The sequence below is a fragment of the Sorghum bicolor genome, chromosome 3 (assembly GCF_000003195.3).
Source record: "Sorghum bicolor cultivar BTx623 chromosome 3, Sorghum_bicolor_NCBIv3, whole genome shotgun sequence".
NCBI lineage: Eukaryota > Viridiplantae > Streptophyta > Magnoliopsida > Poales > Poaceae > Sorghum > Sorghum bicolor.
In genome coordinates this window covers 67,751,936-67,822,743 of record NC_012872.2, presented here as the reverse complement: position 1 = coordinate 67,822,743, position 70,808 = coordinate 67,751,936, and the positions used below count along the sequence as shown (strand labels likewise).

Sequence of the window (70,808 nt, the reverse complement as noted above, 5' to 3'; positions counted from 1 at the left end):
TAAATTTTCAAATGAGTTACCAGGTATGTTACTCGACTAGAGACATGAAATTGCTAGTGCAATGGGATTGGTTTTCACGAGGAGAAACAACTTGGGAAAGAGAAGAGGATTGGAGAGAATCAAATCCACAAGTGGTTTGTTTATACACTGCTCAATCTCGAGGACGAGATTCTTTTAAGGGGGGTAGAGTTTGTAACACCCTAAAATTTTGAATTTTAATTAATAGGATTTAATTTGAGTTATTTAAGAATTTTAGTGAGCATTTAATGTAGCAAATAAACAATTTTTGTGAAAATTAAAAATTATCATAAGCTTAGTAACATGATTATGTGCATTCATGCTGAGACATAGTTTATTTTGTGTTGATTGTATTTGGTTTGTATTTAATTGTCCCCAAAATCCTTTTTGAAAAAAAGATTTGAAAAAAAAAAACGCTCGTCCCCTACCTCTGTTCGTAGTCGACCCGGACTCACGAACCGGACGACTCAATCCCGGGAACAGCGGGATTCTCTTGCCTTTTGTGCAAATCAAGCCCCTATAAAGCCCTAGGTAAACCCCGCGGCTCCCTCTTTGCATCCAAGTTGTGAAACCGAGCCCTAGTCGCCGTATTCTCTGGAGTTCGGATCTCGGCGTGGCCGATCTTGTTCCTCTCCGTGGCAAGCCCTCTCCGTTCTCTCTCGGACCCAACCAAGCGCTTAGACGAGATCGTGGTGAGCTCCTCTTCATCCCGGTATTTTCCTTTCAAAAAACGGTGCTCGGAAAGGAGAAGTCGAGGAGCTCCGGCGAGCTTCGGCTCTCCGGCCATGGTGGCCACCGCACCGGAGCTGGTGACGGTCGGTTAAAAAAAAAAATGCTTTTTCTGCTATTTACAAGTTTGCCACTGATTTTGTTTTGCTCATAAAATATTCGTTTTAACTCCGTTTTTATCCATTCAAATTCCGTTGGATTCGTATTTACGATCTCTACATGTTAGAAATATTAGTTTACTGTTTTGAAACTTTTTAATTCTGCAGTAGTATTTAATTAATTATTTCTTTATAGGAAATCTTAGAAAATTCATATCTCTCACGTTTTAATTCCGATTTTCGTGAACTTTACGTTTGTGTGATCGTAGCGCTGCGTAGAATATTTTGATAAACTTTTATATTTGTTTTACCACTGTTTGGTGTAATGTTCTAATTATACCTTGTTTGCTTTGTGTATGATTGTCTCCATTGGAATGCGTGTTGTTGATTGATGATTGGGATTAGACGGTGAGCCGTACGTTGGTGACCAAGCCCAAGCTTTTGAGGACCAGCAAGCTCAGGAGAGCTTTGAGCAAGGCAAGTATAACTTGGGATTATCCTTGTTACCTATTCACTTATAACTACACCTATATGTCATATGCATGCTATCACCTTGTCGACCTTAGCAAAATCATAGATGATTGTTACCTGTATTCCTTGCTACCTACTTGATATGCATTTGGTGTAGATGTGCTAGTGCTTGATATAATCCATGATCTTGTAAGATGATTAATAGCTATGCAAAGAACATAAAAGAATGACAAATAACTGTATGAGATCTTGTCTGTACGTGATCACCCGGGATAACAGTGCAACCATGAGGGCTATAATGGCTCTGGCTTTAGCTCAGTATGGAGACCTTTTCTAGCTTGTTAGAGGTTACCCGAAAGGGCGGAGGGGCTGAACCGACACGGGTATAGTGCGAGCCCCTGTCCCTATGTGTATAGGCTGCGCGTCATTGTGCCATTCGGAAGGGGGGTATCTATATCTGCTCGCAAAGGAAACCTTGCGGCCCTAACTTGTTAGACGAACTTTTGAAAGGCTTCATAGTGATCCCTGCCGACCTCCCTAGGAAGGGGGTTAAGAGATTAGCTACCTCGGGCGAAAGGGTAAATCATGACTCATGGGTAAAGATGTACAACCTCTGCAGAGTGTAAAACTGGTATACTAGCCGAGCTCACGGTCAGGAGCGGCCTTGGGGACATCTACATTAAGATGATGAGCTTGTTATGTTATTATGTTCATTTGATTATTGTTTATGCTATGAGTTAATTATGCTTACATTTGATCATGGGATTAATGGATTATTTAAGCTTCCTTGACAATTGCTATATAATTATGAACATGCTATCCACTATTAAAAGCTAAATGCAGTCAAACCAGTGTCAGCTATTTGAGCCTCATGAACCCCTGGTTATACTTGTTGAGTACGATATGTGCTCACTCTTGCAATTTCCCAACACCTCAGGATATGATAATGAAGATGACTGGAATGAGGATTATCGTTATGAGTACTAGGTTTGGAGTCAACCAGTCAACAGTGTCCCTGTGTGGAGCTTCCGTCGAGAGCGTTGTTTACATCTTGCTATCATTTATGTATAAGACTATGTGATTTCTTATGTTTCGCTATGTAATAAACACTGCAATGGTACATTTGAGATTTGTCTACTTATTTGTGCGACTATTCCTGGGGCACATATGAGTCTTTTATGCATCCTATTTTGTTCTTAAAATATGGGTGTGACATAGTATATATGCAATTGCTTTTTTTGCTGTCACACGGAAGTACATTTCACATAAAGTTTTCACAAGCTTTCACAAACTAATATCATGTTTACCTAGAAGCACCACAAATTCACCAATGTAGGAATTTTTCTCTTTTATAAAGAAAAATAAGAACTAACAAAGCAGAGTTAATTATCTTGCTTCAGCTTGGCCACTTTTCCAAGAAGTGTCAGGATCGAACGGACCGCAAAGGGCAAAAAGAATATTGATGATGGGTACAGTAATCTTTCTACCGTACTCTTAGTGTTTCAATCTCAAGTTGGTGGATTGATAATTTTTTTAATATTCATGTGTCTGTTGGCGTGTCTATGTTTTTTCTTAGCAGGGAGTCGGTTCCTTTGTCCTGATGGGGAATAGGACACATCCTTCTGTTTATGGTGTTGGCACGGTATATCTGAAGTTTACTTTAGAGAAGATCATGTAGCTAAAGAAGGTGCAACATATCTTTACAAAACATAATAACCTTGTTAGCGCCTCCCTTCTTTTGAGAGACGGGTTTATGGTAGTGTTAGAGTTCAATAAAGTAGCAGTGTCCAAGCATGAACAATTTATTGGTAAAGGCTATAACCTATGAGTGTGGAGGCTTGTTTTGCTTTTCTTTAATAAATTTTTGTAATAAGTCAGTGAATAATATTTATAACACGACTAGTGATAATGCAGTGTTTGACACTCTTGCATACCATGTTAACTTCGGTTTGATGCTATGGTTATCTAGCATGAGTTTAATTCCATATTTCACTATTGCCACATGTTTTAGGTTTTATAGTCGTATGCAATCAAAGCAAATTCGAAAGCCTCACAAGGCAATGGAGGAGAGAAATTTGGCACATCTAGGACACCTACATTATGATCTATGTGAGATGATGGTGTGTTAACAAAAAGTGAAAGAGATATTTCATGACTTTAATTGATGATGTAACTAGATTTTGTTATGTTAATTAACTTGCTTAGATCTAAGGATGAAATGCTAGACTACTTCAAAATTTATAACGTTGAAGTTGAGAAGAACCAACTAGAGAGAAAGATTAAGAGTCCATATGGTGGTGAATATTTTCTCATATTGTTTGATGAATTATGTGAGGAATATGGTATTATTTATGAGAGTACGCCTCCTTATTCGTCCGAATCCATTGGGATTGCTAACACGAAAAAAATACACGCCGACTAATTTGGTGAACGCCATATTAGACACTGCTGGTTTATCAAAGGCTTTCTAGAGCAACAAAATAACTCTATCTCCCCCAAATGACAATTTCATGGAGATGAAGGATGAAATTGCACTGGAGATGCTCTAAGGATCAAACACCCCCCTTTGTCCTACTGCTTGTGTGTATATATATAGCAAGAGACACGCCCTCCATCCTCCGGCACTGATTTAAAACAGGTTTCATACTTGTCTATGCAAAGTAAAAAGCTCCATTGCTCTGTCGATTCATCAGACCTGAACAAAAGTAGACAATCCGATCCATCCACACAAAAGTACACAGGTACAACCATATGACGCCAGGTAGCCACAAACCTAACAGTCTAATGAAGAGGGGGAAAGGGGAACGAAGAAAACGATGCGACATTGACAGGCAGAGGCACGTAGAAGAACTTCAGCACGAAGAAGCCAGTACCAATGTGCGCGGGCACCTGCAAGGCTTATGCAGCTGCTGCAGTTGTGGTCGGGATCACAAAGTCTCCCAGCTGCGGCGCTTCCTCCGCTGCCGCGACGTAGGCGGCGAGGTCCCGCGGCTTGACGTGCACGCGGAGGCCGTTCTTCATGAACAGAGTGAGCGACATCTTCTGCTCCACCTTGTGCCCAGGGACGAGCTCCACCGAGTGGCGCAGCAGCACAGCGGACGCGATGGACTTCATCTGCAGGTACGCCAGGTCCTTGCCCAGGCACGTCCGCGGCCCGCCGTTGAACGCCACGAAGCGGTACGCGTCCTTGGCCGGCTCGAACCGGGTCCCGTCAGCCGAGAGCCACCGCTCAGGCCGGAACTCAGCGCAGTCCTTCCCCCAGATGCTCTCCATTCGTCCAACCGAGTAGATGGAGTAGGTGATCGCTGAGCCGGCCGGCACCACGGTGCCATCGGGCAGCACGTCGTCCTCCACCACGTACTTGGAGTCCTGCGGCACGGACGGGTACAGCCGCAGCGTCTCCGCCAATGCCGCCTTCAGGTACACGAGGCGATCCAGCTCGTCGAAGTCCAGCGGCTCCTCGGTCCACCTCCCGGTGTCGTCGCCCCGCGTCTCCCTGAGCACGGAGGCGATCTCCAGGACCACCTTCCGCTCGACGTCGCGCCGCAGCATGAGCATCCAGAAGAACCAGCTGAGCGCGACGGACGACGTGTCGCGCCCGGCGAGCACGAAGTTGAGCGCGATCCACTGGAGCACGTCCTCTGGGAACGCCCTGCCGTTGCCGTCGCGCTTCTTCATGAACCTGGACAGCAGGTCGTCCGACGGCGTCGCCTTGCGCGCCGCGATGGCCTCTGTCATGTACTGGTCCACGATCGCGAGGCTCTCGCGGAGGTTCCGCTCGCTGCCGACGCCGAGCGCCTTCTTGATGCGCCACAAGAAGCTGGGGAACAGGAACCTCTGCATCGTCGCCTCGGTAGCGGAGTCGAAGGCATTGGCGAAGGGGTTCTCCTGCAACCCCGGCGACAATGTCTCGGGGTCCTTGCCGAATGTGAGGCCGCAGATGTTGTCGAAGGTGAGCCGCAAGAGCAGGTCCTGGAGGTCGACGCTCGCCGCGGCTTCGCAGTGGTCGGCGAGGATACTCCAGAGGCGGTACTTGATAATGCGGTTGGCCCAGCGTGCCATCGCCTGGCGCAAGGTCCGCGTGGTGAACTCGAGCGCCGCCGTCTTGCGCTGGAGCAGCCACGTCTCGCCGTCGGAGTTGAAGATGCCCTGGCCAAGGAGATCGTGGAACGCCGCCTGCCACATGGGGCCCTTGGGGTAGTTGTCGAAACGCGCGCGCAGGATGTGCTCCAGGTTCCGCGGGTTGCACGTGACGGTCACCAGCCCCTGGCGCTGCGCGAGGAACGGCAGCGGCAGGATGCACGTCTGGTACGTGGCCGATTCCCCCGTGGAGCGCAGGTTGTCGACGATCCAGTCGTGGACGCGCGCCCGGTTCAGGACGACGCCGGGCAGGCTGCCGACGAGGGGCCACATCCGCGGCCCGGACAGCCGCCGCGTCAGCGCCCAGAACCACACCATGTACGCCGAGACCAATGCCGCTGCCGCCGCGGCGACGGCGTAGGGGTGCGAGTGCAGCACACCGGCATCCAGTACCGTGGCCATGCCGGTGCGTTTTAAGCTTGTAATCGCAACTGGTTGTAACAGCACTGTGGCGATATAATTAGGAGGGCTGGGTTTAGGCGCTGCGATTAAGAAATGGCGCTGTTCTTGGTGAGTTGGGAAATGTGTTTGGCGCCCTCGTGTATATATATGTCCTCTGCACACGAGCCGTGTGGAGTGGCTTTCCTCTGCGCCCATGTTTAAGTGTGGGTTTAGTCTCGCAGGATTTTGAATTCATCAAGGACAAATAGAATTCGTTGCTCTTGTCCATACTTCTTGCCTTCTTGCCCATTCTGCCTAACAAAAATAGGTAATGTTCCTCACTTCAGTGAACGTGCTGGTAGTGACTAATCTAACTGGGTTGGTGCCATTTGTTTCAAGAGTGTAACAGAAAGCAAGGAGCGCTGCAGGTATTGGGCAGTGGTTTTTGCTATAGAAAATTCAGTGCGTGTGTGTTTCCTTCAAGAACTCTCGCTTTCTTTCTTGTTAGTGCGAACTACCGAGCAGGTTGCCCATACTTTAGCAAATCTATTTCGTCAAATATTTCACCTTTCATGTACTAGAACCATGCATTGCTCTAACATCGACCTGGTAGAAATAGTTGGTGAGAAATCTGCTGTTGCCTATTACTTCCCATCCAACTTATCAAACAAGAAAGACAAAGGCTAAAATTAAATGCAAAGATAGCCAAAAAAACGTTAAGAGAGTCGATTCACATTTCATTCTTTTCATGTCCAGTTTATTTTAGTGGTTTGACTGATATAACAGCCTCTACATTGTGAGATAATTTTTTGCTCTGTGGACGCAAATCTGAGCCCACACTCAAAGAGCTAGAACGCACGGATCATATGGAGATCACCTCACGACGAACCATAGTGAACTTGGCCTAGCCGACTTCATAAATTGGCCTAACTGATTTTACTAGATAAATCACGAAAGCCTAGAAAACACATCCTTTTTTCGAGAACGTGCTTAGCACGTGTATAGTATAGAGAACATATCTTGAGAAAGAGCTCACTCGTAAGACACACATAGGGTTCTCCTAGGATCTCTGCAGGTCATTTAGGACACCCACAAACATTATTGAGGAGCTTGCAAAATAATAATCGGGGTTGGAAAAAGAAAAATACTCCCTCCGTCCTAGTATATAAAGCGTAATCACTTTTTGTCCATGTCTCATAATATAAGATGTGCTCTCTCTCACAAACATTAATTCAATAATACTAGTGCTGAGAGAGAGAATTAAATATGTTCTTGCTCTTTGAACCAAAGGTGCTTACGCCTTCTATACTAGGATGGAGGGAGTAGTATATTATTGATTGAATATCCTCAATCGCTCATTGCCCCCCTCATATTTATTTGATGGGATAGACTTATCACATCTAAAGATTGTTTACAACTCAAACTCATCATGGATCCCCACTCGTAATGTAAAAGTAAAACTGACCTAGCCACCTAGCCAGTTTGTAAAACATACCATAGTCGGCCTGACAACCCTACCTAGTCAGTTTGCCAACAAAGTCGCAACGGGCCAATTTTGATCGTCAATAGACTTATGCTTACTACAATAGATGCATTTGTAGTAAAGTGTAAAGTCATCAAGATGTGTTAGACATATCTGCATAGGTTTATAGACGCTAAGGATCAATTTAGAAGAAGAACGACCAAAACTCGAGTTAAAACAAAGAAGATACGATGAAGATTCCTTGCTAGATCATAAGCACTTGATCAGGACCAATGTATCATCTGGTGATGTAGAAGCACGATGCACATCAAAAACAAGGATCACCATATCATTCACCAAATTGAAAGATAGAGGTGCCGTGGATCATCTGGCAAGGTGACGATCACCAAATACGTGTGTACTAAGATGGAATGACCCACCGAACAATACATAGGAGTGATGGACTTAGTGCTAGATCATCAAGTGATTTGGGACCTAGTGTTAGTGGCTCAGAGGAACAACAATCATCAACAATTGACACCCCACTGGATGATCCAGTGATGGGTTTTATGGACATCGTATCACTAAGTGATGCCTGCAAATGCATATTTTGTGCCATTGGCTAGGAGTTGCTTTGGGGCTACTTATATGCCATTGGTTGGTTGTGTTTGAGTGGGAAACCAAAGAAGTTAGTGGACATTTATACACTTGAAGATAACACTCCAATAACATATGAATTTTATGACCACATCTAAGGCTAGGATTGTGCTTAGTGTTATCTTTAGCAAATCATTAGGTTTTAGCTTGTGACATGGGCTTTGTGCTTTTGTAAACTTGGTAGGCTAAGAAACTTACTTGGAGTCTTAGTGAATCTCTGTCGACATCTACCCTACAAGGCTACAAAGCTTGCTATGGATCAACGCGACTTGGGGTATGTGCAATAATAAAGATACTGCTTTCCTGGTTGAGAAATAAACTCCTTAGTGGGAGAGTCTAGTGATGGCAATGAGCCTAAGTGGGTTGCAACACTTTCCTTGTTTGACAGAAGCCTATGTGGTGAGCCCAACATCGTGACCAACAAGCCCATGAACCGGAGATTGTATTATAGTGAAACTCCAACATGGACTAGGGGTTGTATTTTGGTAACTGATACCATGAGATACATCGCCTTATTTCACTACTTTGCACTTCCTAACATGAACTCTTTATTTAATGCACTTATATTTTTGTGATTGATTTATGTGATTGTACTTTTTCTAGATTAGCTTAGTCTAGTTAATAGGATCAACTCTATGTTACAATTTTTGGGGCCTTAGGTAAATAGAGAACAATAGATAAACTTAAGTTCACATCATCCTATTTAGTTGTTTTGAGTTTATCTAGTGTGAATGCAAGTAAAGTCCTAGGATAAGCCGCTTAGGGTGTGTTACAAAGCTTGGCACGCACATGCTCATAACTGCCCTTTTTCATATTTACATAGTTTTCAGGGTGTGTTCTTGGTTTTTACTATTAGACTAAATTTATACATATAAGATATTTATTTATCTTATGTGTTTTGGTCTTTTGGAACACTTCATATTTCTCAGTTTTTTCTGTCTGGGCAATTTCAAGTGCTAAATTTTCAACTCAACTGTTGTTTTTTCTAGCACCAAAAAGTAAAAGTAGGAGCCCTATTTAGGATACCTCTTGTGGATGCTCTAGTTGAACATAGCTTTTGCACTAGAATCTACATAGGGTGTTGCTTACAGAGCAAGACGATATGGAACCAGTCATCCCCAAGATGATTGTTTAGAGCATGTGTAGAATACAAAACCAAATTAAATGATCGTGTCGTGCCAAAGAGGCCTATACGAGACCTATTTTTTTAAGTTCCAAGAGCATCATCTAATTTAAATCCTGGAGCAACTCTACCAAACACCTGATTTCTACAAAATGATTCTCTCGAATGAAAATAAGAGGTTAGAGGTTGGAAGCTAGAAAACTACCTTCTTACTTTTCAATTTTCGCACATAATTACTTTGTAGGTACATATAATAATTTATTCTACAAAATTAATTTTAGTAATAGAATCACTTCTCTCAATTAATTATTTCCCACGGATAGTTAGGATCTAGCAAAGCTTTACCGAATGCAGCTTGGTATCGAAGTGGGTCTTAGGCCATTCTCAGTGCAGGTTTCATGACTCAGTTTTCAACACATCCATATTTTGAAAACAATGCGGAAGAATTTTATCCCCATAAAACTCTTTCTACTTTCATGAAAATCTTATCGTTTGTCTTCATTAATACGATGCCACATTAGCATATTTAATGTTCATAAAACTCCAATGAAACTCTATTAAGATTGGCCTTAGAAGAGCTTACTTATTTCTAGCTTTCAGGTGAAGCTTTTTATTAAATACATATATTATTTATGATGGAAAAAATGCAATAGAGTTGGTGAGTATCCTCTGAGAAATTTCATTATTTGCTGCCGTGCAAAGGGAACACAACAACACCAAACAGATCTTACCCGGATTTTATGACTCACTATATGTTAGGCATTATCCAATTTATCGACAGTTGCAAATTAGATGCATATAGCCCTATTTTGATGTGAACTTTGCAGACACATCAATTATTACATGACATATTATAGCATATGTGTCACAATGGATTGGGTCTAACCTACACCACTTGACAATCTTATGTCAGTTTCAATGGAGTTTTATGAGAGTTTTACGAGTATTAAATATGCTAATATGCATTGTATTGATGAAGAGAGAGATGATAATTGAAAGTTTTATGTGAGTAGAGAGAGTTTCATAGATGATGAGACTCTTCTGTATTATTTTTAAAATATAAATGTTTTGAAAATAACAACACGAAATTCCCACTAAGACTAGTCTTATATATCATTTTCTAGAGCACATGTATAACAACTCTACTTCAGTGCCTTAGAAAATGACATGGGCCGTGATGCTAGAACTCAGTTAGGAAAGGCCTATCTAGAAAAGTGGGCAGGTTTTCATCAGAATGGAAAGCCGGCCCAGTATAGGACACTGACAATGCCTACCCATTTAGTCTAGTTTGTTAGAGCTGCTTCTACTGCATCACCTGACTGAGGTTCCAATGCGTGAGCAAGTTTTTAGTTTGGGCTTATTACGGTTTGTTTGTTTGCTTGCTTGGTTAAATCTCAGCACGGCCAGGAATTAGGCTAACAAAGTATAGAGATAACAGGTTATATTCTATGGTATGGTGTTCAGTGTTCAGTGTTCAGTGTTTCTACTCCTTGTGTTTTTCTAAGACGTGTAGGCTTTTGTTTGTTTCAGCTTGGGTCAATTTACGGTACAAAAATCAAAAGCAGAAGCGCTTTGTTTTGTCCTCAAACTCATCTAACTTTGAACAGGTCTAACGAAGCTGAGTAAACACACTACGAAAGCATTTGATACTAGATCTAAAGTTAAAATATTTGATTTAAACACATTTATCGTGGAACAGAGGGCAGCACCAATAATGACTTCCATGCATAAGGCAGGTAGGAAGAGTTAAACAAACGTTTTTTTTCTCCTTCTATATAATCTAGGAGTATATCTATCTATTCTATAATAATAAAAGAAAAATAGTTGTGAAACACGGTTGGAAGGAGACTGACATGAACTTACGCCCATTTGGATACTATATAGGGGGCTAAACTTTAGTCCCATTACATTAGATGTTTGGATGCTAATTAGAAGTATTAAATATAGGTTAATTATAAAACTAATTGCATAAATGAGAGCTAATTCGCGAGAGCGAATTCATTGAATCTAATTAGCCCATAATTTGACAATGTGGTGTTACAATAGACATATGCTAATGATAAATTAATTAGACTTAATATATATATTCATCTCGCTAATTAGCCACAACTTATGCAATTAGTTTTATAATTAGATCATGTTTAGTTTTTCTAATTAGCGTCCGAACCTGTGAAGTGAAGGGGCGAAACTTTAGCCCAAGGATCAAACACCCCCTTAATTTTATCCTAAAACTATGGGCAGCAGAAATAACCAGTTGCCAACTTGCCATTTGCAACCAAACAGATAGCATCACTTGATCGGACAATGCGACGGAACAATCGATGGAACCATTCGCCATCAAATTTTGTGGCAGCCCGATATATGAACGATCGAGCTCCAGTAGACGTTGAGTATACGAAGAATTATCTTAACAACGAGCTTGCTAGTTCTGTTTAGTTAATGGCAGACGATTAATTTCCAAATGGCACCTGACTGTGAGGTGCCCATCCATCACTCCATCTATAAGAATCCTCCAGATGGCGTTCCCTTATTACAGAGCAAGCTACGAACCATCTGACCTAGCAAATGCGATTAATTTCAGTTTCTTGTCTCTGTTGTCATCTATACGCCTGTTTGATACTCTCCCTATGTATTGTCCATTTGGACTACATGCATGTATATATTTATGCCAAAGCAAAAGCATACGAATGCACTATACAAAGAGCTACTCCTCTTTCTCTAACAACAAAAAGAAGAAGTGCTACACCAACTTTAGAAAGGAAACTGGCCTGATATATCTAGCCTGCTGGGCGACGCTGCTCGCTGCTGCTGGAGCTCATGCAGCTATAAACTCCGATCAGAAATCGATCTGTAAGTAGCTAGCGTACGATGAAATTAATTTGGTTGCATATACTGATTTAATTTGGCTGTCCGGTTGCCACAACACATTTCATCTGATGATCAATCACCCTGCTTCTGTCAGTTCGTGATTCGGCACCTGAGACTGAGACTCCGCAGAGACATGACCGGCGGCGTACGGAAGAGGACGGGGTTCAGTAAGCTGCTGGTGGTCTTGCTGTTCTTTGTGTGCGCCATCGTCATCGTGGCGCTGCTTGTCCGCGGCAACGGCTGCTGCGTCGTCGTCCAAGTGGCAGTACTGCCACGGATAACTTCAGTTGGATCCTCTTGGGATGCTTCTCCTACTGCTACAACTCAAAGTGGCAAAACCATCATCCCTGCAACGTCTACGAGGGGAGCATCATCACCAGCTCATGATCTTCAGGAGGACTCAGAGGCAGTATCAGCCTCGGAGGAAGAGGAGGCCCCTGCAGCTGCAGCTGCCCCGTACGCGGCAGACAGCAGGTGGAACATCCAGTGGGAGAGCGTCGCCAGTGTCCTTTCATCATTCAGCAGTAATGGCACTGGGCGGCGTGGCATCGCCAGAGTGGGCTTGCTCAACTTCAACTCGTCGGAGGTTGCTCGCTGGACGAGCACGTTGCCTGCCGCCGACGTTCGGGCGGTGAGCCTGGCGCCGGCCGCGGACGCTGTCACCTGGCAAGCCCTCTACCCGAACTGGATCGACGAGGAGAGCAACAGAAGCAGCTGCCCCACCCTCCCCAATCCGGATGCCGCCCCTCATCATCACAATTTTGACCTCGTCGCCGTCAAGCTTCCCTGCCGCGGACAAGACTGGTCCAGGGACGTGCGCAGGCTCCACCTCCAGCTCGCCGCCGCCAAGCTCACTCTCCATGGCAGCAGCAGCAGCAGCAGTAAGGCTGGCATGGTGTTGATCCTGAGCGAGTCAGGGTGTCTCCCCCTGCCCAACCTCTTCCCCTGCAAGCACCTCTTCGCGCGCCGCGGCCACGCCTTTCTCTACCGCCCCGAGGCCACCTACCTCCGCCACCGCCTCAACCTGCCCGTCGGGTCCTGCCAGCTCGCCGTTCCTTTTCTCCGGCCTTCGCCTACTAAACTACCAAGTGCAACGCCGCCAGGTACAAGCAGGACCAGCAGGCAGGCCTACGCCACCGTGCTGCACTCCGCCGACGCCTACGTCTGCGGCGCCATCGCGCTGGCGCAGAGCATCCGGCAGTCAGGGTCCACGCGCGACCTGGTGGCCCTGGTGGACGCGCACAATGTGGGCGCCGAGCACCGCGCCGCCCTCGCCGCGGCAGGCTGGCAAGTCCGCCTAGCGCCGCGCATCCGCAACCCGCACGCGGAGGCCAACGCCTATAACGAGTGGAACTACAGCAAGTTCCGGCTGTGGCAGCTGACCGACTACGAGAAGGTGGTGTTCCTGGACGCCGACCTGCTGGTGCTGCGCAACATGGACTTCCTGTTCGAGGAGGCGCCGGAGCTGAGCGCGACGGTCAACAGCGGCGCGCGCTTCAACTCGGGGGTGATGGTGCTGGAACCGTGCAGCTGCACCTTCGACCTGCTCATGTCGGGCATCCACGACATCGAATCCTACAACGGCGGCGACCAGGGGTACCTGAACGAGGTTTTCACGTGGTGGCACCGCCTGCCGCGCCACGTCAACTTCCTCAAGTACGTCTGGGCCGAAGGGGACCGGGCGGCACAGGCGCGGATGCTTACCGCGGAGCCGGCGGAGGTGCACGCCGTGCACTACCTGGGCATGAAGCCGTGGCTGTGCTATCGTGACTACGACTGCAACTGGAACGTGGCGGAGCTCCGGCGGTTCGCGAGCGACGAGGCGCACGCGCGGTGGTGGGCGGTGCACGACCGGATAGAGCCCGCGGAACTGAGGGACAGGTTTTGCGCGCTGCCGACGAGCCACATGGAGGTGCTGGAGCAGCAAAGGAGGGAGGCGGCGACGGTCAACGCGCCAGACGGCCACTGGAACCGCACCATCACCGACCCGCGCCGCCGCATCAAAGCCCATTACCACCACTAGTACAGTCTTCGTACGGCCTTGGCCTGGCTGAGAGAGATTAAGAGCTAGATGGCCATTGGGTACAGGATGGGCTGGTTCGCCCGATTTTGTTCGTTTGGTTGAACACTTTGGACTGGGCCTCAGCCCTCGATCTTTTTTTTTGAACAAGGGCCTCAGCCCTCGATCTTGAACAATGCTCCTGCTCCTACGCATCTAAAAAGAGATAAAATTTCCACGTTTGCCACTAAAAGGTTATTGCTGTTGAAACTTGAAAATCAAAAACTTTAAATGATAGTCAAATTAATGAGGAAGAAGAGGATTTCAAAGGATTCAAACATCATAAAAGTCTTGTATCCATTCACTGTGTTCCACTATAAAATGAGGAGTCACTTTCACTTGTAACATCCATCAGAAAGTGAAACTGTGAAACATAGAAACAACTCTCTCCTCCTCCTATCTCACTGTGTCTGTGATTTTTGTGTGCTTGTGAGCTAAAAGGGTAAGATATAAGAAGATATATAAACGTTTTATTTGATGTTCTCTTGTACCTTCTTATTCATGGACAAGCACATACACAAACACGAAGACAAATCGTCGCCATCCTGAAGATGAGCAGACTGAATCACGCTGTCCCGAAGACGTGTGAATCCAGCAGACCCACCAGGCCACCACGCTGGCTGCAGCTGCGCCCGCGAGCAGGCCGAGCCGCGTCGCCACGCGTCGGACTGCGAGTAGGCCGCGTTGGCCGCCGTGCGCCGTGGCCACAGGAGGGCTACCTGCCCGCCGTGCACCTCTCCTGGCTGGGCCGCGCCACTGCCAGCCGCGGGCGGGCCACGGGCCAAGCTGGCCGCCGCGGTGGCCGCTGCCGAAGCTACCTGCTGGGAGGGCCGCGCGCCCCCTGGCCTCGCCGCCGCTCGTGCCCCTGGCCGAGCAGGCCACCACCGGGAGCCGCGCCCGCAAGGCCCACAAGGAACTGAAAAATAAAAATAAAAATAAAACACAAATTTTCATCATCAAAGAAACTGAAAAACGGCCCACAAGGAGCCCGTGTTTTTTTTTTCCGGCGTCTGCTTCCCCTTCCGTCGGGTGCCAACTTCCGTCCGCTGCCCTCCTCCTTCCCTCCCCCCCTCTCTCTCTCTCTCTCTCTACCATCTCGATGACTGTTGGGCCGCCGCCGCCCTAGACCAGGTGCTGAGGCTTTCCTTGGTCTCTTCGCCGGCGACGAGCACCCACCAGGTACTCCCACTCCCACCCCTTCTCTTCCCTTCCCTTATGCTGTGCGAAGCTGAGCACCGAAACCCTAACCTAAAGCTATTTAGCTATTTGACAATCCTCCTAACTTCGAACTTTCTGCAAAAATTATTGGGTGTACATGTGTACACCCATGTCCCTTTACTGGATCCGCCCCTGCCTTAGAACTATATTGGTTTTCATGACAAGGGCTGGGGCCTGGAAGCATTCCCCATTCCCCAATTCATATGCTTCTAGACTTCTTAGTTATGCCCTCTATCCCAGTTATGTCCTCTATCCCTTGCCTAAGTGCTTCTCTAGTCTGAATAATAGTCTGTTTTTTTTAATGAAATCTACTATCTTTAAAGAACCTGTATTTTTTTTCTCAGAAACTTAGACCGCAAAACCTTTTTTTTAATGAAATCTTAAAATTGTATTGAGCTAAAAGGCCTTGAGAATATCTATGTTCAGTTCATTTGTTTCAGCGATCACATGGTCGATCGCGTGACATGACCCTGTTTTATGATTGTCATTTGCCAGCTAATAATATATATTTTTAAGCTTTACCAGATCAGAAAGTTACAGATGGATCATGCTGAGGTCTCTGGTTTGTTGTGTATTGGTACACGTGAAACGGATGGGGGTGAAGAATCATATACAGCCGAGTACCCTAAAATGGATCAGGATACTTCCAATGCAACAACCAAATTTGATGTAGTCATGGCGAGTTCGGCAATGTATACTGACCATATCAATACCAATCCTTGCATAGATGAATATCTCATGTCTGGAAATCAGCCTATGGAAGAAATGAGATTTGGCAGTGCACATCCCTTTGAGCTTCCATCAGAAGTATATATTTATTTATTCATACAATTAAATATCCCTGTTCTGTTCACTGCATTTTTTGAACTGTTAGTTGTTTGTCTTCTACCAGGGAGTGGTAGCTGATTCTGAGGAAGAAAGCTTGCCATCTAGCCCTGACACTTCATCTACCAGTAATTATGATGTGCCTGGTAATATGCTTGACTTTTCTAATGGCCTCTGCTTGAACTGTGTTCAATTCTAGTAATCATTGTGCAATTACAGGTTCCATGGAGCAAAATTTGCAGCATATCTATAATTCCTATGATGCGCTGGTATGTCTCATTAAATTATAATTTGTGATTGTATGGTAAACATTTTGGATAAAAAATATTAGAAGCCCAATACCATGCTGCTTCTGTTTCTTTGTGCTCCTGCATCTTGACATCTTCTCTCTCTTTCTGGATAAGTGGTTAGCTACAAAAAAGATCTTTTTAGGTGAACATGTCAGACCTTTTCAGTTTAGTTTCTGAGGAAGGCTTGAGTAATTGCATTGGGATCAATTCATAAGCGGTAGGGCCATACATTAAAATTAACCATCAGGATTTTGATGTGCGCAATTACTGATCTTGGTATACAAGCATGATTTATGAGCCTTTTCTTTAGACTAGTTAAGTGTGAGTTGACCTACATCCTGATGTCTCTCTTCTTCTTATGCACTGAGTTATGTAATATACAAATTTGTACAGGCAACATGTTAAGGCCACCTAAAATCTTCTAGTATGCTTTTTAAAATTTCAGTATCCTGCCATAATAGAATTTTGTCGTTTCCCTTTAGGTTACTTAAACCATTCATTTATATATTTATTTAATCTTTTTCTTAGGATTGCTTCAATTTTAGATGCTTAATATGTTTTATGCCACCTTGGTCTGCTAGATTATGGACCACTATGTTGCTTAAAGCTACCAACACTTGCAATTTTTCTTTTGGGCCTCTTTTTAGGTTGACAAACAAGGACCGGTTGTACTTAGTCCTGCCTTCATGATATGTGACGAAACTTTGTATCTTGAACCTCACCTTACTTTCTCATTGGACGGGATCAAGATTGAGTATTTGGATTTAGATTCCTTTGAAGATGAGAAGTTGGTAGCTCTACAATGGGAAATATCTAATATTATTTCCATCAGTTGTAAATGGACTCAGAGTGTAAGCAATTCACTTTATTTTACTGTTTCTATCCCTCTTATTTTGTGTTTTTTCATAGTTGCAATAAGATTTATCATCCTAACCAGGTTGGATCTGCCTTAATGACACTCCTTGTTGGATCCGAAGCAGAAACAGGAAATGCAGGTATCATATGTGTTCAAGATATTGTATTCCAGATTATCTGCTTTCCTCCATATTTCAATACTGCATGACATATCACCGGGGTGAATCTGTCTGTTGTTTTTTTTCCTGTATTTGGTCACGATCATTTTTTCACCCATCTGTCTTTTTATTGGGGTCACACATTTTTTTTCTTCGTCAGTTGTTTTCCTTTTGCCTTTCCCCAATTTTCCCACTTTTGCATGTTGTTTTTTCCCATTCACATGATTGATTTTTTTTTGTTCTAAGTTTTCTTTGAACCCTGCCGGGGGGGGGGGGGGGGGTTGGCTGTTTTTTTTGAGGAAACCATGAGTAGAAGGAAAATATAAAGATAACTATCACAAAATAAAATAATAAATGTGAAAAACAATGATGAAAAGGCAACATCATGGGCTTCCGAACCCTTGACCCTTCCCTTAGGAGGTTGATGGTTGAACTAATGAAACCGTTAACTGAGACTTTGATCGGTTTGTTGTCCAGTACGGTCTAAATAACTTTGCCCCTGGCCCTGGGCTGTACACATGCATTAGTGGAATCCGCGGTGAGGGCGGCACATGGAAAATCGAGAGAGGTCTAGTTTTCATGTTTGATGGAAGTGTAACAATATTCCTGCCACTAGCAGCGGTGAACATTAGTTTTCTGTCTTCGATAGAAAATTCTATGTGGTCCAGGCCTGTCACATTCTCAGGGACCCGAAAGTAGTATGATCCTGTAAAATATTACAACAGTTTGGCTTGCACAATAGTTTGTATATTTTAAGCTTATATAAGGTGGCTTAGGGTGTTTTGTTGTTTTAGTTTTCAATTTGTTGCGCGTGTTTTGTTCAGGAAAAAATTAAACTGAGGCTAATACTGTGCGTTAAAGTAACATTTGTTTCCAAGTTCATCAAGTTAGATTTTATTTTTATTTTCCACATTTTTATTAGCTAGCTTGAAATATTATCAAGTACTACGTACCATAAGTTTGAAGTGATTTGGACATTTGGCATTGCCATCCATTTTTATCTAAAATATATATTGGGTGTTGACTAGAAAAATCACCTGTGCATTGCAACAGCAAAACACACCAACAATTAAACATGTGCATGTAGTTCTTGTAAGAATGGTGTCACAGAGAATATAAATGAGAAAACATGTAACTATTACCATTTACAAATGAAATAAGACAGTCAGCAAATTCCCAATACTTAGAGTCAGAGCCAAGGTGGGTAAATAAGAAACAAAAAAGTTTTGGGGCAGATTGGTGGTGATGGCAGGCACACCATCACCACCAACTCCTGTTTTAAGTAGTAGAAAAATGTATCAGTTTTGCACATTTTCAACCTTCAAAAGCCTAGCTCTAAATATGCCCACTATAATGGCGACTTATTATGCTCACTATAATGGCGTCTAATAAGCCATATTTGCCATTAGCAGCCCATTACCGTTCAAATACACTTCCCCACACCTGTCACATTGTAGTAGTTCTGGCAGTGGCTCTGTGTTAAACCATATGCTTTTCATGGAGTTCATGCAGCGGCTAGCACTAGCAGCGCAGAGTGGAGAGGGCATTGCCTCTGCAAGGATGGTGCCAGATGCATCCTGTCGGGTTCATGTTGGTGGACATAGTTTTCAAGGAACCACCTCCTATGTGGCATGTCAAGGTTGTGCTTGGGGCGTTGTCGCTGCGGTGATCCCATTTGGCATGTGCTGTTGACAGCTGTTCCCTTGCTGCTGTTGAATCCCCCAGACCGTGTTGGAGATGAGGTAGCTGGAGGCGTGGAAGACGCTTGTGGAGCTGAGTAGTTGCCGATGATGGTGGAGGTGAGGGATATGCATGGTAGGACAGGTGATGGCAAGAAGAGTGGAGGTGGAAATGGTGGGGCAAAGATTCAGAACTACTCCCTTTAAGTCACATGTATGCGTGAGATGTTTCTGGGCTTGTTGGCTACTGTAGGATGGGGAAATAGGGGTAGCTGGGTAGGTGGTTCTTTTATCTTTTGCCCTTTTTCCAGCACTCTGTGTTTGCCATTTCTATTTAATCACCTCTCGGTTCTGTTCTTATGTTATTCATTCGACAAGTGTTGAGCACTTCTGTGGTATGAAGGTGGCAGATTGCCTCCCCTCCATTTACTTACTCAATAACCATGATTGGGGAATTGAACTTAAATATCTCCAGATTTGGGTGCACCATCTTTGGGTGGCTTGGATAGCATCGCTTCGAGTTCCAACTACTCAGGCAATCCATACATTTTGGTCACTGTCTACCCCTGTGCTATGCAAAGAGGGGAGGGAGTAAAGGGGGCATTATGATCATTTACATAGCATAATTTTGCCTTCTATTCTTGTAGATCGAGAAAATTCTTGTGCTTTCTTGCGAAAAGCTTGAACTTAGATATTTTTAATGGATAATCTCAAATTGAGGGTCCAATGACTGCCAAATATGCCACTTTCCTTGAGTTATGCTTGTTCTTTCCCTTTGAGGTTTGGTCTCAACATGAGATCTTTGTTTTGTTGCATACATCTAATCTAAGATGTTTACTTAGTTCATTAAAAACGACAGTAACTCTAATGGATAAGTTATAAGCAGCTTATATATTTATAATATATTGTTGAGATTGAGATACTCCTTGCTTCTTACCAACTAGCTTGATTTTCTTTTTATATTTGGCAGGTCCTGTTAGAGCACAATTTTCTCTTGATGATTTACAATGGCCAAGGAGACAACAGAAGATTTGGGAACTGGGACCAAGATATCAAGAAATATGGAAAGACATCCCATCGTAAGTTGTGGGATAACGTTTTTGCTTGCTGAGTGTTTAACTGACCATGGTATCCTTAATAATTAGAGCAGATGGGGTGAATATGCTAAGAACTCAATTGCAAGATATGCAATGAAGAAATAGTGGTCAAAAAGTTCCTTGAAAACTTAGAACAACTTATATCTGTGGTTCCATGAATATGGCTGAAACAAATTGTTTTTACAATATGACATATCAAAATTTTTACTAAGATGTATGGATATCTTTTTGGTATCTTTGGGCTAAGTTGATTGGGTGTTTTTTGTGCTAACATATTAGGTAGAGAACAAACAGTAGTTATATCAAATTATCAATTCACTGACCATAGTTTATAATAAACTTTGCTGAGTTGGATATTGCTCAGATTTGGCAAATATTAATTATCAGATGTGTATAAATATTTGATTTTATCTGATACTGATGGATCATGGATATGCAGTGTCTATTAGAATTAACTGTTAATTTGTAAGGGCCTGTTTGGATCCATTAGTGCGCATTTAGCAGCTAAATGAATAGGTGAGGATCCAAACTGGCCTAGTTGGTGGAGACGCTAACAATTACTCCAGTTCATTAGTGGTTGGTGGAGGCGTGCTAATAGGTGCTAATAGTTCATACACACCTCCAACAAACTATCCAGCCACTGATTAGCTGGTGTATCCAAATAGCCCAGCCCCCTGCTAATAATTAGCTAGCTAATAGTTAGCAGCTATGAGCTAGCTTAACACTAGTGGTTCCAAACAGGCCCTAAGTCTAGACAAGTATACATATAGCAGAAAATAAATCAATAAATTGAGCTCTATATTCGCTGATTTACTAGATGATGCATGCTGCAAATTGCAAGCTCTATTAACTTTTAGTTATTTTTGGACAATATGCTGGCCTTTTGGGCTTTTGTTTGGATATGGATGTCAAGTCTCAAGCATATGGGCATAGAGCCATAGGCTATGGTAGGGTAAATATAGCATGGGCATAGAGCCATAGGCTATGGTACGGTAAATATTATTGTATTCAGCAGTCTGATACTTTTTTTTTGTGTACTTATTTACACTCTTAATGTGAAGTTTGCACCTTTTTAAAGAACAACTTCAATTTTAGCTGTTTTATTGAGTACTTTAACAATTGTATTGTTCAATTGCACACATTTTTCAGAGATGATTTTGCATTGGAGAGTTGGAGCATCGAACCCTGTCTGTTTTTCCCTAGGCAATACTTTTACAGGTGATTATATGACAATCGCACAATTTGTTCTCAGTCTTGCCTGTTATTTTCCCCTTTTTTGTGAGAAGTCTTGATATCTAAAAAAATTAAGGCTTCACAACATTCATGCCAGTGGTCATATTTACAATGTTTATGTCATGATAAATTTCACAGCGTTGTATCTCTGTTTTAGTTTGTGTTTCACATCCTGAAAAAGGACATTCTTTACTATACTCGGAACTCTATTTGAGGTAGTATTCCAGTAAGGCAAATATGTATATTTTCTGCGTGCGCTATTATTAAACCTGAAGCATCTATGTCCTCAGGGGCTAAAGTTATTTTGCTGTTTGGCAATTTGAACTTGTTATACTTATTTTTTCCTGTTATTTGTTTTCATTGGTTCAGCACTGAGGACTTTGAAGATGTTATTTATCCCCAAGGAGATCCTGATGCTGTTTCCATTAGCAAAAGAGATGTTGAGCTGCTGCTTCCTGAAACTTTTGTCAATGATACAATAATTGACTTTTATATCAAGTAGGTTGAACCTTCTGTTGGACAGCATCTTGTTGTTATAGTTTTAGTTGTTAAGTGTCCTATTACATTTTTGTACCGCTAGCAATATTTGTACATCTTGTTTCCTGTTTTTTCCAAGCACATATTTTTGCTGCCTTAAGTTGATTGTGGTGGAAATTGTTATTTTTGTGTTGAAATTTGTCACTTATTATGCAGCTGGTTGCTGCATTGTGGTTTGATACCAGAAAGTAGGGACTTTTGAATCTTTGAACTTTTTTTTTCTTACTTTAATCTAAGCAAAGGAGTGAAGACTTTAAATTAGATTCTTGATGCCAAGTTAAATATTCCACTTGTTGAGGTGTATGAAGATTGAAAATGACACGTGTATTGGGAACAGTGCATTAAATCATGTTTACTACTTTCCCTTGCATTTGCACATGCCTGGCTGCCTAATGCAGATTTATAAGATTACTGTAAAAGTTCTCATGCTCTGAACATGATATGAAAGTACATGATATGTTTATATAAAAAAAATGCTCTTTATGTGCACTGAAAAGTATCCCCAGTCCCCACAAGACATGATAGGAAAGGAAACAAAAAAAAATATTGAACAAACAACTGGAGAGAACACTGACTGCAAGGCCATTTCAAGGGAAAAAAACTTTGGCACACTGAAAGTTCCACTCAAATAGGTTCAAAATCGGGGGTGGGTGTATGTTCTAAAAAAAACTCAACCTGCGGGTGTGGCGGGTTAAAACAGCCGTAGCCCATGTGAGAACGACCACGAACGGGGCCGGGTCTTAGATATGTGCTTTGGCATGGGACAGATGAGGGGATTTTTTTTAACCCCAGCCTGAAAATTTGGTCCCACGGGGAGTCGAACTCAAGACCTGAGGAGTGCTCAAGCCACCTAATCAACTCAGCTAGAGGTCCTGTCGCTGGTGTATGTTCTTCTTGGAAGTTAACAAAGATGTTTCCAAATTACGATGAGGATTTAAATAGCATGAATTATGAAAAGGAATTGTTTCTGATATATGAGGTCTATCTTTCTTAATTTGTAGTAAGAGAAACATGGTCGCCATTCTTTATACATTTGTTTTAACATTTAAGTTGTTCTTCTGAGTGTTTCTACTCGCATAAAATGAGTCCTTAATTTATCTTCTGCAGATACTTGAGCACAAGAATTGAATCTACCGTGAAGCGCAGGTACCACTTCTTTAATAGCTTCTTTTTTCGCAAGCTGGCAGATCTTGACAAAGATCAGGGGAGAGCTCCGGAAGGTAGAGCAGCCTTCTTGCGTGTTCGCAAATGGACCCGCAAAATAAATGTATTTGACAAAGATTTTCTGTTCATTCCAGTCAACTTCAAGTAAGGACCTTCTGACAACATAAATTATGCTTATGTGATGATAATCAATGTAAACTGTTATTATGTGCCTTTGTTGCAGCTTGCATTGGAGTTTAATTGTTATTTGCTATCCTGGTGAAGTGGCGACATTTGAAGGCATGGATATAAATTGAAAATGGCATCTTTGACATGTTTTTAGTATTTTTTTCTTTAAAAATGTTGTTTTGCTGCAGATGGTGATGCAAAGGTCTCAGCTAAACTCCCATGCATTTTACACATGGATTCACTTAAAGGAAGTCACACTGGACTCAAGGACATCATTCAAAGGTAAGTCTATTTCCATAGGTATGGTAGGTTTGCTATTTTTGTTTGACTTGCATAATTGTATTTACGATTGAGGGATTGAGATATTTGAAAACACACAAACTATTTCCTTGCAAATTTTCTGATTTTAATTTCAAAATGTTGTGAACAGTGCTTGCCCTTTGGTTATGTGATGACCAGGCTTTCACTAGAGTGGTATTTTGACAAAAAGGGTATTTACAAAAGATGTAAAGAGGGGGGGGGGGGGGGGGGTTACAACAGCAATCTTACTACCTGAACTTTGGTATGAAGATTGTTCTGGGTGGTTATAGATTTAGCAGTGGCTGCAGCTTACCTAGAAAAAGGTATCAGACAGTTCTGTACAACATTTATTTTGAGCAGGGTACTAACTGACAATGATGGTTCTTTGGCCCATAACTTCTGTTTCTTTTGTCAATCCACACTCTGTGATCAATATTTGGTGGATCCTATGTGAAGTTTGATTCTCTCTGCCACAGTTATTTATGGGAAGAGTGGAAGGAAAGGCACCCTGAAGCAGCATCAGATAATTCAGACAAGTTCTTGAACTTGAGATTTGTCTCCCTTGAGGTTCGTACATAATAAGTTTCACTGTTTCAGTACCTGTTCTAAATCCCTAGGTCAAATTCTTAATAAAGTACCCGCATTCCTTTCTGTGGCTTCAGATTTTCATTTGTTGTTTGAAGACTGCAAGAACTTTGAATCTTTAATCCATAAATACAAATAGTGTTAGATAGATTTGTGATATTACTTCCTGCCATGGATGATTGATTTTTCAGGGTCTTTGTAACAAAACCCTTTATGGCCTGTATGGTCAGATATGTCATATAATGACCACATTGACCATATTTTACATGTATGTAGGTCATTTCCCCTATTTTGGACATGATTTTTGTTCACGTTTGCATCCTAATTCATATTCTCTCTGTGTATCTAGCAATTTTTGGGTAATCAAAGACTATCAATCTTTGGGTACAAAATATGCTAATTGTTGGCATAAACAGCATCTGCTAATTATCTAATTTGCATTAGATTAAGTTGGTCAGATTTGTGCTCTCTGTTTCAACTGAAATTGCAGTGAATAGATTGCTTGACTGAATTCCTTTGATCGTGCGCATTGTATATTCGCTGATCTTGGCTTATCCATCCCCACATGGATTTATGTCTGGACTTGTTTCGTCGTGCACTTCAGCTTATATATGTACAAAGTGTTGGGTTTATTTGGTTTATCACATTCTTATGGAGAAAAAAAAAAATCCTGGCCACAGTTTAACACTGTTTTTCTCCCATGAATGTGTACTGCCAAATTTTTGTGTAGCGAGCATGGTATATACATTTAAAGAACTAGAAGGATACCCTGCGTTACTGCAGAAATTGCAGATGATTTGGAATGAAATCTTTATATTTACTTACATGAATAGATAAATATCGTAATGCATGTTAGTAGATGGTGTAGCATATTGATGTTGACAACAAAATGTATGTTAGTGGAATAAGTGGATGATGTGGCTTGCTAACGTGAATAGCTTGAATGAAGACATAATTGCATATGCTATTGGGGCTATTATAATCACATGCTAGATCATAGCCTTTTACATGTATGCTAACCAACACTTAGAATTTGACCTTTTCTATAACTTTGGTGTTCTAATTTTGGATTGTCACCCAATTATGTTTTATTTGCGGTGCAGCTCCCTCAGCAGGATAATTCATATGATTGTGGCTTGTTCTTGCTCCATTATGTGGAACAATTTTTGACAGATGCTCCAAGTAACTTCAACCCTCTGAAGATTGATGTATTTTCTGGCTTTGTGAGTTCTAAAGTCTTGATTTGTTTTCTTTGTTGTTTAATGGCATCCTGCTGTTTATCTGCCATTCTTAAGTAAGTTTGCTTGATCTTGAAGCTCAATGTTGTCGCCGTTATGAATTCGTCAGAACTGTGCTAACTGTTTCTCTATTATTGTTGTAATCTATGGGTGCTAACTATTTTCCATAGCGGATGTTTACTTAATTTGCAATGTTTGATTATTATATTCAACTATAATCCTGATGTGCCTTCATATGTTGGAACTATTCTGGTACAATTATCAATGTGCCTTCACTGGGTTATTGATAATTGCACTGCACTAACCTAAGTAAAGTTGGTGAATTACACAAGTTAAACAATATGAGTATTTACAATCTCATGGAATTATGAATGTTTGAGGTTCAAATTTGTAGTTAAATTACAATGATAGATATTGTCTGAACACTTATATGCCTTTTTTTTCCTTTTGTCTGTGCTTTGTCCATTTAATTCTGGTTTTCTTCAAATTGAGTCATCACAATATCCTTGAAGAGCAAAGTCCTATGAAATATTTTGAGTTTGGATTTTAATTGCTCAACTTTCACTCTTAATGTACTTTTCAGCTTAGTGACGATTGGTTTCCACCCCCTGAAGCTTCTCTCAAGCGTTCGGTGGTCCGAAAGTTAATTCTTGAGCTGGTGACTGGATCTTTTCAGAATCATCCCAAGCTAGCTTGTGGTGGTGAGCAGCTTGATGAAAGAGATCAAAGAAGCTCAAATGCTGAACTGGAACCAACTAGAGAGTTTCGTGCTCAGAGGTGCTCTGCTGGTGAACCTGAAACAGTCTGTACAGTTGATGATGGGACTCATGAAGTACAGCCATCCAAGTCCATCTGTTTAAATGATTCCAAAGAAAAGGGGCTACCTACTTCTGGATGCATGTTGGACACTGGAAGTGTTCCATTTGTCAATGTACAGAATGTACAAGAGTCAGAGGTATAGTTATTAGCTGATAAGTTTAAACTCCTATTTTACTTTGCTTGAGATTGATTACTTATACCATGATGTGTTATTTTGTTTGGTAGCAGGTGTCTGCACCAGTCAAGGATACTATTGTTTGCCTCTCAAGCCAGGATGAGAAAATTGAGCCACTTGAATCTAACAGTCAACTTAATATGAGATCATATGCCCCAGAAGATGATGAAATGCTTAAGAAATCAAATTGTATGGTAACAGATAAGGAAAGTGAGAAGTCTTTGTTTCTTTCTTTGGACAGTGACCAAAAAGTTCACAGCCAAGCAGAAGCTGAGGTGCAGGATATTATGGTTTCTACGAGCTGCTCAATCTCTGAAATTCTAGCTCAGAAAATTACTAGCAAAGAACAGTCCTTTAAAAAAAGCATAGAAGTTGGGGATGAGTGTTTTAGACCTCAAGATATGGATTATGTTATGATGTTTGACTCCAGCAAAGATGACAATGGACCAAATCCAGAAAGAATGACAGCTGAAGGTGATTGTGGCGATCCTCACGAAGGTCTGGATTCAGTCACATTAGGTGTTATCGGCAAAAATGTTGTATACAATGCAATCATCGAAGATGTGAAGAGTATTAACCCAAATGCAAACAATGTCAATCATGGTGAGCTGTACGTTTCATTGCAGTTGCCAGAGGGAAATGCTGACAGTGGTATGACTGGTGTTAGCACAGCTTCCCCAGACTCAAAAGAGGGAAATATTGAGAAAGTAGTGGCAGGTGCCTCTGCACATGAAATTGATGATATAAATGCCAATGGTAGCTCTGAGTTGAAAATTGGAAATACGGACAGTGGTATTACTGGTGTTAGCACAGCTTCCTCAGACTTGAAAGTGGAAAATGTTGACAAAGTAGTGGCGGCTGACTGTGCACATGAAAATGATATAAATGCCAAGGATGATAGCTTTGAGTTGAAAGTTGCAGATACTGATAATTGTATTACTGGTGGTAGTACAGTTTCCCCTGACGAGAGCGAGGGAAACACTGACCAAACAATAGCAGGTGATTGTAGAAAGAAAACCGATTTAAATGCTGATGGTGAGGGTGCTGACAAATACTTAGCAACTGACAGTGTTCTTCCTTGTGAAGATGACGCAACCTGCACTGATGGTGTGATTCTATCACTAGATGTACCCTGTAGCACGAAGAACACATATTCTGATGCTGAAATGCCTCTGCTTGATGGCACCTGTGAACTTGTAGATAGACCTTCCACGCCAAAGGATGGCATGTTTGAGAACGCATCTTTTGATGTTAAAAGGCCTGCGTCTGATAGGACATTGGAAGAGAATGAAGTAACCCGTGGTGATGCCAAAACAGAAAGGCATTACAAGAGACGGAAGCTTTTGGCCTTAGAGAAACAAAGCAGCTTCTCCGGAGAAACTTCTACAGATTAGATTTAGCTTGTGTGAGGCTTAGTTTTAGCTTGTGCTATATATACCCGTCTAGACGTCTAGTCCTTGGCAATATGCTGTGATATATTTATGTAATATAATGTACTGTCGCTAATGGCCGTATAATGGACCCAAAAAAAGAAAAAAGAAAAACTGGAATCCTAAACCCTGACGTCTGCTTGACAGTGTCGTTTGAGGTACTGTGGGAATGTCTGAAAATATTGCATGACCTGCACAGGCAAATTGCACGACATACAGTTTCTAAACATGTGGAAGGCATGTTTGCCTGATTAGTTGGGATAGCCCTGGTATGATTTGAATTTTGAACTTTCTATAATCAATTTTATTTCAAATCGCAAACATGTTTACAACCATGTGGACATGCTGTGTAGGCGGACAACAAACTGTAACTAATAACCAAAAGAAATATTAGAAATTTAATGATCATTTTGGATAGCAATCTTACCTATATGCGTAGACCAATAACCTCCCATTTACTATCACCGAACTCAATATTCTCATGAATTATGGATAGGTGATTAGGAGGATAATATACTAAGTCTTTGTACCTTTAAGGAAATTTGCTGGCGGACATCGTTCTTTGATGGAATTGGCTACTCAACACCGCTATTTCGTGTATTTGACGAGTACTATTACAAAACCGATTATTTCGTTCCTACACACCGCACATATTATTTTAATGGAAAAAGTCTACTTCATCCCTCCCAACCCAAACTATGGGGTGCACACAATGACACAACTTTAAAATCAGACGTTTTACCCTCTGAACTTTTCAGAACTACTCAAAATAACCCTCTCGAGCGATTTTTGACAGTATTTTTGCTACAGTGACAATGGTTTTATCTTTTTCTTTTTTATTTATTCCAGCTGAACCTTTGAAAAAATATAGTAAATCATAGAAAAAATATAAAATAAAAAAAATCTAATTTTATTGGATTCCACATGAGTCGATCTACAATGTGAATTTATAATATGACATACTTTAGTACCAAAATTTTGCTGTAGATTTTACAAAAAATAATAGATCAAAATCGTCGTATTATTTTCTGTAAAATCTACAACAAAAAATCTACAGCCCGTCAATCAAAAAGAGGTAAATCAGACGATTTCAAAAGTTAAAGGAGTATAAAAATTCTGATTTTTTGAGTGAGTCAAATTGAATTTTCGCGATGGTTGATTGAGATCAGAGACTCATATCGACTTTTTCAGTTTTTCCTAAGAAAATAATCATATGTTTACTCTTCATACATGCTCCAAAATAAATTATAGCACTTTCGTTTGTATTTAACTCAATCATGGATTAACTAGACTTAAAAGATTCGTCTCGTAAAAAATATACAAGTATTTATTTTTTTATTTATATTTAATCATCATATGCCGAAAGATTTGATGTGATGCGGAATCTAAAAAATTTTGTAATTTTTTTTTAGAACTAAACAAGATCTGGGTGAGGCCCAGTCAAAATCTAGAAGGCCCGGCCCAGCTGGAGAGGTTACAGCAAGGTCCGCTCACCCATGCTAAGCTGCTGGCGGGCTACTGATCGTCGGCGCGCCGGGCTCATGATCGGAAATTCGGAATCAGAAAATCCCCTCACCTCTTACCCCATCTCTGGCTCCGGCGAGCTATCGGAGCATGCGGCACCACCAAGCCTGCAGCCGCGCTCACCAGGTGGGCGCTCTGCTCCTCGTCGCTGCCACCTTCCTCCTCACCCGCCTCTTCGACCGCCTCCTCCTCGACACATCTTCCTCCGCCGCCATAAACCCCGGCAGGCCCTCCTCTCCCGCTGACCTCCGCATCTACGTCTACGCTGAGGACGAGATCCAGGGCCTTCGCGCTCTGCTCCGGGGACGCGACGGCACCATCACCGCCGCCACATGCCTCAAGGGCCAATGGGGCACCCAGGTAAAACCTTGGGCCCCCACCACCTCTCTTCTCTTCAATCCCCCTCCCCCCTTAGTCACAGAACAGCGGCACTGATCTTGTCTGAGGAGGCAACGCACAAATAATTTGTTGCAAGTTGCGCTCCCTACATTACAGTACAGCTGCTGCCCCCCTGGTCCTAACCTAATTCTACGCAGAGGGCGTATACTATTGAACCTGCACAACATCAACCATACTTGTGTCGTCTAGGCCGTCCATCTCAATCAGTGTTTCAAACATACTCTGTATCATGCAATTCGATAATTTCCTGATTCAAATTTTTGTTACTTTACACACAACTTAGTCCAATTTTTTCAGTTGTTCATCTTGTCAGAGTAGCATAGCAGGAGCTACTTCCTCTACCAAACCAAACTAACGACATTGCTACTTTGCTAGTATAATCCTTGCTGCTATTCATTAGATTCTGGGTACCTGCACTCAGTGTCTCTTACAGAAAACTGGAACAATAAAAATCAAGTCAGTGGTATTTCATTTTGTAGGTCAAGATCCACCAGTTTCTTCTAAAGTCAAGGTTCAGGACATTCAACAAGGATCAAGCAAATCTCTTCTTTGTTCCAAGCTATGTCAAGTGTGTTCGCATGACAGGGGCACTAAGTGACAAGGAAATCAATCAGACCTATGTCAAGGTAACCCCCCACCCACATGATGTTCCTGGATTATGTGTTTGAAAACAAATTCGTTACTGTTTTGCCTTCATTTGCTTTAGGTTCTGAGTCAGATGCCATATTTCCGTAGATCAGGTGGGCGTGACCACATTTTTGTCTTCCCAAGGTACATCTTGTAACTACAATTTGGTGAACCAGTTTTCTTCATTTTTGCCAGAGCAATATATGTCTGGGAACCTTTTTATTTACCTGAGAAAAATATGCCTTTTCTGTCATATGTAGTGGTGCAGGAGCTCATCTGTTTCGCTCGTGGGCAACATTTCTGAATCGATCTATTATCCTTACTCCAGAGGTATGTGCTGTTTGTGATGCTATTAATATGTGCCATATTTTTTTTCCACAAAAGGAAGGAGTTGTGTTTAAATTATCCAAATCTTAGGACGTGGCTCTAGCGCTGTTTTATTTATTGTCTATTTGAGAAGTCTATCTATGGCCCTGTGTTTCATTTGTCAGGGCGACCGGACTGATAAACGCGGTACGAGTGCATTTAATACATGGAAAGATATTATTATACCTGGGAACGTGGATGATTCTATGGTGAAGTCTGATGCTCGTGCTGTCCAACCAATCCCACTAACAAAAAGGAAGTACTTGGCCAACTTCCTTGGACGTGCCCAGGGGAAAGCAGGGCGCCTTCAACTGGTAGAGCTTGCAAAGCAGTATCCTGACAAGGTTAGCTTCCATTTCATTTACAGAATAAGTTTAAAATTATTAAAATAAAAATCACACCCTCCTTTCCAAATTATAAGTCGTTTTGGCTTTTCTAGATACATTGCTTTAACTATATACACATAGTGAGTGCATATGTAAAAGGTATGCATCTAGATTCTAGAGAAGCCAAAACGACTTATAGTTTGGAATGGAGGGAGTAAATAAGATTATTGTAAACTTTTTTTTATGATTCCAGTCAATATTAATGGATGAAAAGTGATATTTTAAAATCTGGCACCTTAACTCAATTATCTGTGTATAAGCACATTGTGATGCATGGGAGTTGGCATTAAACATCCTTGTTTAGTTTCTACCTCAAATTAATCATGATTGCACCATATTCCGTTTTCTAGGCTGGCCCTGTTGGGCAGTACTCTGAACACATCCTTTTTGTTTAAAACTCTGATCGCATATAATGTAACTTTGGTTTTGTGAATAGCTGGAATCTCCTGTACTCAAGTTATCTGGCCCCAACAAATTGGGAAGGATCGAGTACTTCAAGCACCTGAGAAATGCAAAGTTCTGCTTGGCTCCACGTGGAGAGTCATCTTGGACACTTCGGTTCTATGAGTCCTTCTTTGTGGTTAGCTATCCTATTTCTCCTCCTGCTAAGAGATGTTTTTTTGTAGCATGGTGATGATGAACTTGTGAGAACCTTGATGATAGGAATGTGTGCCGGTGATTTTGTCAGATGAAGTTGAGCTTCCTTTCCAGAATGTGATCGACTACGGTGAAATCTCGATAAAGTGGCCATCGTCCAGGATTGGACCTGAACTCCTTGAGTACCTTGAATCAATATCAGGTATTGCATTATACTCGTCCAACCTCTAAGTTATTTTAGCTTTTCTATAGTTAGTTTTTACTATGTACTTAGATATAAAATATGTCTAGATACGTATATAGTAAAACCTACTACCTCCATTAATCATAAATTTATAGTCATAAATATAAGGTGCACACGCATATCAAGGTTCAAACTCTACGATCATTAACCAATAATTGGGCCTACAATTTTTGAATATTGTAATATAGACTTAATGGTTTGATTTGTAATCAAATGTATTATCCAACAATCATAAGTTTATAGTCATAAATGTACAATATAAAATAAATGAATGGTCGAAGTATATCCTAGGAGACCATGCCATATCATGTTGTGCCTTATAAACTGAACCAGGGAGTATGTATGAAAATAACTTATAATTTGGAATGGAGGGAGTACTTCTCAATTGTAGTAGTAAATACTCCATCCAAATTGTAAGTCATTTCAAGAATCTTTGAGAGTCAAAGCATCTCAAGTTTGACCAAAATTATAGAAAAAATTACAAAGTTTTGTGGCATCAAATAGATATACTATGAAAATATAATTAATGAAGAGCCTAAAGATACTTAGTTGATATTATAAATGTTATTATCCTACCATATAAATTTGGTCAAACTTGAGATGCTTTAACTCTCCAAGATTCTTGGAATGACTTATAATTTGAGATTGAAGGAGTATATGTTAAGGCTGAGCTGGATCAAATGGAAGTTGACTTCTGTTGGTGTTGCAGATGAAAGGATCGAGGAAATGATTGGTCATGGGCGTCAGATGAGATGCTTGTGGGTGTATGCAGCTGATACTGAGCCGTGCTCTGCCATGAGCGGTATCCTGACAGAGCTGCAGAAGAAAGTTCGGCGGTTCCATCAATCGCCTGAAACGTTCTGGCTGCACAACAGATCGATTGTGAATAGGGATCTGATTGAGTTCCACAGCTGGAGGACGCCTGTTCCGTTGCCATGAACGATGGATTCTGATTTCAACTATAGTCTGGCATCTGTTCTGTATCATGTAGAAATTTTCTAGTGAAGCTGTGTTTGTTGTTCTTGCTAATCTTGAGAAGAAACACATACGTCATGTTAAGAATTGACAATAGTAAGCTAGAGTTTTACTGTATGGAGATATCTACCATTCGAGTCAACAAAGTAGATGTAATTAGTCTTTGATCAATATTTTTCTAAATTATTACTATTAGTAAGGGTTATTAATTCCAAAATAATAAAATATAGTGATTTGGAAATATTTTCTTACGACAAATCTGCTAATATCATATCCCTACTAGGGTTAAACATTCGTTGCTAGTCCATCTAGGTTTGTTTAAGTCTAGTTTTTCCAAGTCTGACAATCAATATGCCTATAAAATAATGTTAAAAAGAGCCTCATGTTCGTAGAGAGAGCCTAAAATTATTTAGATTAATCGGAAAAAGAAAAAATGTGTATTATTGGATTTTATGATCATCATGGGGGGATCTTCATCCTATGCATTGTGATCTATGGTGGTGTAACCAGATTTTTAACTAGGGAGTCGCAATATAATTTATTTTTATATTAACAATATAAAACCTAGCATGTTATCATACAAATATATAATTTATTGAAACATAAAACAAACATATAAAAAAAGACTTACAAAAAAATTAAATTAAGCAATAAACACTAGAATTTACATGAAGTAACTTACTACCTAAATATATGCAATATAATTTTCCCAAATTCTAGGGTGGTCTATGGCCCACACAAATAACACGTGAGCTACGCCACGGGTGAGATAACATCAACACCTATTTCTCCAACAAGGCAATGTTACGTGTCATTAGCCACCAAAACCAGGACATTCACAATGCAAGACTTTATCACAGAGTCCAAGACAATTAATTACATATTATTTATGGTATTTTACTGATGTGGCAGCATATTTATTGAAGAAAAAGGTAGAAAAAATAAGTCTCCAAGTTTTATTTAGACTCTAAGTCCATATTGTTCGAGGTAATAAATAACTTTAGACTCTATGATAGAGTCTGCATTGTGAGTACCCTTATCTAAGGAGTCTAGATGCACACATATAAATTTAGGATGTTTGAGAGGGAGGGGGGGAGGTAATTGAGTCCACAAGAGAAGTTATAGGATCATATATTTTAAAAAAAAAGTACAAGAGGGACAAGAAATGGAATTTTAGTGAAACTTGGATAGTGGTGTTATCTAGGAATGGAGCTCACAAAAAGAAAACAGAAGGCAATCTTGATTTGGCATCGATAAGAATCTCACAAGTCATGAGTGGAGAAAACCACCTGAAGATGTCCTGAAACTAAATTGCGTTAGGGGCTTTTTCACCACATGCCAAGAGTGTTGGATGGGGCTTCCTCATCAGAGATAGTGATGGAGATTTGGTGCTTGCTGGATGGGGGCGCGAGTTGATCACTTGCTCAGCGCCCTCCAGGCAGAGTTGATTGCTTGTCTCCATGGTGTCCAGGTGGCTTGCAATTTGGGGATGGGGAATTTAATCTTGGAAACGGACACAACGCAACGATGGTGAAACAAGATATGACGACTGATGAATTTGCCAAGTCGATGTCTGGAGGTCTCATAGATGAACTAAAGTCCTTTGTGTCGTCAAATTTCATAAATTTCAAGTGTGTGTCACGGTCAAGAGTTTGTAATAGGGCAGCTCATGAGCTTGCTGCTCTCGGTGTGGGTAGCGTTAAGGGGAGGAGCACATAATTGTCATTGAGGAACTCTCAACTCAGTTGAAATGAAAATGTACTTCTAACACGATACCTCTTCTTCATCATGAATTTGCCAAATCTCTTCACAAAGAGAGCCATCTTCTCATCATCTCCTTCATCAAAGCTTGAGCAATCATCATGTTCATTTGATTCTTCTTGCTTTGCCTTGTCCTTGCTCTTGGATGATGATACGGCCTTGAATGCCACACTCTTCTTCTTCTTCTTCTTCTTCTTCTTCTTCTTCTTCTTCTTCTTCTTCTTCTTCTTCTTCTTCTTCTTCTTCTTCTTCTTCTTTCTCGTTGTCATCCCTGTATGTGTTATCGGTCATCACATCTCCCAAATCCAAAAAAAGTGTGTGATTTTCGGGGAAAAAGAAAGAAGGGGGAAATGACAAATATTTGAACTAAAGTAGTTGCCGATAATTATACAAATTTAATGTGGAGGGCCAAGGTAAGAGGATAATTATACAACCAATAAATAAAGGAAAGCCTACTTTCAAAAATCATTTTTAAGTAAAAGACCCAAATATTACCATGAAGACAAAACTATTTACACAAGCTATTTGGACGGACCACCATGCCATATACTCCCTCCGTCCACGAAAGAGTCAATTTCTAGAGTTGTCCTAAGTCAAACTTTTTAAACTTTGACCAAATTTCTAGAAAAAAATGCTAAGATTTATAGTATCAAATTAGTATTATTAGATTCATCGTAGAATATATTTTCATATAATGTGTATTTTATATTATAGATGTTGTTACTCTTTTCTATAAAGTTAGTCAAACTTTAAAAAGTTTGACTGAAACGGATCCTAGGAATTGATTCTTTCGTGGACGGAGGGAGTACTACATAAATTGAATTCATTACAAGATTCATAAAAAAAGAACTTCCGTGGTTGCAAAACCTTTCATTTAAGATAAGATATAATAATACTCCTTTTACATATTTTGTATATGGATATTGCTACTCAAAATAAAAAATTCGACTTATGACAAAATTAGATGAAATATCAATGGAATGACAAAATTAGAAGTACTAGTTTATTTATTTATTTATTTATTTTGGAACGACGTAGTAGCTTCCTTGGGAGCGGCGGCGACGCAGATCGCTATCCGTCTGCCCACCCTGCATTGGGAATTACTGGCGCTCACGGTCAGAGAGAAGAGTCCATACGAGCCGTGCCAAGCCATGTTCTGAAGTCAAAGGGCGTCCCCGTATCGGTCGTCCAACTGCATCGCCGTGCACAACTCCTGATTTGGTTAACAGCTAGCCAATGCAAATCCAAATCGTTGGTCACTGGAGCTCAGAAAATTAGGGCGTCCACCAGTTGATCGATCGGAGGTCGGAGCTGGGCGCGCGTGCAGTGCAGAGAGATTAGCTAGGGCCGGTGGCGTGGTGCGTCCATCGATCACATCGTCGAGATCGAGATTGGTGGTGGATTTTGTGGAGGACAAGGGAGAACGGACATGGAGACGCAGTGCAAGACCGGACCGGGCGGCCGGAGGGTGCGCGCGCGCGAGAAGCTAAGGCCTCTCAGAATGGTTATATTAGATCAAATCCCAGGTGGTTGTACGCGCGAGGATAAAAAGAATCGCGAGTGATCAAAGTGACGAGGTCGAATCTGTTTTCGACGAACACGTCAGGACAACGGCCTTCCGGCATCACTCTACTTGTTTATCAATTTGACCGCATTGACCATATTCATCTACACATGAGTCTGTCTGATTGTATTGACTGTACTACGTATGTGTTGACCCTGAAATTGCTTGTCCTGACTCCTGTGATCAGGCTATGCAGACGTATAGTACATACATATTTCAGGAGATTCTTTTACGTTTGTGAAATCTACGGGTTGTTCACTATCTATTGGGGCAGGAATATGGAGAGGTAATTATTATTGCCACCAGATGCATGGATCTTGCTATATGATCTTTCAGGTATCCCACGAGGCAGCTATAATGATCCATACTTAACTTTCTCCATACTTACTACTATAAGCCCCCATGCATTTAAGCTCCACAAATTCCAATTTGCTTTACTTTTGATGATGCCCTGTCGGAGACACAAAGTAGTCCTATATAGCTAATAATCAAGCACAGCGTGATCCCTTAATTACAAACAAAACAAGGATTAGGATACCGACCAAATAAACACACCATATATAACAAATCATCCAAGCAAAGCCACGATAATTATTATCATGCCCCGGCCCAAAACAGCTTTACCCGGAGGAGCCGGTTGATGCTCGCATGCACGGGCACGAGCCTTCAACACACGCACACCTGTGCATGATAAAAAGGATCTCCTCCATGCATGCACGTCAATCACTTTTGCCACGAAAAGACGCACACGTAAACGATTCGGCGAGCTAGGCCGATCGATCAGGAGGAGAAACCAATCATGGCTCCCGTCGCGCGTCGCGTCCTCCCCCCAATCCAAATCCATCCATTCGTCACGCGAGACAGGATTGCGCGATCGCGAGTTAACTAATACATAATCCCCCCGGCTCGGCGGCACGTTAGCAATCACGACGTCTTTGGAGCGCTGGACCACGCTGAGGCCGGGGGCGCGATCCGATCCTCCGGCTAGCCGAAGGCCCGACGCGACCCGGCCGTCCGCGCGCCAATTCCTCGGGAATTGGCTCCCACGCAGCACGGATTTTCCGTGCACGGCGCGCTCGGGAACGCCCAAAGGCCGTAAAGCCGGCACGGCCGGCGCCACGACCGACGCGCGCGCCCGCCCGCCCGCGACTGGACTGCATGCCTGCCGATGGAGCAAGCTACTAGTACTAGCTAGCAGGGCGCGCGATCGACGCCATGGGCATTCCACACAAACACCGTAGACGACGACCGGCGGTGCGCTGCGGACCTTGCGGCGCCCCGGCCGGCATTATTCAAAGGGCACGGCACACGGCAGGGTTGCCCCCGGGAGCCGGCCGTGACTTAAAAAACTTGGCAAAGCAAAAGGAATGAGGTGGTGCTGCCGCCGCTTTCCGGAGCGGCCGCTCGCGATCTCATTCCGACTGCTCGCCCCTGACGCGGCCGGGCCGTGTGGCCCTATCATTGGTATCTGCCGAGCGACGCCCCAAAAGCATGACATCCGCCTCAGCTTTTCAGGAGCTCATGCTCATGGTCGTCGAAAAGCTCCATGTATCTCCGCGGACTTAACGGGTGTGACTGTGACCCAACTAAGCTACTACTACTACTACTACTACTACGTGCTAGAGTGCGCGCGCACTCCGAACAAGAAGCCGGATCACGAGCGAGCGGCGAGTGACGAGAGCTGGTCTAGCTTGTTTGTCCGGCGCATGCATGAGACTGCTATGAGAGGACTGCATGCATGCATTGCCTTGCTTAGCCTCGTACGTATGGTCTCCTGGTTGTTGTTTTTGGAACGTGACTGATGCTGCCACACACCTTTTTGAGCTGGCGCTGATGAGAGTTTGTGCAAATTAAAGCTACTACTAGTAGCAAGCAGACGACAGGAATTCGGCCGGATCGAGTGTGTCACGCACGTACGGCGCTCGCGTTTTTGCGTTAACTTGCATGCACGTCGTCGTGATGATTGGGCATGTTCCATTGGCGCCTAGTACCACTAGTACCATATACGTTCTTTGTGGCTGTCGCCGTCCGTGTGAAATAAGCGCGGCCCGGCGTGGTGCAGGCGGGCTATCCATCGATCGCAGGCCGCGGCGCGCGGCTACTACTCACATGGTCAACAGTGTAGTTGCCTCACCAATGGAATTGCCGTGGTACTACTGCCTACAGTTAGCTAGTGAGAACAGGATCGGTCGATCGGGAGACGTATATAGCTGGAACGGATAGATAGGGCGCTGGTTGGCAGAACACAAAAGGCCATGCAACATGTTACCCGCCCTGACACTCTTTTGAATCCCATGCATGCACGACTTATCACACTAATTTTGGCAAGCATGCATGCACACTGACAGGTTTGACTCCAAGTCGGTTCCCCAGCCCAACGCATGGAGAAATTAAGACCTCCAGCAGCTACCAATAATTAACTCGCGTGCAAATACAAACTCGATCACTATACACAAAGTGATAAACAATAGAGCGAGGGTGATTATATTTTTCTGTGAAACTGGTGTCATGCGTCTTGGCAACCGTAGTTTGCAGCGAGACAGATGCAGGGGTCTCTGTCTTGTTGCCGCTTAACTTGTTCAGAGAGATGCTAGTCGTCAAGAGATAGATGTCAGCACGTACGCCGCGCCGCGCCGGCCGTTTATTCAAAGCGCGCAAGCAGTAGAGACCAGCCGGCCGGCCGGCCGAGCGAACTCCGAAAACCTGCAGATCGCCGATCGCCCGTGCGCCGTGAGCCTGCTGCTGCGCGCTGGTCCTCGCCGCCGATCGATTCCCTTCGACTAGGTCGCGACCCATGCAAGGAGCCAGAGATCTCCTTGGGACGCCGCGCACCCCAAATCAGCACCCGCCACCTCGGCATCATTAGATTATTAGAATACACTCTCATGGTCATGGACTCTCTCGGCAAACAGGGCTCATTCTAAGACATGGTGCTACGCGACAGGACGGCACTTAGATTTGCATGCATGGGCGACCAAAACCGCATTATCAATCGCGCTTAAGGATGTCGGGCGCGCCTCCCCTCGCGCGCGAGAGAGAGCGTTTTGCTAAACAGTGGCAGCAGCTTTTGCGCATGTCTCCCTCGCTCTCCCTCCCCACCTCTTGAGCTCTTCTCTCCTCGCATAGTTCGAGAAAGGAAAGGAAAACAAAAGGAAAGCACCGAGACCTTCGAATCCGCTACAGCCACTGCCACGACCACGGCCTCGATCGGCACTGCCCCGGCCTGCGCCGGTTATATAAGTACCCCCTCTGCGCATCTATTGATTTCAGCATTTCCTCTGACCGGAAGAAGATCCCGGAAGCAACCAAATCAGAAGCAGAAGCTAGCTAGCTAGTAGTGATATTTTGCATTCGTTCATCGATCTTTCTCAAACCCACATATATAGCTGAAGCAAATCCGATCCACACTTGGGGGGAGTAGTGTAGCTACGATCGATATATATCTATAGGTACTGATCGAGATCGACGACGATCATGGAGGCGCTGAGCGGGCGGGTAGGCGTCAAGTGCGGGCGGTGGAACCCTACGGCGGAGCAGGTGAAGGTCCTGACGGAGCTCTTCCGCGCGGGGCTGCGCACGCCCAGCACGGAGCAGATCCAGCGCATCTCCACCCACCTCAGCGCCTTCGGCAAGGTGGAGAGCAAGAACGTCTTCTACTGGTTCCAGAACCACAAGGCCCGCGAGCGCCACCACCACAAGAAGCGCCGCCGCGGCGCGTCCTCCCCCGACAGTGGCAGCGGCAGCGGCAGCGGCAGCAACGAGGAAGACGGCGGCCGTGCTGCTGCCGCCTCGCACGACGCCGAGGCCGACGTCGACCTCGTGCTGCAGCCGCCAGAGAGCAAGCGGGAGGCCAGAAGCTACGCCCACCATCATCACCGGCTGGCCGTGACATGTAAGCATGCAGCAGCAGCAGCAGCACACATATCGTCTTTACTAGCTAGCTACTACAACAACGTATACATGTGTTGGCCGGTGGCCCTGAGATGATGAACTGCTCGATCGGGTTGTTGACATCGACCGTGCTCGATCCGTGCATGCAGGCTACGTCAGGGACGTGGTGGAGCAGCAGGAGGCGACGTGGGAGCGGCCGACGAGGGAGGTGGAGACGCTGGAGCTCTTCCCTCTCAAGTCGTACGTGGACCTGGAGGCGGCGGAGAAGGTCCGGTATGTCAGGGGCAGCGCCGCCAGCGAGCAGTGCAGGGAGTTCTCCTTCTTCGACGTCTCCGGCGGCCGGGATCCGCCACTTGAGCTCAGGCTCTGCAGCTTCGGTCCCTACTAAATCGACCATCGGCGCAATATGCATGCACGTACCAACTGTGTGGCCTTGTCGCACGCATCATTGTGTAGTCCTTGGTTCTAGTAGCTAATACCGACATGAAAAGATGTGTCAGATGAAATACGGCATAAGCTGATGTACGTACGCGCTACCAACGACGTTGCATGAAGAATCTGAGAGGATCAGGGAAAGAGCATGCAGCTGAGATTTCAGCTGCCTTTTCGTTGATCTTTTCATCATGAGAGAGTACTGCATGCGTGCCACTTCTTTCGTTCATTTCTGGTGCTACCTTCATGGCATACTAAAATTAATTAACCTTGTGCTCACTACTGATGACATATCTAAATTCCATAGTCATTTTCAAATTTACCTATATATGGTAATTATATACCTATATATGGTAATTCCTGTAATGTAGTCAGTTTCGACCGGTCTATCACACACCAATGCTAATGTATTGCATATATATATATATATATATTATATATATATGCTCTGAGCGTCTTTGACCCTTCTATGAACTTGACTGTTTTGTTTTATATGTTTGTGTGGCTTGTGATGTGTGATTCACGCATGGATATATTGCGTTAGCTAGGTACGGTGGGAACTAAAGACGAATACAGTAGGAACACACCAGGCTTTTACAGGATGCATGCATTGGATTCAAACTGTCGTGCTACGGCCACCCAAATTTTAACCGTGAGCTCGTGGTACCGTGAGTGCTTGTGCTGGTTCTGGCTATCATCATAAGAAATTACTTCTGACTTGTTCACAGCATGTGATAGTCAACCACCACCCGCTTGCCTCTAGGACTTTGTTGGCTATATGATCAGTTTGCTTTGGATGCTTGTCGTTGGACATGGAGTTTCAAAGCTAGCTGCTAACTTTTCGGCCATCTGGGCCATGCTCTCTTGTTTGTTGACTCTTTTCACACTGACTAAATCTGCATGCGAACAGTGAACATACTGGTACTGTGTTGTACCACATTCCATGTGCAGCTTTGTAGGTTTCAAACTATGAAAAAAGAATCATTCGATTTGCCTGACGCCCTCACCAGCCGAAAAGGAGAAGTACTATGTTGCAGAATGTTTGGTAGAAAAAAGTACAAGTGTTGCAGAATGTTTGGTTTACAAATTAATTTGTAAATAGGTCATGTACTTTCCGCTTTACCATTAACCAATTTTCTAAAACTTAGTACGTTTTTGTTTCGGATTATTTGCAAATTAATCTGGCAGTCCACTTAATTTTCTATATAGCAAATTGTAAAGAGAAGGTCAACGAAACAACTATATATAGAATAATAACAAAAATGAGAAGCGTGCACTTGCAAAAGTAAGAGAAAGAGGGTGTACTAGATAAAAAAATATCGGAAGTTCTAGCGCCTGGACGTCCGGCGCATGAGTGCGTCCGGACACCGGTCCGTTACAAACTCCGCTCGCCCCCACTATCCCTGCACACGGAAGTCTGTCCGTCCACTGCGCAATGTAGGGAATATATCAAAATTCATGTCTTCCGCTCCCCAATCGTGCCCTATCCCTCGGTCCCAACGCAGTCCCCCCCCCTCAACCGTGTCCTTGTCCCAAAAGAGCATGTCCGTTACGAACCCCACTTGCCCCCCACTGCCCCCTGCGCACGGAAGCGTGTCCGCCCTCTGTGCATCCTAGGGGATAGATCGGAACTCGTGTCTTCCACTGCCCTGTCCCTCAGTCCCAACGTAGTCCCCTCCCTGACTGTGCCCTTGTCCCAAAAGAGCATGAAACACTTCAACTGCAACATTGCAAAAAAAAATATGGGAAAAATATGTAGTGCAACATTGGATTGTAAATACTACAACATCGCAAAAATATGTATTGCAATAATGAAAAACATGCATTGCAACATCCGAATATATATACTGCAACATAAAAAAAATATTGCAACATTCAAAAATATATACTACAACATCAAAAAAAAATATTGCAACATCGAAAAAAACCATGTATTGCAACATCAAAATTTATGTTGCTGCAACATCAAAAATTTACTATTGCAACATCTCAAAGCACTGTAATATCGGAAAACACATCTATTGCAATGACCTAAAAATCCTAATGCAACATTTGAAAATCATATGTTACAATATCGCAACAACCCTATTGCAACATGGGAGAAACAGAAAAAAAAATCGTACAAAAACACAAAAACACAACGCCCCTTCAAGGAGAAGGAGAAGGAGGCTCAGATCCGAAAGAGGAAAAGGAGGAAGACGAGGTGAAGAGCCCAGATCTAGCGAAGGATGACCTACCATGCCGAAGTCGCTGCAGAGGTCCTCGTCTCCGGTGAGGGGAGGGAGGAAGGAAGCGCTGGAGGCAGAACGACAACAAAGGTTTCCCGAGCGCGTTTCTTCCAGGGGCACAAGCAAATCTAAAGACGCGCGCGGTGGTGCAGCAGGGAGTGGATGTAGTGGAGAGCGCGAACAGAGGGGCGCGAGGGAGTAGGAGGGTCGCAGGCGCAAGGGAGATTGAGTGTAGACGGAGCAAGTGAGGCCATGAGGGGAGTAGAGGGAGCGGAAGCAGTCACGGAACTGAGATGCGTCAGGCGTACGAGTCAAAGGACGGACGACCGGTTGATATCATTACCGAAAAAATATCTTTCAAAGGAAAAGGAGTAGGCCAGAATTGGATAAGGGAAAAGTCTTTTTTACCCGAATAAGGAAAAATCGGTTACAAATTTTTTTTTTCTGTGATCGGGCCATTCACCCTTTTCTATTAAGAGGATAACAGTTACCGTTAGAGCATCTCCAAAGGCTTTGGCAAATTGACTTGGCATTTGTTGATATTTGCAAACTCTCATAACAAAATGCAAAGGATACAAATAGGTCATCTCCAAGGGAATTGGCATTTGGACTTGGCAAACGATAAAAATAGAAGATCTCCAGGCGCACGCGCTTTCCTCGCGCGTGACTTTGCACACGCGATCGGGTTTGCAAAGTCGTCCACAGCTTGGCATTTTTGCCAAGTTTGCTCCCTCATTTGTCAAGTTGCCCAAATTGCAAACTCCAAATGCAAAACCATTGGATACCTCTTTTGGAGCTTTTTGGCAAATTACTCAAATGCAAACTCCAAATGCAAAACCCTTGGAGATGCTCTTACACAAGCGCACATTCACAATGGGCGAGGGTCCATTGTGAGCGGAGACGGCACACCTAGCTGTAGATTACATATAATTATGGTTACATTTGCGCCTGTGTTTTGCGACCAAACTGTGCAAAGCTGCAGCGAGCGTCTGAACCTAGTCCTCTGGCTCCGCCACTACTGGCCGGAACAACCCGAGGGTTCCCATAGCAGGTCTCACAAACGTCCGGTTGTTCCTTTCCTTCCATAAGCTCCAGCAGATATTCAACATCAAGGAGCCGAAAGCCGGTCGCGCGGAGGTGTGAAACCTATGCCGTTGTCACCATGAAGCAGTGTCTTCGGCGTTCTCAGGAACGAGCGTCGACAGGCCAACGGCGCGGCGGCGCCAACCAAAGCTCCCTAGCGAGAACATGTGTTTAGTGGTCTCAGGCGCTTGGCCACAAAGAGCACAAGTCAAGCATCATCATCCTGAAGGCCATGCCTTTTTGCAAAGGAAATGGAGGAAGCCTGTACTAATCAGAGCCCATCATTTCAGTTTGGAAGGGCTGGAAACAAATGGGCTCGTAGGCTCGTCGCAGGAAGGAACATAATGCTTACTGGGCTCGTCTGTGTTGTAGCCCAGGTCGGCCCAGCGACCCAACAGGTTGAAAGCACGGACGAAATGCGAGAAGACGGTATGAGTTTTATTTTGTTTTCTTGAGATTGAGAAAACAAATGGAATAGATGTGGACATCCACGTATGTATATGTATATATACTATACGTGTATCCATTCGTGTAAAGGCAAACGCGCACATCTGCCCTGTGCCCTATATGAATCTTGTTGAACCAGTTTTGTTGTATCCATTGGGAAATCAATGAAGTTTTCAGGTGGCTAAAAAAAGTTACGAGCAGTTCTCCAATTATTTTTAAATAAATCTTCGATCATTCTTAAAATATTGCTATAAAGATAGAAGACATTTTTTTCACCAGAAATCAAAGAGTATTTTCGAATATATCAACCTGACTCAACCTAGATCAATCAGCCATATGTTTGGTAATTGGCTATCTAATCAAAATAAAAAAATTAAAAATTTAATTTGGGTGCGGGTGGCTGCTATGTTTTGGGCTATTTGGAGATGCCGTAATGATGTTGTTTTTAATAGAATAAAATCTAACTCTATTATGCAGGTCATTTTCAGGGGAGCGTACTGGTTACGCTTTTGGGCTCAATTGCAGCGTGAAGAGCAAGCCAAGGACGCGCTCTCGATGATGAGCAAGAAATTAGAAGTCATTGTTTTAGAGTTTTCCAATAAAGGATGGAAACATTTATATTGTTTGAACTAGTGTCCTGGTCGTTTTTATAAGACTATGGCTTTCTCTTTTGCATTTGATCCAAGTTCTGTAATAATGGGCTGTGTACATCCTCGGATGTAGAGGCCGGATTTTTATCCATTATCTAAAAAACAATAATTATACTTTTTTTTCGTACAATTGCATCAGGAGCCTTGAACCTTGTTTTTACTCCTTATTGGATGATTGATACAGGTGTGCATATTTCCGCGTGATTATATCGATTCCCCAAATGTGGAGACCGGAGAGATCGAGAGTTGAGATAGGGAGTTGTTTAATAGTGTTTTTTTTATCTTACCAAAAAAAATCAAGGTTGGAAATGTGTTTTTAAAACTCTTGTACACATGCTCTATTAGGTTATAGATGCAGGAAAGTGTGCTGCCTACCCGGGCTTCAATCCAAACACAAACAGCTCTCTGCTACGTACATTTCCGTCTTTTGTCTTTCATTGCAATCTTTCTTTCCTTTTTGCTTATACATATGCTTCCCTTTGTCAATGTAATCTCTCTTTCTGTTTCACCGTAGGTTGGACTGATTGGGTCCAGTACGATGTCCAGAAGTTACATATGTTTTCTTATCTCCTCTATCTGCTTCGTTGAATATGGCTTTCGTTGTTCGTCTTCTGACAGATAAGAAAATGATATCATAGATTTAGCTCTAGTTTATGCTGATCGCTCGGATAGTACATGAAGATTGAAGAAGAAAAATCTCGAACAAGAAACAAACATATTTAGAGCGATAGGACATCGAGTCATCAACCGGAGACGCCAGCTCCTGTTTTTACCATAATGTTGTGGTAGAAATAAATATCTGCTAGTTACACAGAATTGCTTACTTAATAAGGTGAAAAATGTTGTTCCACTCAAATGAAAAAATATATATAAACAGACTCACTGACAGACAGACTTTGATAGCCGACGGTAATGAGAGATTTCAGGGTACACAAAGATCAAAGCAGTAACCAGTATGTTTCTCAAGTACAAGGTTTGATCAGATGCGCACATAGATGAAAGGCAAAAGAAAAGAAAAAAAGAAGAAGGAACAAATACAAGAAAGACGCCACAGCATCCGCGCACACAGAACCCCCGGAGAACTCTACCGGTACTTCCTCGACGACGAGTTCATGAACCTGATGCACTCCTCCACCGCTTCGCTCTTGTGCGAGTCATCGACGACGGCCACCGGTGGCGCGGACTGCTGCTGCCGCCTACTGCTATGCCTCGCCGGCGTGCAATCCGGTGAAGCAGCAGTGGCAGCAGCCGCTGCTTTCTTGGTCGTCGTCGACGACGAGGACCGAAACGCCCTGACGATGCTCACCCTCGCTCGCCTGTAGAAGCGGGCGGCCGTCCACCGCGCCTTCCGCAGCAGGCGAGAGCCGCATGCGCCCCGCACTTGCCGAGGCCGGTCCCGGTCCGACGACGGCACCCTCCGGGCGGATCTGCTGGACGCCAGGGAGAGCATGGGCGTGCCGGCGCCGATCTCAGCTGGGCTGATCCTTGTACACTCGCTCCCTTTCCTCCTCATCTCGCCGGCCGGTTGGATGCCTGATGCAGCCCCAATATAGTGTGCGCGCGCGTACCACCGGGACAGCCTCTAGTCGCCTACGCACGACACGTTTTATACGGCAAGGGCTAGTGCCTGTGCCTCTCGGTCTCACTCACTCAGCTCAAAGGGGGGAAAAAAAAAGCAAGCAGACTACTGCAAGTATGTGACAAGAGCATGAAAGGCGCTGCATGCTAGAGCAGAAAAGAAAAAGAAGCAAAGGGAGACTGAGACACAAGGCACTGAAAGAAAAGCTATGGCTGGTGGTCTAATTGACCGCTATGGTGGTGGCATCGATCGGATCAGACATCAGAGAAGCGATGAGCAGACTGCAGTGCAGAGTGGTTCATCGATTCAATATGACCAGGAACCCGCCAAGGCTTGCAGCTTTAAAGCAGGGGAGGGGATGCAGAGGCCCAGGGCAACAGGAGACGAGACGAGGCCCCGACGTGTGGGTTGGTGCCCGAGGGGCGGTATATTCTTGTTGCCTTGCGCCGGTGGTGGTGGCCGGAGAATATTTCCAGCGGAAGCGAGCAAGCAGATGCAGATCTTGCAAAGGATCCAAGCGTAACCGAAGCTGGAGACGGAAAAGTAAAGGAGGCAGAGCGAGAGGGGGGAAGGAGAACATGACTGTCAGAGTAAGAGGCCGAGCTCGCAGTTCTTTTGAGGCTGGCCGCTAGCGGAGCCATGCTGAACCCCGCCGGTCTGCCGGTTCGGGCTAAAGCCGAAGCCGTTCTCAGGGACAGCTCGCACAATGCGACGCGACGAGGAGACATGGAATTGACGGGACGGGGGGCGGCCGGGGCGCGGCGGTGCTCGCGGAAGGGGACACCGGACACGGTGGGGGCTGCCCCGGCGCGGCGTGCGCGCTGGCCGAGGCATGACGACATGGGACGCGACGTGTGCGGCATGGACGATGCGGCGCGCGGGCACCAATCATTGAGCATTTCGGGGGGACGTTTTCTCGGGAATGTGGGTGGTCTGCTGTGAATCAGAATGGAATCGCTGCCCGATCGAGCGCTGGGGCGGGCGACAGACGACTGCGCCGGCTGGGCAGGTCAGGTCGCGGGCAAGTCGCAGTGCTGCAGTACGGCAGGGGCGCCGGCGTTCCTGCCGTCGTCTTTTGCGCGCGCACTACTTTTCCTTTGGTTTCTCCTGGCTCCCGGCCTCGCTCTCCCGCCTTGGAAACCGGGAGCTTGGCGTTTCTGTCTTTCACAACTGTCTTTGACTGCATCTCGGACATTCCATGAGAGAATGGTCACGGTGCATAAGGGCCTGTTTAGATTGGGGATGAAAATTTTTTGGATGTCACATCGAATATGTCGGAAGGATATCGGGAGGGTTTTTTTGAAACTAATAAAAAAACAAATTACATAGCTCGTCAGGAAACTGCAAGACAAATTTATTAAGCATAATTAATCTGTCATTAGTATATATGGGTTACTGTATCACTTAAGGCTAATCATAGAGTAACTAGGCTTAAAAAATTCGTGTCGCGATTCTCAACTAAACTGTGTAATTAGTTTAGTTTTTTATCTACATTTAATGTTCCATGCATGTGTCCAAAGATTCGATGGGATGAATGAAAAATTTTTGGGTGGGGAACTAAACAGGGCCTAAGCTGGCTCGGATGTCTTTTTTTACGAAAGCAGTATTTAGTTCCTCTTTTATCAAAAAAAATTCTAAATTTTGGTCCATTAAACACCATACAATTTCTTTGATAAAAGGTAGATATTCTCCATTTGTTATTTTTGGTCTCAAGAAACAAAAAAATTCCAAAAGAGTTTTAAGAGGCCGAGGATAATGAATTCTATAAAACTAAACATAACTTAAAATTTTAACATTTTACATTTCATCGTTTCAGAGTAATTGATATTTTACATTTTGCATTCAGGAACTAAACATGCCCTATATATGAGGTCAACAATACCCATACGAGCTTACGGATCTCTAACCCTATGAGTATCATCAATAGGCAGTCAAGCATTATTGTAGTTTCAAGATTGAAATCTTGCCCAAGAGAATTAGCTGTAAATGCAAGCACTTGTGCTTAGGCCTTGTTTAATTGCACCTAAAATTCAAAAACTTTTTAAGGTTCCATTACATCTAATCTTGCGACACATACATGGAGCATTAAATATAGATAAAAAATAACTAATTGTACAGTAATTTATGAGATTAATCTTTTAAGCTTAGTTAGTCTATAATTAGATAATAATTGTTAAATACAAACGAAAGTATTATAATATCTAAATTCAAAAAAAATGATCTAAACAAGGCCTTAGTCATGCTATTCGAAATCTATAATTTTGGGACAACACTATTTGCTACAACTCTTTCTGGTTCTTGCAGTTGTTCGGTGCTGACCATTATTATTTGACGTTTGTACTTTGCAGTCAAAATCGGTAGCCGGTAGCCCCGTGCTGAATACGCGCACTGGCGGTTTAGCCGTCCTGGTTTCGTGTTTGATTTGGGTTAGTTTTAATGTCACCTTCGTGATATATTTCTCGCTTTCTTGCTCCAGTTTTTCTCTGCTGGGCTGCTGTAAATGTGGTTGCTGGCCGCGTTTGTTTGTTTCGGTTTTATTTCTTTGTGGTTCGGTCGGTGTGTGTTTCTTGTCGTTGTTTCTTGCAAACTCCTTCCTGCTTAATGAAATACGCGTCTTCGGCGTGATCGTAATTTTTTTTTGGGTTTCCACTGGGATAAAACCTCTCACCCTATAACATAAATAAATATAGAAGAGTACTATCAATTGAGATGTCCAATCGATCAAAACATACAAGTTTTATTACTTATTATATTTCTCCAAACCCTAAACACTTTCCCAACCTTAATTTATATTCTCCCTTCGTCCCTACTACAGACATACAAGTTTTGTTACTTTTATTTCTCCTGAACACTTTCCCAACCTTAATTTATATTCTCTCTCTGTCTCGACTAGAGGCTCCTTCTAAATAGCTTTACTGACCTTAGAACAACTCTAAGAGTATTTTTTTAGCAATACTTCCTTGTTTGGATAGCCATCATACCTATTTTAATACTACCTATTTTTTTCTTCAACAACTCCAACAATACTACCTAAATCATGACTCCCAAATTTATTCGAACAGTCAATGACATGTGGAACCCATTTATCATCCTCCTTGTTGCCATGGATGAACTTGGGCATCAGTAGTGTGCCGCCGGGGATGGGAATAGGCAGGGGAAGGCCGCTGCTGGAGAAGGAAATCCACCGCGAGGGAGGGGTGCCGCTGGGGAGGACCTACCATGCCAGTGCTGGGAGGCCCGTCAGGGACGACTAGATCAGGCCTCACCAGACCTGTGAATTGTTGGAGATGCTAATGCTGTGGGTGTGGGGGTATAAACCCCTATACCCTCATGGGCCTATATGGGCCGCACCATCAGAGGTGGCTCGGCCCACAAGATGAAGACGTGCGGCGCACGACTGGTCGGCGTGCACCGCAAGGCTACAAGATTTTGTACCAAATAGGATACTTTGCTTGTAACTCTGTCCCTTCAGGATATATAAGGAGGGGCAGGGGTCCCCTAGAGGACAGACCATATCACATCATATTCTCTCAACACAATCCAATACAACCAGACGCAGGACGTAGGTATTACGCCAACTCGGCGGCCGAACCTGGATAAAAAGCTTGTCCGTGTCTTGCGTCACCATCGAGTTCGTAGTTTGCGCACCGTCTACCGATAAACTACTACCGTGGGTATACCCCAAGGTAGACTGCCGACTAGCTTTCGTCGACAGTGGCGCGCCAGGTAGGGGGTGTGCGTACAGCTCTCCTAAACGAACAAGATGGCCATCATCCCAAACTTCGTGGCCATGGCGGGCGGCTTCACGTTCACCGTCAGCTTCAACAGCTTCACCACCACGACCGCGAAGGAGGCGTAGATCCAATCTGTGCCGATCACTTCTTCACCGACGTCGGCTGCAGCTCCAACCACGCTGGCTACGACTTTGACCACACCAGCAACGTTTCCGACCACGCCGACAACGCGTCGCACGCTTCCCTGCTACAAAGGGAGGCAGATCGACAACACCGACCTGCTCGGGCCATCGACCGAATTGTTTGGCCTACTTGCTTTGACCACCAGTCGCAATAATAATCGCCGCGAAGAACGACGCTATGACAACAGCGACCACCGTCATGACAAGTCGAAAAGCTCGAGGGCCGGACAATTTTGTCGTCACCGACTAGACTTTCTTTCAAAGATAAGTACACTTCTAATATTTTATTTATTTTTAGCATAATATTTTTAAGATTATTATTCTTCAAAACAAACTTTTTTTAGCCGACTAGTTTTTTCTCCTACACGAGCTTTCCAGAGCCGGTATTGTCTCCGACTCCTCCCTACACGTGCACGAGATCCGCCCTCTGCGTTCCGGGTGGTCGGCAGTACTCTCTGACGTGGCTGACAATCCTACGCATGCCTAGGTTCCGCACCTCATGCTGATTGTTGGCTAGACCAGAGCTGGTACAAGCTCTAGGATGAATTAACTACTTGTGCTAATTTTATAACAAAAAATCTAAAACTTATCTCAGTACTGATTTTTATCTAAAGTTTATTTATACATCATGTACTACCTATTCTTTATATTTATTTTTCAGGGGTTTGGCCCAGTCGACAAGCTACGCTCGGGGACTCGTCGACTATTCCCTACGCTGTGCCCGGGGACTGCTCCGACCACCGAGCACGTTTACGTTCCCAACCACGCTCGGGGACTTGTCGACTACTCTCTATGCTTTGCTCGAAGACTGTGCCGACCACCGAGCACGTTTACGTTCCCAACCACGCTCGGGGACTTGTCCACCGGTCCCTACGTCGTGCTCGGGGACTGTGCCGACCACCGAGCACTGTACGCTCGGGGACTGGTCGACCAGCTCACCAATTTAAGAGCTTGGGGACTGCACCGACCACCGAGCACTATACGCTCAGGGACTGGTCGACCAGCCCACCAATTTGAGAATTCGGGGACTGTACCGACCACCGAGCGTTCTATGCTCGGGGACTGGTCGATTAGTCTATTCAATTGCATACGAGCGTGATATGCTCGGGGACTGATTTTTTAGACCTTGCTACAAGGCTCATACTTCGCCTTCCAGCAAGCTCGGGGACTACATCGGTACGATGCATCTGACGATGCATCTCAGTTTCAGAATTTCTTTGAGGACTTTTCTTTTTGACCCTGGCACCACGTGCCTACGTCACCTACTACCAGGCTCGGGGACTAAGTGGGCACACTTCACCTTGCGGTGAATGTGCTTGCTTTTTGAAAGACTATACTTTTCAGAAAAGTAAAGTGGGCACACTTCACCAGGAAAGAAATCTTTTTTAATTTGGAGCACCATGCATTCTTCGAACAACCTACTTCTTTGATGTCAATGTTGATCAACTGTCTTTTGAGTTGGTCAAAATACCGTTGCAACTGTTTGGGCGACTTTCCTGTTTATTGAAGACGTCAAGCCTCGCTGATCGAAGAAGCTCAAGACGGCGTGTTACATCACAATACATGGTGCTCGGGGACTAGCTGTGGGGGTATAAACCCCTATACCCTCATGGGCCTATATGGGCCGCACCATCAGAGGTGGCTCGGCCCACAAGATGAAGACGTGCGGCGCACGACTGGTCGGCGTGCACCGCAAGGCTACAAGATTTTGTACCAAATAGGATACTTTGCTTGTAACTCTGTCCCTTCAGGATATATAAGGAGGGGCAGGGGTCCCCTAGAGGACAGACCATATCACATCATATTCTCTCAACACAATCCAATACAACCAGACGCAGGACGTAGGTATTACGCCAACTCGGCGGCCGAACCTGGATAAAAAGCTTGTCCGTGTCTTGCGTCACCATCGAGTTCGTAGTTTGCGCACCGTCTACCGATAAACTACTACCGTGGGTATACCCCAAGGTAGACTGCCGACTAGCTTTCGTCGACAGTGGGAGATGCTCTAAATGCACCAATCTCAATAGTGTCTCTCTCAAACTATTATTCAAAGGTTTTTCAGTGTGGGAAGCTGCTCTTTGCCGTGCACTCAAGATGAAGGTCCTTGGCCTGGCCTCCTTGGTGCGTACCATTGCGAGGCAGCGTGCGCGGGTGCGGTTTCTTAAGGAAGGCGATGCCAACACTAGGTTCTACCACCTGCAGGCCTGCCACAGGACAAGGAAAGGCAGAATTGAGTCACTACACGTTGAGGGTGCCCAGCTGGTAACCGATGCAGCCATGGCGGAGGTCCTCTACGACCACTATAACGCTTTACTGGGCACCAACTTTGTCCGCTCCAGAAGGTTCGACTTCCATGTCATTGGCATGCCCTCCTTGGATCTGGCTTGCTTGGAGTCCCTGTTCTCGGAGGAGGAGGTGTGGTCGGTCATCCAAGGTCTACCCAATGAGAAAGCCCCTGGACCAGATGGGTTCACGGGGCTCTTTTACAAGGTGGCTTGGCCAACGATCAAAAGGGACATCATGAATGCTTTCAACGCCTTCTGGGCTCAAGATGCACGCAGTTTGCACCATGTCAATGAGGCCTTCCTGGTGTTGCTTAAGAAAAAAGACGCCCCCAGGAGATTAAAGACTTTCGGCCGATTAGTTTAGTACACAGCTTTGGGAAGCTACTTACTAAATGCATGGCGGCCAGGTTGGCGCCGGTTCTTGATAGGTTGGTCCTCAAGAACCAGAGCGCGTTCATTCGGGGGAGAAGCATTCATGATAATTTCCATGACGTGAGATGGGCTTGCCAGGAGATTTACAGACGGCGGCAGTCTTGTGTTTTGCTCAAGGTGGACATTGCGAAAGCCTTTGATTCGGTGGCTTGGGTTTTTCTACTGGAAGTTTTACAGCATGCAGGGTTCGGTCGACGTTGGTGCAATTGGGTGTCAAATGTGTTGTCCTCTTCGAGCACAAAGATACTACTTAATGGCAGGCCAGGGTGTCGAATTTGTCATGCAAGGGGGCTCCGGCAGGGTGACCCCCTTTCACCAATGTTTTTTGTCTTGGTCATGGATGTGCTCAATCGTTTGCTAGGATGGTTGGAGCAGCAAGGCCTGCTGGAGCCCGTGGCTGGTCTGTTGGGTCACCGTGTTAGCTTATATGCTGATGACCTAGTGATGTTTGTGAGACCGGACAGGCAAAGCTTGGAAGCAGTTAAAGCAGTGCTCCATATCTTTGGCCTCGCCACCGGCCTGGTGGCAAACCTAGAGAAGAGTGCTGCGACGCCTATCAACTGCAGTGAAGAGGAGTTGAGTTTGGTCCAATCTACTCTTAACTGCTTGCAGGTCCAGTTCCCCTGCAGATATCTTGGGATCCCGCTGTCGGTATTTCGTCTCAAGCGCTCCGATGAGCAGCCACTCATTGATAAGGTCGCTGCCCGGATACCGGGTTGGAATGGTGGACTGCTCAACGCGCCTGGTCGAACGGCTCTCACTAAGGCGACTCTGTCTGCCATTCCGGTACACACCGCCATTGCTGTTTGCCTTTCTCCTTGGGCAATTGCCACGATCGACAAGCTTCGGCGGGCTTTCATCTGGTCTGGACGAGATGAGGTGGGTGGTGGCCATTGCAAGGTGGCATGGCCCGTGGTCACAAGACCGAAGGAGCTAGGCGGTCTAGGGGTCTCGGACCTCCGGCGCGTGGGTGTGACGTTGCGTGCGCGTTGGGTCTGGCAAGACCGCACCAATGGGAGGCCACCGCGCACAGCCGAGCGACAGGTGATACACTTGTTCCAAGCAGCCACTATCTGTTCCCTTGGAGATGGAAGGTCCATCTTCTTCTGGACCGATGCTTGGCTGCATGGTCAGAGGATCGACTCCTTCGCGCCCCTAGTGGTCGCTGCAGTGAAGAAGAGGAAGCTCAGAGCCTTAGTTGCTGAAGCTTTGCCTGGACATGTCTGGGTACGGCACCTGGAGGGCGCGTTCACTCAGCGCTTCCTCATCCAGTTCGGCCTGCTCTGCGACAAGCTGGAGGAGATGCAGCTGGTGGACGGTCCAAACACCTTCATCTGGAGGCTCTCGGCGAACGGGCAGTACTCGGCTGCGAGTGCCTATGGCGCCATGTTTCTAGGATCCTCGCCGGTCCTTGGTGCGAAGGAGCTGTGGAAGACAGCCGCGCCGGCCCGGGTTCGTTTCTTCTTTTGGCTTTGCCTCCATGACCGCTGCTGGACGGGAAACAGGAGGTTTAGACATGGGTTGCAGCAATCCGATGAATGTGTTTTGTGCGATCAGGCTCCGGAAACTTTGGATCACATTTTGCTTGGCTGCTGCTTGAGTCGACAAGTGTGGTTCATTTGGTTGTCTAAGCTGCAACTACAGGATGTGGACACCGTTGCGGAAGAAAGGGTGCCGCATTGGTGGATCAGCAGCCGCAAGCTGGTGCCTAAAACGTTGCGGAGGGGCTTCGACACCCTGGTCTTCTTGATTGGCTGGTTGCTTTGGAAGGAAAGGAATGCTAGAACCTTTGGTTCAGCGGCGTCACTCCCGACCGCGCTCTTTGAGGCCATGTTGTCTGAAGCGCGGGCTTGGGAGTCGGCCGGTTGCACTCAACTTGGTGTTTTGCTTGCCAGGTTTTAGTGTGCCGCCTCTGTTGCTCTCTTTTGGTAGCCTGTAGTTCCTTGTCTCGCTTGGTAGGGTGGTCGGTTCTTCTGGTTGTTACTATTGCGTGTCCGGTTTGTAAGGTCCTGAACTTTGATTCACCTTTATTCTGCTTAATGAAAAACACGCAACGGCGTGGTCGTGAAAAAAATAGGTTTTTCAGTGAGCCCGAGAATATGACACGATCTGGTGTGCACTGGTCTAGCGAGGATTTATCAAACTGCAATCAGCACATTTGTTTAATACTCTAGTCTAGTGTGTGGCCACCTTTTACGCAAACGTACCTTTTAGCGACTTCACAGGGAAGAAATCAAATAAATCCACCAATGACTGAGTAGAAAGGGTGATTTGACAGATACAACAAATCCCCAAAAAAAAAAATCATAAGCCTACGACCGATGAACAACTTCCTGAGGAGATCTACACGATGCTGGAGAAGATGACCAAGGCCCAAGCAGCTAGTGATCCTTGTTATCATGAGCGATTACAGCAAGCTCCAATATGTCCTTACCTGCGTCATCATGATATCGACGGACCTACAGGGTATACCGGCATAATCCTGGACCTGGAGGCATGGTGATCACGCGTTGACAAAGTTACACCGTTGTAATCTAAAAATAGCATGATTGAATTTACTCTGCAATACAGCAATAGTACAAAATGTACAATATGCTAAGCTTTTATCCAGGACATAAAAATAACAAGGTGAAAATTTATCGGTCTTCCACAGAGGAAGCACGTTACACGTTCATTTATCATAGACATCAACAAGAAAATTTATCGGTCTTCGAGCTCGGCGATGCAGAGGTTGGTGATGCACCCACCGGTCTGCCATTGTGTGAGCCGTCCTGGAATTTGCGTTTCATTGCGTGACCGTGTCGTCGTTGTCGAGCGCCAACCACACGTGCTCCTCGCCGTGCGCGACGTCGTATTGAGCACCGGCAGCAATATCTCTTGTCGTGCTACGTGTAGTCTGCCATCACGCTAGGAAAGAAAAGAAAAAGATATAAATTTATCAGCTAAATTTACCGGATATTTAACAGTATTTCATTTTATACAAAATTAGTGTACTCCTCGACATTTTACCATGGGTTGTCCATTAGGTGGCCCGTGGGCCGTGGCCATTAACATCCGAAAGCTAGTGGGCCCTAAGGCGCGTATTAACAGGAGTTGCCAGCATCAGCAACAGAGCAGATTCGGTACGCAACGGTCGATGGGCTAGCAAAGTGGGGAAAATATTCTCTGCACTCATCAGCCCGCATGTTACACATTGGGCCGAAATCGGCCCAGGACATTGCAGTCACGGTTCGTGATGCAGGCGGTTAATTCAGCGCATTGGCAGCCGTAACTGCCCCATCAGCCCGCATGTTGCGGCTCCGCAGAGAATGAACGCATCAAGATACGCACAAAAGATACATGGACGGCCTGGAGTCGGTGTTGCACGGTAGTCGGTATACAACACGACTGCAGAGAAATTTTTTTCCAGCAAAGTGACCGTCTTGAGATGCGAGATGGACAACGTTGACCTTAGAGCACCCACAGCGGGCAAAATAAAACGACTCATCGTCCTAGCTGGCGTCTCATTGAATCGGTTTAACCATTGGACGAATCGACTCATCAAGGAGAGAGGATGAACCGATACAATATTTAGAGTCAACTCTTCATGAATGAAATACCATTTTGAAGGACAAAGGGATGCATGCACACCATGGCATAAACTCTCGTCGGCTTGTTGTAGCGGAGTGAAGACATCTGCACGTAACCTCGTTCGTGCTGTCGGCCAGAGTCTATTGTGCTACTGAATCGATTGGAGAAGGATGAATTAGTTTCTAGATGAGTCAACTCGTTCTCTGTATAAGTGTCATTCTCTCTTCCACGAGATGACTCATCACTACGGATGCTCTTAGGCCTTGTTTATTGGCAAAATTTTTTAGTTTTGGATAATGTAGCATTTTCGTTTGTATTTGTTAATTATTATTTAATTATAGACTAACTAAGTTTAAAGAATTCATTTTGCAAATTACAGACAAACTGTATAATTAGTTTTTATTTTTGTCTATATTTAATACTCTATACATGTGTCAAAAAATTTGATGTGGTGGAGAATCTTGAAATTTTTTGAACTAAATAATGCGTTGCCTGTGGAGTTGCTGGTGCTGTGAAGATTTGTCATTGACGGCAGAACCTTTTGAGAGAATTTACACATTGCTTAAGTGTGCTTCAGTCGTGTCACTAAGAGGATTAATTGAAGCGAACCAAACATATAGCTAGCTAGTTCGCTTGAGTTTATCAACCGAATCTGCCAGCCATTCAACAGAATTTTTTTCACAACAAATGTCATGGCTTATCAGCCAAACAAACAAGTTAGATTTTTATAATAAAATCTGTTAGACTGAATTTAAGTCCTTGATTTTTATGATAAAAAATACAAGACTATATCTATCTATTTATTATTATATATTTAGGTTATTTAGATCATATTTTATTTTCGTTTCTATTATTTTATTGCTCATAGTCATACTCATTATTTATTTAAATTGTCGTTTGCATTGAATCAGACCTGAATATATACAAGAGGATCTGGCATTTTATGAGTATATAGATGTGGAATACAGTATGAAACAAACCTCACAAAGCCATTCTACCACATGTATAGATCCTATTTAGTGATTATACATAGCTAGAGTTTTACTTTATGTTGATTGTTTGATTACATTATAGGTTTCAAACATGGCAGTAACTCAAATATCATGCAGTCAACTAGTTATGTGATCATACAGCGTATAAAACAACAATTTACATAAATAACGGGTGTGGCTGCAAGCGACAAAACACTAGTACTATGAACAAATGGGATCCAAATAGAGCACCAACAAATATATAACATTTTTTTAAAAAAAACTATTTTCACATTTTCTAATTTAAAATGAATAGTAATGAACTTCTACATATTAACATAAATTTCGACTGCTTTAGGAAATATAAAGCCGATTCTGTATTTTTGGGTTGAAAATTCAACTGGCATGCAAGTATAGGTTGGAAAATGATATATTACTAGATCATGTGAGCTTCGGCCCTAGGTTCTGATTAGGGATGAAAACGGATCGGATACGAACGGATATCACCGATATCATATTTGTTTTCATATTTCTGGTCGGATTCGGATTCGAATACGGATAATGTCAATCATGTCGGATAAGATATGATTCGATGTCGACATCATAAATATACGATTTAAGTATTCGGATACGGATACGGTATCGGATGTTAAACATTCGGACTCGGATACGGACAGATCTAAACCTCTCTAAACGAATTCGGTCCCGAATACGGTCGGAAAATATCGGTACCGTTTTCAGTTCTGATGTCCTACCTCCGCCTCAAAAAGATGTGATTCTGTATCATTAAAAAAAAGTAACTCTGGGTTTGTATTGAGTTAAACTTCCTTAATTTTTTTTTTGGGATGGAGATGGAGGGAGTATGTAGCTTTTAACAAGGTAGCTTTCGCGATCTGATGAACTGTTCAGTAGTGCCAACATTTTGAGAAACTTGTTTCTAACTCTTGCTACACGGTTCATATTGTCCCCGCTGTTGCATCGCTTGCAGGCTGCAGCATAAGAGTCATTTCCAAATTCCAAGTACTACAAGTAGTTGCTAACTAACACGATTACACGCAGCACTCCGAAAAAGCGAGACAGATACAATGTCTTGGTACCAGCTAAGCTAGTAGTACTCGCGAAAGGCAAGGACGACCGAGCAATCCAAACAGCAGCGCTGACGCCGCCCGACGGCATGTCACGACGGCCGATGGCCCCCACTCGCGCCCGCACGCACGGCACCGGTACAGTACATCACAACAGATGCGACGGGCACGACACGTACTGCATGAACTCGGCGTCGCGGAGCAGCGCCGCCATGGTCTCCGGTGGCAGGCACACCTCGATGTCCACGCTGCCGTCCCCGGCGCGTCCCGGGAACGCCGACATCTTGCCGTCGAACTTGTTGGCGCGCCCGCTCCGTACGGCGAGGGGCCGTCCCCACCCGAAGTCGTTGCCCTCGTACATCGGGAACCGGTTCGAGCTCCCCATCGTGATCACCGCGCCGTCGGGGTTGCCCAGCGGGAAGCACCGGGGCGCGGCCTGCCACGCCGCCGCCGCGCGCCGGATAGTGCCGTCGCCGTACGCCGCGAGGCTCTCATTCAGCTTGCCCGCCGCCCACCTAAGATCGCTGCGAGCCAGCTCCGACACCGTCGCCAGCGTTACAGCGCTCTGGATGGCGTTGCCAAAGTAGACAGGGGAGATGGCCGGCTGCAGCCGGTGCCGGCAGTTCACCGCCATTCGGAACGTCGTCGTCGCGTCGGGCGCCAGGCGTTTCCGGGCACGCGTCACCGCGAGCCATATCTGCGCGCACAGCGACTGGAACGACGAGATCTCCCCGCGCAGCACTTGGGGATTCTTGGGGTCATGCGCCATCTTGCCGTAAACCTCGGCGTCTTGGCCACCGCTCGGACGACGGTTGGCGATTGTTTTCAGCTCGCGAATCGCGTCGGCGCTGAAGTGAAAGACGCGCTCACGGAGAGGCGCGTCCACGTCGAAGGTCACCGACGGGCCGACGCCGCCGGGGAAGCGGAGGACGGCGGTGGACTCGCCAAAGAAGTTTCGGCGGAAGTCCGGCATCTTGGGTGACTCGCCGCGGCAGATGGCCGCCCAGGTGTTGAAGAATTGCCAAAAGGAGGTGCCGTCCACGACGGCGTGGTTGGCGACGATGCCGATAAAGACGGCGCCGTCACCGAGCACGGTGACCTGGAACGACGTGAGCGGGCGACGGTGGCCTTCGTAGCTCACGGTCCGGTCCATGGGGAACAAGTCCTTTGTCAACTTGGTGGGCACGTCGGCGTCAGGGACGAGAAAGTCGTCAAGCGACAGGCCGGGCGCGACGGCGTGGAGGAAGTCCACGCCCGCGTCGTTGCAGCGGATGACGATGCGGTCGTCGGGCAGCGTGACGAGGCGGCCGGCGAGGGCCGGGACGACGGCGAGCGCTCGGGACAGCGACGACAGGAGCAGCGACACGAGCGAGGGCATGGGCAGGTCGGGCGCCGGGAAGAAGAGCCCCTTCTGGATGTAGTGGCACGACAGCATGGGCAGGTCGGAGACGGACAGCGTGAGGTCGCCGATCGCGGACGCGGCGTCCGGGCGAACGTGCTGCCTCGACACGACGGTGATGCCCGAGGGCGGCGCGTCCAGGCAGGCGGCGGCGGCGGCCTGCAGTTTGGGCGCCATAATGGCGGACGCGGCCGGGGCGGCGTCCAGCATAGGCATGGTGGAGATCATCTGGGCCATAGGTGTGTTGGATTGCCCGGCGCTACACCACCGGCCGCTTGCTGCTGATGTAGCAGCGGCGGTGGGAGTGGAGTGGCAGTGGAGACCGTGTGCGTGCGTGTATGGGTGAGCGCTGTGCGATACGGCCAAAGAGGTGGTTTGGGCAGTGCCGCCTTTGCTGTGAACACCGAACAACCTTGGGCAGTTTATATAGGACACGAGGAGGAGCTGGATGCATGCACCTGGGCAGCCTTCTTTTGCCAGTACTGTTTTGGATATTCTCTGGCCAGGTTTTTGTGGCTGTCAGAAGCAGATATATCAGATAAAGGTGAAGCTAGAGATTTGTTCTATTGCCTATGAACAGTGTGTGAGACACAGTCACTCGAGAAAACACAGAAGATACCGTTTAAAAGTATTGATGATATGGAACTTCACCATGCTCGGCTGGTTATATTTTTTAACTGATACTGATGTTGATGTTAATTTATTATAAGAAAAAAAATACTGTTATATAACTAAAACCATTATTATCAGTAAAAGTTTTTTCACGACTCATTTCAGCATAGCTTTTCCGCAAAAGGAACAGCATATATATAATTTCTTTTTTCGAAACGTCAATTTGGATTGTTCATGTTCTGCGGCTGCCAACAGGTGTCCCCTCCTTTCGAACGAAGAGGAACAAGTGTCCAGGAAGTGCGCCACAAATATTCTTATTATATTTTTTGTTTTAAAAGCAAGCTAGCTAATCAAACCGGTAACTCATCGGCTTGATGACTGTTAGAGCACTTGTTGACGAGATATTACAGAGTACACTGAACATGTTGCTGGACGAATTCAATGAACACGCAACGGCTTTCCGTATTAAAATCAACAAATGTATAACATCACAAGTTTTTTGTTGTCATGCTAATATAGCCTCGATTAATGTCTTCAGTCTACTGGATTTTTGAATGCGTTAGCCACGCACTACTGTAACGTTCGTCTATCTAGCTACTCGTCCATATATATGCGATTAATAAGCTAGGACAGCATCTTCTTTCATAATTATTCATGTCCTGTCGTCCAATCCATATCCGCCTCATCAAGAACAAATACTCCAATATTGATTACTAGTCAGTAGCGTTTACGCCTCCATCATCATCTCTTCGTCAGTTACGTGGTCTACGTCCCTGCTGAAATAGAATACGTTGCTCTTGCCTTGTTGCCTAGTCAGTCTAGTGACATATGAATCGTCGCTTGCGAAATGATGATACTTTCAGTTCTTTATTTACATTTTCCCATCGAGATTGGTCCTGTGCGCATTTTATTTTTCAATCTCAACAGTATTTTATCGTGCTTCGTGCATGATAATGTATAAGAAGCGAATTGTACACTGAATGAAAAAAAAAAAGGGAAAGAAAGGCTCACTGATGCTGTTTTGCTGACGGATCACCTAATAAATTAGCTGTAGATACCGCCTCCTACGCAGTTTCAGCCTGTCACTGTACGTAATCCGTACAAAACTAAAGATCGATGTAGTATTTATTATTTGCGGTACGGGGGGCATCGAGGCAGGCGTGTGCCGCGCAGCAGACTGCCTGGGCCTGGGCTAGCTCGCTGTGTTCTCCATCCCCAGCCCAGCCAGCCGTTGTTGGCTGCCTCGTGCCCCAGAACGATGCAGCGGGAGCGTCAGGACGTGGACCACGACCATCGGCAGCAATGGCCGCGTGTCGTAGTCTGCAGGACGTACTGTAATGCATCGGTTTCCGCTGGTTGCAATCATGCGATGGCAAGCTAGCGTTCGCGACGCACGGCCGGCGAGGACGTGCTAGCGAAATAGGCTGGGGCGCACGCCCCGGTTGGCTCGGCCTCCGCGGGGGCCGCCGCTCGTCCTTCAACTCTCGGCGGATACATGAACCTGCCGCCTTCCGTCCTGTCCAGCTAGCCATTGCCGTCCGTCCGTCCGGCGAAGAATCTTCTTCGGTCGGGGCCGGTACAGAAGCTGAAACCGATGCGCCTGCTGCTGCTGCTGCTGGTCGCCGTTACATACTCACTTCATGTCGCTACATTCATGCATTCCTCTTCCTCTCCTACTACCGAGCAGATCGAGTTTATGCCACGCACACAAGACACAACCCTGTGTACATACGTACAGGATACATGTATCGGACAGGAATGTGTAAACTAGTCGTCGTTCCTCCCTCGCTGCTGCGGCTGGTGAGCTGGAGGCCGATCATTCGATCGGCCAGCCACTGAACCTGAGCGCCGCCCTGCCTGCTGGCTGCTGCTGCTGCATCGGCGGAAGGCCCCCCACTTTCTTAGGGCCTGTTTAGATTGGGAACGAAAATTTTTTGGGTGTCACATCGGATGTGTCGGAAGGATGTCGGGAGGGGTTTTTAGAAACTAATAAAAAAAATAAATTACATAGCTCGTCAGGAAACTGCAAGACAAATTTATTAAGCATAATTAATCTGTCATTAGCATATGTGGGTTACTGTAGCACTTAAGGCTAATCATGGAGTAACTAGGCTTAAAAGATTCGTCTCGCGATTCTCAACTAAACTGTGTAATTAGTTTATTTTTTTATCTATATTTAATGTTTCATGCATGTGTCCAAAGATTCGATGGGATGGATGAAAAAATTTTGGGTGAGAAACTAAACAGGGCCTTATTGCCATTCCGGACTCGTGTTCAGCACCCTCCGGACGCATCGGAATGGCCGGTTTCGGGTATAAGAAATTCGCGGCCGCGGATCCCGATGTCACTCGGGCGGCAAGCGGGTGCGGTGCGGCCCGGTGCCCCGCACGCGCGAGCGCGGGCGGGCGAGGGGGCTGGGCGCCGGGGATTAAACAAAAGGCAGACAAGGTGGCCTGCACCCGGCCGGGCGGCGCGCGCGGCCTCGCTGGCTCTGCGGCAGCTAGGAGCCGGCCCTGACCTACCGAATGTCAACCACCACCAACGCGGCTGATGCATGCAGTGCAGCCGTGCATGCGCAGGTGCAGCTCAGCTGGCGCTGGCGCTGGCGCTGGCGGGTGGCGGCAATGGCGGTCGTGGGACGGTGGCGCAAGTTGGGTTCCCGCCGGCCTGGGGCAGCCTTTCGGTTGTCTGGGGCCTGCCAGTCCGGTTGGCAACCCATAATTTTGCAATCTCTCGTTCCCCCTGGCCCTGCCTGCCCTCTGCACCTGTCTGCGGATCACCGGTCATCGTGGTGCGGTGTCCAGGAACCATCCAGGCCCCAGCTGATGAGCACACGCTGCCCACGGGACCGTACATTTTCTCCCCACCAGCGTCACAAAGAGCGGAATTATAGCTCCATAATAAGCTCCAGTTTTGAACAAAAACGGTTTTACTCTACCGAATTCAAGCCAAATGTTACAGCTCTATATTCCAGATTCATAGAAAATATAGATCAAAAGGCCAATACATAGATTTGGGAAGGCTCCTTGCTCTATAAACACCGGCTTCAAACCTTCTTATCATAATTACCAACCATACAACCAATTACATGTTGCAATACATCTGGCTTGGGTCCAAATATGAAATTCCCATGAAAAAAAAATCAATGGCCCGTCCATGTGTGCAAAAAGGAAAAGTGAGAACTTTTTAGTCTCACCTTGTTTGTGGAAATGGAGATAGCAATACTTAAATACGAAAGTCCTTTTCACATCAAGTCTGTTGTGAGGGGTAGAAAAGAAGCCCACACACACTCGCGTGCCTCACCTTGTTGAATTGAGCGAAGGGTGTGGGGGCATGGCACCTACATGAACGGTCCATCAAAATTTGTCCCTTGGCACTACAAAGGCACGGACTTTTTTTTTGCGAATTTAGTTTTTGGTTCCTTAGCCTCTAAGTTTGTGGATGGGAGTCCTAAATGGTTTAGATCGTGATCACGACATGAGATCGGCTTGGACATGCCTACATAAGCAGCTTATCGGCCAATGTAAAAATGAATCTAATCAAGTTAGGGTTTTGCCTCTTCTCATTGTTGTGCCGCCACCATAGCCTCTCCATCCCTAGCGCATGAGTACACGTGTGATCGGGAGAGCATGTCTCAAAACCCTCGTCCTTGCGATCCTGCACCAGGAGAGGACTAATAAGGTTTTTGGGAAGGCTCTTCCTGTGACTCCTCCCAACTTCCATGACGGGTTGTCTTCCATCCAAGTCAGGCGGTGCTACGTCCTAGCATATTCGTCATTGGTTGCTCTGAGCTCTTCCTCCACCGCTCATCAACGACTTCGTACCACTACCAGCAACATCTTCTTCATCACCAACAACGCCGCCTTAATTCCTCTACAAACCAAAGTACACATCCTATAATCCAATCTATTTATTACAATATGCATGTTGTTTTGATTATGAGGATATTCTGTTCATACTATCCAATCTAACTAGTATGTTATGTCTAGCTACAAAGGGAGAGATTTGGAATACAAGACAAGTCATCCTAGATTCAAACCCATCATATATCTATCTCTAGAGTTTGTATAAGACAATATCTTCTTCATCCCTAACTGTAAACATCTATACTTGTAACAATATGCATAGGTGTTCAGTTAAATACTTGTGAGTAATGAACTTGTTCTTTTGGTTGCTTCCATTGCTTATTGTACTCATAGAAGATAATGCTTTCGGTTGGAAGCTTAGGGAGGATCATAAGTAAATGAGAGATCAATGGATGTTCCAAACGAATAACCACTTCACCCACGACCACGAGTTATCCTCCAGAAGAAGCAGTAGCATCGCAACAATTGACACATATGATTATAATGTTTTCTCTCTCTCGGACACATAAGTGACGATAAAATCTTAGAATTGATAGTCCTTAGAATGCGCGGTTCTCCCTTTTTATTATATTTAGGTTGTGTGTGTTCTCAGAGGTTGGAAGTGGATTCATAACTATTGTCTCAATTCTACGTCATGATTATGAATTAATAAAATTAATATTTTATAAAAAAGGAGTAACTACTATAGTGGGCTTAGAATATTCCATGCGTGCTACTAGTAGAAAAGCTACCAACCTCGCAACTTGCACTTCTCCTAATAATGGTGATGTTTTTCCTCATTGTTCACGCTTGCATGCATTTTGCACTAAGAAAATTCCATCGGATCAAGGCATCACACAGCGCTAGCAGCCGCCGTCACTCATTGGATAAGGATTTGAAACCTAGAGCGAGGACAGATCGTAGCAATACTTATTAGGTTTATTTGCTATGAGGCAAGAGGAAACAGTCGCGAGTCACGACAGACAAAAACCAAATCCATTGAACAGATCTTGGTCCCGTTAGAGTGCTCCAATCATCACGCACTTAATTCCAAATCTAGAATATTAAATCGCCTTTTCCACTATAAAGGGAGAAGTCCACTATTGACATGGACAGGCACGGAAGAAGAAAAAGTTACGTACCCACAATTAAAAAAACACCATATGTCTAAAACTCTAGATCGTTAAGGCCTGCCCAAAGGTTTCAGGTAAATTTTGTACTGAAAGCACCGAGCACCACCGATTTAAATATTTTGTGCAAGATTTTTTTCGTGCTGTGTTTTTTGTCGCTAAGGTAAAAATTTAGGACGGGTTCAACTCAGAGATTATATAAGATAGTTGTTTGACGTAGAACCAAAAAAACACATTTCCAATTGATGTTTTTCTTCAAAATTATCTTTTATCTCTTCACATGCATGTCTTTTGTATCATCTACCTACACATTTCTCTATATCTTGGTTCCGTGCAAAAGAAACTTTTCTCTTCTCTCTTTTAAATTTGAATCAAAATTTTGCTTAGTTAGCTTCCTAGCTAATTAATGGCCACAGAAACCATCTAGTTTCTGGACTAGGAAGTGTAGATCTTAATTTCCATCAAAATTTTGCTTAATTAGCATGCTAATTAAGGGTCATAGAAACCATCTAGTTTCCGGACCAGGAAGCTTCGAAGTCCTGTTCAGATTTCATAGACAACAGAATCACCTGTAACCCATGTTCTTGGCTATTGGGAGTAAGCAAGAGTCAGATTCTTATTTTGCTTGCGTGTGTTAGTAAAACAATCACGGGCATGTTTAGACGTTATTAGACATGTAGCAGGTGTCCAAGTCATATATGCCAATATAATCTCCATGCTGATGAGTGATTACTGATCGTCAACTTGCAGTCCGAAGCATCAGAAGTTGCCGGAAAGTCTAAGATGAGGTGAGTTGGGTTCAATGGATCAGACATTTCAATTCCAAGGGTTGGCCTAAGGCCCTAAGCTGCCGAGGTCGATCTCCGTCTCCTTGGGTTCTTCCTGAGCACAGGGCGATGATTCGCGATGTGTTGTCGATTCCCAGCGGTGTGTCGAAATTCTACCCCCCATCCGTTCGATATCCTGAGAAGATCATGGCATAACCGGGCATGAATTGACGCGAGTGGAAGTGGCATCGCTCACCATGATCCACATGCAGGCAGGCAATAGCGCCACCTGCCGTGTTCCCAATGAGTTATCCCCTTTAATTTGCAATTGCAATTGTTGGCGATCATGCATGGCCACTACGATGGAGTCAGTCATTCAGGGCCTTTCACTTGTCTATTGGGGAGGCAGAGCTGCCATGCGAGCCTGGAAGAGACGGCAGGCAGCCAACGCAGGTGGCATGGCCTAACTAACCAGTAACCACGCCCTCATGTCTCCTCCCTGTTCCAGTGTTCCTCCCTTGGTTTCCTTCCGATCCATACGCCGCATCAAGTCAAAGGGTGGCGCCAAACCTGATCGTGGATTGATTCATGGTAGATGGGCGTACCATGCATCATAGCGGTTTGCGGCAACTGTTTCTGGTATCGCAGTCGCCGAACAGAAGCAAGACGACGACCATCCTGCTACTATCAGGAATCTTCAACCCTGCGTGCGTGCAGTCTCTCCTTGGGATAGCAATGTCGTGTATATCGTGTCGCTGTATTTGTTCGAGTAATAACAGGAGCAAAAAGAGAGGGCCGCAACAACCAACGACCGGCACTAACGACGTGCAGTGTTGGGAGGCGATGGTGCGCCGCGATTCATCATGCATCACCATCAAAGTGCGCGGCCTTTGGCTGGCAGTGTCTTTGGTGGTGGCCGGGCAGGGCTGGCCGGCCGGCCGCGCGGTTCCTGTCGGGCGTCCACGCCTCCTGGCCACCGCGTGAGCCCGTTCGTCCGATCGATCAGTGTACCGGCCTGACGACGGTGGTGCGCGCGGCAAATTAAAAGGCAAACGCCAGTGCGACGACGAAAAGCACCCGCACTCCCCCGGAGGGGAGAGCACCAGCCGCGGTTAGTGCGCTCGCGTCTCGCTGCACGAGACACGTGTTACTCGGGGTCGGGGGGCGGTCTGTCCGGTCCGGCGCCGGCTCCGCTGGTCTCGTGACGTTTTGTAACTTTTGTTATTGACCTCATCGCCGGACGCTAGTGGCGGGGGCGCGGCCGGCCCGGACCAACTTGCTGCCTCCACGCTGACAGGGACGCCATGGTTGTCGAGACCTGTAATTTCCATACCGAAAACGAGGAACACTGCCCCGTTACAGTACGATCGCAATTAACAATGCTACGAGTGGTACTCACCAATCTAGTATCTGGTTTACCTACCGGCGTAGGGTGACAGCTTATTAGCGATGAGCAGCCGGCCAATTGTGAATTGCAATTTCGACTATAGTGTACTATATATAGTAGAATAATATAAGGGATCTAACACATGTTTATTAGAGATCGGGAGTGCCAAAGCCCCTACGGCCTACTGACTTATATATAAAAATGAAAAGGTACAACAAAGGAGGGAGCAAAAGAGTTATGGAAAAAAGCAAAAATGAAATAAAATATTACAATGCCCCAAATAAAAAATCGTGTCTAGTAGCTTTCCCAGAAGCAACAAAAACATGTCCAAATAAAATGTTACAATGGCCCAAATAAAATATTACAATGCCTCAAATAAAAAAGCTAATGTGAGTTGTGAGAAGTGAAAGAGCTACAATAAGTTATGTAGAAAAGTTATAAGTTGTTTGGTTAAAATAACAATGAAACAACTATAAAACATATCTCTATTTCCACGTATTTGGAAAAGCAGAAAGATAAAAGCCAAAAATAAGATAAAGGTCTTGCTAAAATTATACAACACGAAAGCAGCTACTTCTACCATATCATCTTCTAGTACTTGTTTAGTTGGTGATTCAATTTTTTTAGGAGAAGCACTTTTTCATAAGCTGAACCAAACAAGCAGTAAGGTCCATAAGGATGACTCTTGACATTAGGCGACTACTTTGTGGCCATCGGATCTTATACAACGGACCAAATTAATACATTCACGTTGTAGATGGGTCGTTATCTCTAGTAGATAAAACAGATGCACGAGGAACTCGAAGCCATAGATACCAGTAATATTAAAGGCTTGTTTGGTTCCTTTGCTTGGTACTATGTTACCTAGTCGAGCGAGGATTCTAAGCAAGTTTTGAGTGTTCCGTTCCTTTACCCGAGTACCTTCAAACCAATATAGGCAAGATTTCTCTTGTTTCTATGAGAGAGCTAAACTGACTTACGACATGTTTGATTTGTCAGCTGGCATTGCTTGCCTTGCCTGGTTGGACAAGGCTTGTCTTGCTAGGGCTAGAGAGCCAAACTAGGTTGTTTGAGTTGGCAAGAAAAATACTAGTAGAAAATATAATCTTTGAGGCAAGTGGTTTCGGAGTACTCCCTCCGTCCAACAAATATTTGCACATCTAAGTTTGGACACAAAAACCAAAATGAAGCCAAAATGATGAAACTGTCCTTACGAAATATCTTGTGTCTTCTCCCAAACCTGTAAAGTATGAATATCCTCTAGTCTCAGCTCTTTGGCCGCAGCTCCAACTAGACCGCGTCTTCGAATCCTGCGGCCACCAGACTTGCCACTGCCGCCTTGGCCACAACGTTGTGTTTGTTCAGTGTTACTCTCGTACCAAGTAAAATTTTAGATAACAAGATGCCTGGTTGATCATTGTGCTCAGTATTAACTCAGTGCTAGTTGTACGTGCCTATGTGGCCGATGGACGACATGTAACATCCCAAAAATTCACATTCAAAAATCACTCGCATTAAAAAATTATTTTCAAAATATATTTCAAAAACTATAAATCATTTGAGCTCTATAGTATCTCCATCTAATTCTTTTTTCATCCATTCTAATTATCCATCTTTAAATATAACCTGCACCGCATGGCATGAGCATCATATGTCCGCTACTTATCCCTCTTGCTCGCTCGCTCTGCCCGATACCCGGCAACGGCGCGTGCGCCGACCCCACCACCATCAGCGCCGCAGCGCACTCACGCCCGGCCCCCTCGCCGAGCGCACTCGCTCGCGCGCGCACCGCGGCATGCGGCCCCACCTCTTGCCTTTTCCCGCGCCTCTTTTGCTGTACAAAAAGATAGCAAGTACCAACAAGCTTACATGCGAGAAAACATAGCAGTGCACCTACACGAATATATATCTCATACATGCATGCATGCAGGACAAGCATGCCACCGTCCATTTGCATGCACCTGCATGCAAAGGACATGGTGATTAGGCACCGTCCATTTGCATGCAACGTGCATGCAAATGAGACATTGCCATTTGCATGAAAATTAGGCACCGTCCACCGTCCTGTCGTCCTGTGTAGCCATGCACTACAGTAGCAATTCTAATGGCACGAAGCTGAGCACCAGAGGCATAACCTCACTCCTTCGGCCTATAAAAAGCCAGCCTCGGGTGCTCACTCTCACCACCCGAGAAACACATTCACTCACTCGCTCACTCGCTCTCACTTCGCGTATACCGTATACGGCCATACGCACAAGCCGAGCTCGACTGTCGTCGCAAGACGAGGTGAGGAGCTCATGAGCATCTCCTTGCTCTTCTCTGTCTTTCTGTAGTATTTTTCTGTATTTTTCCATGTATTTGTCTGTACCGGTTCACTGCCAAGAACTCCACGAATAGAACCATGACATACAGAAGAGTTCTAATGACCCCTGCTAATTTCTCTCTAACCATGCATGTGTGGGCCAAGCATTAACTCCAAATAGTACATGCATGCATGCAACATGCACTACCAGCCAAACAAATGCCCACGTGAAGCATCAATTTCTTAATCATCGTTAGCCTTTTTCGCATGATTAAATTCCGGCCATTTCACAAATGCCACATGCTAACTCTGATTTTAATAATTCTTTTTCCTAAATTCATCTAAAATCATGATCTACCTCCCATATTAATTTTATGATTTTTGGAGCTCATTTGAATTTATATGATTATTTATCTGTGCCTGTTGTCTGTATCGTTCGTCGCGTATTTTAGTTGACGGAGTGAACGAGCCAGAGAACGAGAACGTTGGAGACGAGTACCGCGAGTTTGACGCCGAGGACCCGGACTGTCAGCAGGAGTTTGCCGAGGACGCCGACGGAGGCAAGTCCAACCGATCC

General features: G+C 44.9%; 7 protein-coding genes across 7 annotated transcripts; 4 read left to right on the top strand and 3 right to left on the bottom strand.

The window, feature by feature from the left end:
* On the bottom strand, nt 3,964-5,996 carry LOC8058930 (cytochrome P450 86A1). The gene has a single exon (XM_002456609.2). The coding sequence runs from the start codon at nt 5,856-5,858 to the stop codon at nt 4,215-4,217; it is 1,644 nt and encodes a 547-aa protein (XP_002456654.1). The 5' UTR covers nt 5,859-5,996; the 3' UTR covers nt 3,964-4,214.
* On the top strand, nt 12,081-13,970 carry LOC8058929 (UDP-glucuronate:xylan alpha-glucuronosyltransferase 1). The gene has a single exon (XM_002458740.1). It carries the CDS (start codon nt 12,081-12,083, stop codon nt 13,968-13,970), a length of 1,890 nt encoding a protein of 629 aa, XP_002458785.1.
* Nucleotides 15,053-28,031, top strand: LOC8058927 (probable ubiquitin-like-specific protease 2B). The gene is made up of 16 exons (XM_002458738.2): nt 15,053-15,185; nt 15,750-16,031; nt 16,117-16,195; nt 16,269-16,318; nt 16,987-17,190; nt 17,277-17,334; nt 20,002-20,110; nt 21,278-21,346; nt 21,731-21,859; nt 23,006-23,206; nt 23,286-23,341; nt 23,419-23,512; nt 24,007-24,097; nt 25,219-25,338; nt 25,937-26,308; nt 26,401-28,031. The coding sequence occupies exons 2-16, from the start codon at nt 15,765-15,767 to the stop codon at nt 27,739-27,741; spliced, it is 3,240 nt and encodes a 1,079-aa protein (XP_002458783.2). The 5' UTR covers nt 15,053-15,185; nt 15,750-15,764; the 3' UTR covers nt 27,742-28,031.
* Nucleotides 29,292-33,087, top strand: LOC8060113 (probable glucuronosyltransferase Os03g0107900). Its single transcript, XM_002458737.2, has 8 exons — nt 29,292-29,661; nt 30,180-30,326; nt 30,407-30,471; nt 30,588-30,657; nt 30,819-31,037; nt 31,516-31,659; nt 31,743-31,878; nt 32,630-33,087. Exons 1-8 carry the CDS (start codon nt 29,392-29,394, stop codon nt 32,857-32,859), a joined length of 1,281 nt encoding a protein of 426 aa, XP_002458782.1. The 5' UTR covers nt 29,292-29,391; the 3' UTR covers nt 32,860-33,087.
* On the top strand, nt 39,316-40,930 carry LOC8060112 (WUSCHEL-related homeobox 9). The gene is made up of 2 exons (XM_002458736.2): nt 39,316-40,112; nt 40,261-40,930. The coding sequence occupies exons 1-2, from the start codon at nt 39,695-39,697 to the stop codon at nt 40,497-40,499; spliced, it is 657 nt and encodes a 218-aa protein (XP_002458781.1). The 5' UTR covers nt 39,316-39,694; the 3' UTR covers nt 40,500-40,930.
* LOC8058925 (josephin-like protein) lies at nt 45,732-47,136 on the bottom strand. The gene has a single exon (XM_002456607.2). It carries the CDS (start codon nt 46,462-46,464, stop codon nt 46,036-46,038), a length of 429 nt encoding a protein of 142 aa, XP_002456652.1. The 5' UTR covers nt 46,465-47,136; the 3' UTR covers nt 45,732-46,035.
* On the bottom strand, nt 58,570-60,580 carry LOC8060110 (uncharacterized acetyltransferase At3g50280). The gene has a single exon (XM_002456606.2). It carries the CDS (start codon nt 60,423-60,425, stop codon nt 58,938-58,940), a length of 1,488 nt encoding a protein of 495 aa, XP_002456651.1. The 5' UTR covers nt 60,426-60,580; the 3' UTR covers nt 58,570-58,937.

Excerpts from the sequence above, each read along its gene's own strand:
- LOC8060110 (XM_002456606.2), bottom strand. The coding sequence starts at position 60,425 with ATGGCCCAGATGATCTCCACCATGCCTATGCTGGACGCCGCCCCGGCC.
- LOC8058930 (XM_002456609.2), bottom strand. The coding sequence starts at position 5,858 with ATGGCCACGGTACTGGATGCCGGTGTGCTGCACTCGCACCCCTACGCC.
- LOC8058925 (XM_002456607.2), bottom strand. The coding sequence starts at position 46,464 with ATGAGGAGGAAAGGGAGCGAGTGTACAAGGATCAGCCCAGCTGAGATC.
- LOC8058929 (XM_002458740.1), top strand. The coding sequence starts at position 12,081 with ATGACCGGCGGCGTACGGAAGAGGACGGGGTTCAGTAAGCTGCTGGTG.
- LOC8060113 (XM_002458737.2), top strand. The coding sequence starts at position 29,392 with ATGCGGCACCACCAAGCCTGCAGCCGCGCTCACCAGGTGGGCGCTCTG. Across the intron at positions 31,038-31,515 it reads CAAAGCAGTATCCTGACAAG|CTGGAATCTCCTGTACTCAA; the intron begins GTTAGCTTCCAT and ends TTTTGTGAATAG. Across the intron at positions 31,660-31,742 it reads TCTATGAGTCCTTCTTTGTG|GAATGTGTGCCGGTGATTTT; the intron begins GTTAGCTATCCT and ends CCTTGATGATAG.
- LOC8060112 (XM_002458736.2), top strand. The coding sequence starts at position 39,695 with ATGGAGGCGCTGAGCGGGCGGGTAGGCGTCAAGTGCGGGCGGTGGAAC. Across the intron at positions 40,113-40,260 it reads TCACCGGCTGGCCGTGACAT|GCTACGTCAGGGACGTGGTG; the intron begins GTAAGCATGCAG and ends CCGTGCATGCAG.
- LOC8058927 (XM_002458738.2), top strand. The coding sequence starts at position 15,765 with ATGGATCATGCTGAGGTCTCTGGTTTGTTGTGTATTGGTACACGTGAA. Across the intron at positions 25,339-25,936 it reads TTGATGTATTTTCTGGCTTT|CTTAGTGACGATTGGTTTCC; the intron begins GTGAGTTCTAAA and ends TGTACTTTTCAG. Across the intron at positions 26,309-26,400 it reads AGAATGTACAAGAGTCAGAG|GTGTCTGCACCAGTCAAGGA; the intron begins GTATAGTTATTA and ends GTTTGGTAGCAG.